At 35.5% G+C, this 72,089-nt stretch overlaps 1 protein-coding gene across 2 annotated transcripts; it reads left to right on the top strand.

Annotated features, from left to right (window-relative positions):
• The first annotated feature begins 32,729 nt into the window (after positions 1–32,729).
• LOC107960332 (uncharacterized) lies at positions 32,730–36,831 on the top strand. 2 transcript variants are annotated; one of them, XM_016896662.2, is made up of 7 exons: positions 32,730–33,131; positions 33,240–33,320; positions 33,437–33,613; positions 34,861–35,031; positions 35,281–35,493; positions 35,573–35,661; positions 35,967–36,831. In XM_016896662.2, the coding sequence occupies exons 1-7, from the start codon at positions 33,044–33,046 to the stop codon at positions 36,627–36,629; spliced, it is 1,482 nt and encodes a 493-aa protein (XP_016752151.1). In that variant the 5' UTR covers positions 32,730–33,043; the 3' UTR covers positions 36,630–36,831. The 2 variants fall into 2 exon arrangements, with proteins under 2 accessions (XP_016752151.1, XP_016752150.1); XM_016896661.2 differs by having other exon boundaries at positions 35,961–36,831.
• The last annotated feature ends 35,258 nt before the right edge of the window (positions 36,832–72,089 follow it).

The following is a 72,089-nucleotide window of genomic DNA, read 5'->3' as shown; positions in this document are numbered from 1 at the left end:
AGAAACATACCTAACCATGTCCATTTTTGTCTACCAACTTAACCAATGGTCTAATTACCATTTAAGGACCTCAAATTTAATATTTCATAACAATTAGACACTATTAACCTATAGAACTCACATTTTGCACTTATTACAATTTAGTCCTTTTGACCAAATTAAGTGCCCAAGCGTCAAAATTTTTTAACGAAATTTTCAAGAAATCATTCCATAAAATTTTAGGCCATAAAAATATAATAAAAATAAGTTTTTCGCGTCGGATTTGTGGTCCTGAAACCACTGTTCTGACTAGACCCAGAATCGGACTGTTACAACTCTCCCCCTTAAGGATTTTTGTCCCCAAAATTCTTACCAAAAAAGATATTAGGGTAACGTTCTCTTAGTTTCCTCTACCTCATCGAAGAGTCTTGTTCGAGGGCAATACTTCTAGATGCACTCTGTCATCAATCTGGAATCCAATATCTTAAATTTTCAGATCTGTGTACTACTTTTGTCAGTCTGAAGTTGCTTTCAACTTTCATGAATCACTTTCAGCCTTTCTCCTCAGAATCACAAATCAGTTCCACCTCGTATATCTCTTTCCAATCACATTTGAATTTTGAAACTCAGTGTCGGAGCATATCGTCAAAGCTCTGAGTTACTCTCTGAAAGAACAAGCAAGCTACTACTGAGTCTCGTACAATATTTTCTGCATAAGCTCTGGATAATTCATTGCACAAATTCTATCTTGGAGTAATAATAACAGAAATTAGAATCAAAAGTCGTTTCACATTGTACTCGCTTAGTTTACCGCACAGTATCACATTCCTGAGGTTTTTAATCTTCCAAAGAAAACATCACTTTATCTTTTTAATTAGCTAGATTCAGACTTCCATCAAATAAGATTAATCATGTAACCAATACTCACAAAATGAACAAAGGCTTTCAATTCAAGCATCTGCAACTATATCTACTTCCCCAAAGGTTAATCGTTAATTATTCACAATCTTTCAATAGTTCAAGCCATCAACGTTGTCTTAATTTCAAATTTTTCTATAACATTAGATATTTTATACTCTTGGAATCAAGAAGCATGTGACGTTTTTTGTCAAACAAATGATGTCATCAATTTCTCAACACAGACATACTAGCGGCTGACTCTAAGTCACTTGTCGAACAATTCTTTTAATGAGATTTTAACCGTCCGAAAGCATAAACTGTCACTTTACATTCTTGTATTAAAACACATTCCAATCCGTTCGATAGTGCATCGCTAAAAAATTGCGATTTCCTTACTCAATTCAAACAGAACCAAGAACCAGTACTTCGGTTAATAACACCTTCGATTCTTTTCAACTTTTCTAACATTCAGCAGACCATTTAAACTTTCACAAATGTGATAACTTTACCAATTAGAATAGCTTTAACTCATAACGACATCATTCGATTAGAGCAAATCTAATGAGTATATCTCTGTATCATACTTTCTAGAATATGAATTGTTCCTTCAAAGTGTTTGTCTATTCACCCAGGAATGTAAAAGATTTTATTTTTGTACCTAAGGATAAACTTAAATGCATATAACTCAAATTACCTTTCAACTGACCAGCTCTCTCAGATAAAAACAATTGAGTCGATCTCAACTATCAAATAATAACATATTAAAATACTCCTTTCTTCATGCTATTAAACAACTCAAACATACAATCTTTTATAATTCTCTTAAAATGCTAATCAAAGATCTTTACAACTGCATTAGCTTAAGGAAACAAAATATCCTGATTGAACTCATTGACCTTAATTAAACTTACCTGAAAAGAGAAAACCATCATACTATTTGAGCTTGAGCTTCCACTATCTATACCTTTGCCGATGTTAATTCCTTTCACAAAAATTAAAGAAATCCTCATATCAAAATCACCACGTTCCTATGGTTGAATCATAAATACACCCATAATAGACATAGTTATCACAAGCCAAAGAACACACTTTAAAGATGAGCCATGATTGATAATTTACAAAATAAGGATGATAAAAAGACCGAGATAAAGATATACAAGATGCGATACCATACTGGAAGTCTAAGAACATAACTTATAAGAAAATAATAAAGATCTTGATGATTTCTCAGAGAAAACCAGAAGAAAACTCTGCTTACACGCTCTGGAATCAATTGTAACAGAGATAATATATTTTCTAAATATATATAAAACAAAACAACATCCAGTAGAAATAGAAGAATAGCCTGACATAAATTTTCACCATCAACTTTTATTCCAAACATAATAGAATAGAACTCCAAAAAGAGAGATAAGATATGCTAATCATCAACCAACCAGACCAACAATGCTTTCATCTAACATTATAATCAGCTAGCATTCTCATACGATAAGAATTTCATCAGAAAATGGACAATCACTGATATCTCTAAGATAAATGAATATATATATGTAACACCCCTAACCCATACCTGTCGCCAGAACAGGGTTTTAGAGCATTACGGGAACATTTAGAAACATTTATAAATAAATCATGCAAGTTACTATTCACATTCCAAAATCTTTCTTAACATCCCTTAAATGGACCCTCAAGGCCTAATACGAACCTTAGAAATGAGTCGGGACTTAATAGGAACCTTTGAGAATTTTTTACGACTTTTCAAAATTTTTCCAAGGTGTAGGGCTCACACGTCCGTGTGGTCCAAGGGACACGCCCATGTGGCCTTGGTACACACCCGTGCTAGAGGCCGTGTTTGACCCCGTGTAACTTTCTAACTTGCACACATGGCCATGCGACACGCTCGTGTGCTAGGCCATGTAGCATACACAGCTGAGACACACGCCTGTGTCTCTGCATGTATGCTCAATTCTGAGCATTCTGTTTTTCAAAATTTAGGTGCAGGGGACACACAGCCTAACCACATGCCCGTGTTACCTGGCCGTGTGTCACGCACGGTCTAGACACACGCCCGTGTGTCTGCCCATGTGGACAAAATAAAGCCATTCCTAGCTTTGTTTCTCACCCCAATCTTTGTCATAATCCTACACCACATCTTGCATCCATAACCCAACAAATCCAAGTATTTTATTCAAGTTAATTCCATCGTTTATCATGATATATCATTACATACAATTACTAACCATTTCAAGAATTCTAATCAAGCATGTTCCATCCATCATCATGGAATAACATTTTATGCATACATGTTTACAATCTTACCTTGGTTATGTTCTCATGTTAGATATAATTTGATCACTAGTTAACATATATGTGGTTAACATAATATGACATTACAAGTATATCAAAACAATCATTACTAGCCATTCTTATAGCTAGATTACAAGCATTGTTTACATTTACATGCCAATATGACCAACATATCCTATACATGCCATTACAACCGCAATTGAATTACCATACTATACCGACATGGGTCGATGGTTAGTGTGAGTGATCTCCGCCAAGCTTCCAATCCAACGAGCTTTGGATTACTCTAAAATAGAGGAAAATAAAATAGAGTAAGCATAAAATGCTTAGTAAGTTAGTATAACATGGTACTTGACTTAGAATTCATCCTATTTGAGGTAACTAAGTAAGGTATAATCAACCATTTTGATCTCAAGCCCTACACGCATCCTCATTGCCCTTGTTAGTCATATATTCGATAGTTATATCAAGACATGTATGGGCTCAACAATAATCAATATTCCAAGCACATATGATTTCCACATCATGTATTCATTCAACATACATAATTCATCTTATCATTTTGAGTATAATTTCATAATAGTTTATTTCGAGATCAAATCATTTTGCGTTAAAATTTTACACATATTACTCGGAATATCAAAGTCACGATTAGTACACTCTAGGTGTACAAGTCTATAATCAAGAATGAACATTCTCATCAAATAGTTTCCATGTACAAATATCATCATCTCATATTTCATATATCACTTGTCATGTATCATCATTTTCTTGCATTTCATTTAATATTCTTTCATGTCATATTTCCATATCATATACACCATTCCATGTCAATTTGTCTTAAATTTATATTTGCCCTTGTCAGAACCTTACCGATTGAATTTGTTCGAAGTATCAATAGATACACAGGTGGTGTACACATCAGAATCCGTCAATTCTTGTCCAATAGTACCCTTAAGGTACAATTTTCAGAGAGTGCACTCTTTTGCTACACATGTATACAACAGGATTACCAGTCCAAGCTAAATCATTTTCATGTCATATGCTCGAAAGAGCTTGATCTGGATTACCCGTCTGAGCTAAATCCAATCCATAATATATGCTCGAGAGGGCTTATGTCAGGATTGCCCTTTTGGGCTAAATCCTATCAGAATTGAGGTCAAAGGACTACTCATCAGAGCTAAATCCTATCCGCAACAAATGCAGGACCTCTTTTGTTTCGGGAAATCACATATCCATTGATTTTCCATTTATTCAACTAGGGTTTAAACATTGTTCAAGCATTATTGGGCATTTGATTATTTCATAGCTTCGTAACATTTATGTAATTTGAGTAAAACATATTCCACATTCATGTCAAGCATACAAGTAACATTTTATTCATTTCCCATTTTATCGGGAATATTCATTTATCGGGCGATAACGAGTAGGTGACCATTTCACATATTTATGACATTAATAAAATTCACAAACATAACATTTAAATCAAGCATAAAAATATATACAATTTAGTTACATGAACTTACCTCAAAAAAGGTTCGCGTACGTAAACTCTACTAATCCGACATTTTCCTCTATTCCTCGTTCAAACTCTAAATTTGGTCTATTCGAATCTATACGGGTAAATTTAACATCAACTTATCACATTCTATATTCATGTGGACTAAATTTTCAACCTAGGAAAAATTACCATTTTGCCCCTAACTTTTCCATAAATTACAATTTTGTCCCTAGGCTTAGAAAATGAAATTCATGAAATTCGATCCTCTACCCAAGCCTAGCCAAATTATACATACAACTTTTACAGCACATACATTTCACCAATTTCAACATTTTCCATGGACTTTCACCATTTTTCATTTTAGTCCCTAAATCAAGTTTTCATGAAAAATCACTTTGTAAAAGTTGTTTATCTTACATCAATCTTTCATTTTCTACGATAAATACAAATTTCCAGCATATAGATCCTTGACTCAATTTTTATACCATGATAAATTTTCAAATTGATCCCCCAAATAGATAGTTTAGGCTATCCCGGTTTCAAAAATTTAAAATTACTAAAAACAGGACAAGAAAACTTACCCAATTTGGCCATGAAAGTATCTTCTCTCTCTCCTAGGGTTTCCATGTTTATTTTGGGGAATAAGATAAGAAAATATGATTTTTATTTTCTTTTCAGCTTTTTAATTAATTAATATTTTTACTTTCCAATTTAGTCCCTAGCTTTTTTCTCATTTTCCATGGGTGAATCATCCAAAAATATCTACATACTTTTTATTAATGGTCTAATTACCATATAAGGACCTTAAGTTTTGAATTTCATAGCTATTTGATCCTTCTAGCTACTAGAATCCAACTTTTGTGTTTTATGCAATTTAGTCCTTCTCGTAATTAGGCACTTAATTGGTAAAATTTTCTTTTCAAAATTTTCACACGAAATTTCTAGTATAATATGGATCATATAATAAAATAAAAATAAATTTTATTTTTTGGCTCAGATTTGTGGTCTTGAGACCACTGTTCCGATTTCACCGAAATTGGGCTGTTACAATATAAAATACCCGGGAGAGATCATCATAATCTATTCAATTACAACTATTACACTCAGACATCATTACGATTCAAACATCGTTTCTCTGACTAATTCTATCATCACTAATACTGTATTATTCCATTCACTAACAAAAATCAATCTGGAAGAAATCCTAGCAAATACTTACTTTAGATATCATACCTAAATGAGTCGATTAGCCGAGATTAACTTTTTCTTTAACTGTGACATTGAGAAATTCGAATGATCTTTAGAATAATCTGGCATCTTTTCCAAAATTGTATTCACTTGCCAAACTATTCTCAACTCTGACCACATTATTAGTTATTTCGCTACTGAACTCTTTAGTCTCTCACTTCTAAGCTTATTCAGCATAAATCTTGTGAAATTTCATTATAAAATACCACATTGGTAAGGGGGTGAGGTCGTAAAGGCTCTAACTCGACTCTCATATATATACAAATGTGACTTAACATTCATCATCATCATAATATCATCACAATTATATAATTCACTTCATGCAAATTAACATACATATTATGTTACATGAACTTTCTGATTATCTTATTCAAACAAGCGCACTTATACATACATTCCATAAATTTTTGAGTAAGTTTACTTATCACATTCACTTAATCAAACAAGTTAGACACATAACATCACATGAATGCCAAACAAACATGGATGAGCTTATCACGATATAAACTCTCCTTTCATTTCACTTTTTCCATATTTCAAGAATAATTCCTATTGAACTATTGTAATTTCGATTGATATTCGAATAGTATACTCAAGGTATGCATGTCAACAATCCGTCAATTCACATTCGAAAGTGCCCTTTTGGCACATATTCATAAAGTACACTTTCGAGCCAAACATGAAATAACAGGATTGCCAGTCTAGGCTAAATCCTTTTGGTAACGTATGCTCTAAAGGGCTTACTCTGGATTACCCGTCTGGGTTAAATCCATTTCATAACATTTATAACATTTTATTTGCTTCATAAAATCACCATAATTCATCGAAATACAACGTTCAACCGGACCAATGACATTTTACCCATATTTCTCAACTTATGGTTGTTTCATTTTGTACATCATCACATACATATCATGAACTCTTATTCATACCTGTTTAAGTTTCAACTCATCACAAACACATTTTCAAATATCTTAGTATCACTTTCAGCATTTTCAAAAATAGCTCGATTGGAAAGCATCTCTGTCTCAACAAAACAATTTCATCAGAGTCGGAAGATATTACACTATCATAGGTAGTAATATGGCATGAATATCTAGACTCACATACGCTACGTTAGTCCGAATCGAATAAATTGTGGCTCTGATACCACTAAATGTAACACCCCTTATCTGTATTCGATGCCAAAACAGGGTACCAGGCATTACTAGACTTATCACACAAGCTTTCATGAAATTCTAAGTCATCAATTTGCGTCCAAATTAAAAATTTTTGCATTCAATCATAAAGTCCCTAATACGAGTCTACAAGGCCCAAAACATACTTTAGCGGTAGTTCAAGACTAAACCGAGAGCTCAGGGAAATTTTACAAAACTTAGAAAAAAAATTCATGTTTTAAGGGCCATACGCCCGTGTGAGGTTTGGGGCACACACGTGTGGGCAGGCCGTGTGGTCACACATGCCCATGTCCCTAACCCGAGTAACTCTCTGTTTGTCACCTAAGAGCAAATTGAAGTGACACGCCCATGTGCTTAGGCTGTGTGCTCGATACTATGCATTCTGTTTTGCAACAATTTAGGTGCAGGGGACACACGACCGGATCACACGCCCATGGGGCTGACCGTGTGTCACACACAGCCTAGACACATGCCCGTGTGTCTACCCGTGTGGACAAAAATAAGGCTATTTACCAAGCCATTTTGCCACCCTCACTTGCACACATCTACACCACAACACATGGCACAAATTCAAGCATGTAAGAGCAACCAAACAATCACAGCCAAGACCATAACACGTCATTCTCATACCCTTATTAATCATACTTAAAACATCAACCTCTCAACATCAATTTATGCAAATTTCCACATTCACAAATGACATTAATATAAAACTACTCATAACCAACATTAATCAACTTCCAAGGCTATATACAAAATGAACCATGAACCATCATAACTTACTCAATCACAACCTTACCAAGGGTTCATCACATATCGAGCTCATTAGGTATGAGTTTTACGTACATACCTGTGCCAACTTGCAACATAACCATAGTCTTTCACAACTTTGTCATTCTGGTTGAACACTCGAAATATTAACGGATACTCAGAAATCTTGCACAAAAGTGCCATATATGTAGCCAAAGCTATCTCACATTGCATAATGCATATAGGCTCGTTTTTGAGCTATCCTCGGGCCTGCTCACACAAGCTATCAATCAGGATGTAGTTACACAGGGCTGCTCACAAAAGCTGTTAGGTATCCGCAACTCATGTCGGACTACCCAGCCACTGTAGGACATACGAGACCAGCACCCGGATCTCATAAACACATATACACATGGGTTCCTAGTGACATGTCACTTGTATCCTATTCTATTCCTAAGGCTCAACCGGGAATTCTCGCTTGTTGGAACTTTGTCGAGTACGTCCAAAGAGTCAAACACAATTCATAAAATATTAAAGCATTTAAAACATAAATATAACAATGCATTATTTACATACGAACTTACCTCGTCATAAAAATGGCGAAAAAGACCTAACCGTCAAATACTTGTTTTTCCTCCGTTCCAATTCTAAACCTCATTTTTTTCTTGATCTATAATATCACATTTAACTTATTTAATCTTTATACTATTCAAATCAGCCGAAAATCACATTATGGCAAAAATTACATTTTGCCCCTAAAGTTTGACATTTTCACATTTTAGTCCCTAGGCTTGTAAAGTGAAATGCACTCAATTTCTTCAATACCCATGCCTAGCTGCACCTTATCCATTCTTATAGCAGCCCAAAATTTTCTTTTATTCGTATTTTGACACCTATTTTATAACTTTTTACAAATAGGTAATTTTTTGCATTTTCATCGAAAATTACTTAGCAAAAGTTGTTTATCTAACAACTAACATGCATTTTCTACCATTAAACATCAAAATACATACATGTTAAATGTGGGTCAAACCCTGTACCTTCAACCATTTCTCAAATTAATACTAGAAATAGGTAGATCATGTTATAAGCGTTTAAAAAACATAAAAATCATTAGAAACGGGGCTAGAACGGACTTACAATCGAGCTTGGGCTTGACAAACCCTAGCTATGTCCTCTTGGTATATTCGGCCATGGGAGGAAGAAGATGGACAAATTTTGGCTTTATTTTGGCTTTTTAATCCATTTGATTACCAAATTACTAAAATGTCCTTAATGAAAAACTTTGGAAACATGCCTAACCATGTCCATTTTTGTCCACCAACTTAACCAATCATCTAATACCATTTAAGGACCTCCAATTTAAAATTTTATAACAATTAGACACCTTTAACCTATAGAACTCACATTTTTCACTTATTACAATTTAGTCCTTTTGATCAAATTGAGTGCCCAAACGTTAAAATTTTTTAACGAAATTTTTAGGAAATCATTCTATAAAATTGTAGGCCATAGAAATACAATAAAAAAAATTCGCGTTGGATTTATGGTCCTGAAACCACTAGACCCAAAATTGGGCAGTTACAAAGATTCCTGCCAAGATTTGGTTCTACTACTTTTCCAGTTTGCAATGTCACTGTATTTGTGTGTTATCTTAGGTTAGGTTTCGTTTGTGATGGCAGCTTTCCTTGTAAGTTTATTTTCTCAATTGATGTGATAAACTCTCTTATAGACGCCCCAGTTTTCTATTGAAAGTTCTTTGTTTCCTTTGGAAATCAAGAGTTTACTGTTGTATTTGCTGTTGGAAATCAAGCACCTTAGCTACTAATTTATTGACCATGGTTTTTAGAGAGGTACCTGAATCTTGTGTTTGTTGTGGAAAAGGGTTTTGGTATAACTGGTTATACTGTAGGTTTACCCTATAACTCAAGTTAGGATGGTCTTTCCATCCTAGGTTATATGTATTTACATAAGGGTCATATTGCCTTTACGGTAGTCCAAGAAAGTTCCCCACAGCATCTAAGTGGGCCATAGTGTCGTTACACAAACTAAGGCATGTATCAATTGTATGTTCAGGTGTTGCATAAATTTCGTACAATCGGGTTGGTCTTTTTTTTTACTGTAAAAAGAGAATTCATGATATTATTAAGTCTATCAACTTTATCTTCTAAAGTTGAATTACTTAGCTGGTGAACCTTCTAGTGGGTTCAGGATTGGCTCGGAATTGTTGAGTAATTGTAGCCATCATGGTTATCAAATCCCTTTCTTGTTGGGGAGTCATGTTGACCAATGCTCCTCCACTAGTGGCATCTACTATATTCATTTTCATGGGCTTTAAGCCCTCATAGAAGTATTGGAGCAGAGATTGTTCTGTTATCCCATGTTATGGGCAACTTGCACACAATTTCTTGAATTGCTCCCAATAGTCGTAAAGAGACTATATTTCTTTTTGCTTTATCCCAATGAACTCTCTTCTTAACTCAGCTGTACGCGATGCTGGAAAAAACCTGTTAAGAAACAAACGAGAAAGATCAGTCCAAGTTGTAATAGATCCAATGGTAGATAAAATAGCCATTCCCTAGCAAAATTTGCTAGGGAAAAAGGGAAAGCACCCAGTTTGATTTGATCCTTAGTTACGCCTTGAGGTTTCATACTAAGACAAACCATATGAAACTCTTTTAGATGTTTGTGTGGATTTTCATTTTGTAATCTGCGGGAAGTTGGCAGTAATTGGATTAATCCTTACTTCAATTCAAAATTAGTATCCATAGTAAGATATGCAATGCATAACGGCGGTTGTTCTACAGGAGCTTCAACCAATTGCCCAATCATTTGAACTATATGTTGATGTGCTAGATTCGGGTTTTTATTAACCCTATCATTAAACACTTCTTCTAGTAGATCAAATCCTATATTATTTCATTCTCTAGTGTTTAAGTAGGGTTTTCGTTAACCTTAGACTCAACTTCATCGCCTGCTTCTATTTTCGGCGGTGGGTTACTTTGAGTCTCTACCACCTCTGACTTCTTTTTATGTAGCTTTGTTTCCTTGCGATTAGCTTTCATAATCTTCTTTATTTCTGAATCAAACGTAAGAATACTTGGAGCAGATCTGGTCATAAGAAACAAAATAAACAAGATTAGTATGTTACCAGTCCCCGACAACGGCTCCAAAATTTGTTGCATCATTGAGAGCACCAAAAATATCCTATCCCTATAAAATAATGAAAAGAATAGTATAAGGGAAGTAGGGTCAAATCCTCAGGGACTAGATTTATAAAATTCCTGTTCTTCAAGATCCCGGGCAAAGTCATGCTCAAGAAAAATGGCATTCCTAGAAAAAAATAAAAAAAATATAATTAAAAGTAAGAATGAATTGAGATTGCATAAATTGAAATTGAAATTGTAAAAATAAACAGAGTTGAAAAAAAAAGATTCTTGGATTGAGAGATTCTAGCCTTCGGTTATCTCGATCCTCCTAAGGTTCAATCCTAGGCCTTTAGATGATCTTTCTCATAACAGAATAAGCCAGTTATAGTGGAAGAGGACGCCTACAACCACTAACTTCACTTAGATTTTAGACTTACGATATAGAGCAACCTGACTCTAGTCAACCGTCACTTTTGTGAGACCGTCTTACACTAGATCATCACTTCTCAATGGTAAATGCCATGCCATTTTGTCTCTTAGGCTTGACAACCACTGACGTAGTAAGCTAACGAACCGACTGTACAACCTTCCCAAAACATACAAAGCGGCTACCTTTGCACAAGATAAAAAGATCACTTTTGAAGGGACATGGATGGAAGCATCAGTCCTGTAGTGCGGAGAAACGATGAATATTCGTTGAGAAGGCTAAGCGCGGATTCTAAGCCTCATGAACCCTTTTTGGGGAATCTCAACAACCTTTGGCTAGATGAGTTTTAGTGGCTCATGCTTTTTGTAAAAAAGAAATAAACTTAATAAAAATGGAATTTTATTGAATAAATGAAAGGAACAAAAGCTAGAGCTTTTTGGGATGGGGAGCTTTTACAGAAAAGATGAGTGAAATTTGTGTCACTCTATCCCCTATTTATAGTACTTAGAAAACCTAGTTTGTTCCTATTTAAATTCTAAAAGATAAATAAAAATAAAAGCTGAAATTAAATTTAAACAATAGTTCTAATATAATTCAAATTTAAATAGAGTCTTGTGTTTATAAAATCTTTTCTTTGAAAATTTGCCCCCAAGTCTTCCACACTTTGCATTTTTGGCACCACCTCTTTCCTATTTTGCATATTGGCCCATTTTATCTTTAAATTCACTCTTTTTGCCCCTAAATTTTCTTTTGCCTTCAATTTAGTCCCTACAAGATAAAAAACCATAAATAGCTCAAATTAGTAGGATCATACTCAAAATAAATATGTAATTAATACATGAAAATATGTCCTTCCAGAGTATTATCAGTTGCCCTAAGGCTTATAAATAAATTTTTGAGACTTGTTCGAAATGTTTCTATCAGACTCAAACACGCCTATGCAACCCCCGCTCTATATGTATAAATGTCCACTTCGCCACCCCTTTGGCACAACCTTGGCATCATCCCTCCCAGTGTCTCTTTTACCTGAGACAAAACATAGAGGGGTGAGTTCGATAGAACTTAGTAAGAAAATCCTCTTTTACCTGGGCCCTTATTCAAGGATTTTATCATTTGTTTCTCATTCATGACTTTGACCCTATTGGTTGTACAGACTTTATTGTAACCTTCCATATTGGCTTTTCCTTTAGAGTTAATCCAAACTTTCCAACTCTCAGACTACCGTGTACGTCATTCATTTAGAGTTTGCCCAAAGGTGTTGTCTTCAGATGCTCATCATAAGCATCATTCTTCATATTCCACTACAAAGGTGTTCCCTTCCAAAGATAGCCACTGAGGCTTTCCTTTTAGAGTGTTAGCACAAGGCATCCTTCTAATAGAGAGAGTCATAAAGGCATTCTTTTTATTAGAGATCGCCACCAAGGCTTCCATTTAATTAAGGTCGCCACAAAGACTTCCATTTTAATAGAGATCATCGTACAGACTACTACTTTAATAGAGTTTGCCATAAAGGCTTTATCATGAAAATTTCCACAAAGGCAATTCTTTAACAAACACAAAGGCTCACTTTTAACTAAAATAGCCACAAAATCATCCTTTTACTAAAATTAGTATTCTTAACGATAGGGATTCGCCCATACTTACTATACTATCCTTTACATATTCCATATGATGTCATGGCCTAGTCAAGGTCTTACACAATAAGGTCTTTAGAGTGCCATAGACTTTTCCTTTCAGATATTCATGTTTTTTTGTCCCGATGGACCCCTTTAGATGACTCTAAAAATAGACATAGACACTTCATATAGACTTATGCTTGACAGACATATTCCTTTCAAACTTCTTCATGATAGACGAATTCATGCTTAAGACATGTAACACATTCCCTTAGACTTCATGCATAAATCCTTGATGATAAACTTGTTCAAATAGTGACTAAGTCATTATAGACATATTCTTTTAGGCATACATACACACATACAGTTCATTTCCTTTTTAGAGTCATAGAGTCAGGCTTTACTAGTTTTAGTTTAATACTTTAGTCAATTAGCACAGAAATATCTAGAATGCAACATACTGTAAAAGTCATTCTAAAGACTTACCTGATAACCTTATTAGCAACTTAGGCTCCAGTTCTAAGTTCTCTTCAGGGATGACTACGACAACTGAAGATCATTGCTGAAAATACCTTATTGGAGAATGAAAAGAAAAACTCTCTCCTTTCAGTCCTGGCTATCTAGATTTATACAACCCTTATCCAAATGATAACTTGACATGTGTTACAACCCTAATCAACCCTAATCAAGTTGCCATATGAATGGTTCACAGATGTAAAGAAATATGTATGACAATCCACCTATATATTCATATAGATATTTGTGATTTTATTACATGGTTTGTTCTAGATTACCCATTAGGATGTAACTAGGATCATACCACATAAACTTAGTGTGTAATGCCTTCTGGTGGTATCCCTAACACTCAAAATTCTATGACAACTTCCTAAGTCTCTTTCATAGAAACCCTTAAGCTAACTACTCACTTTACCTTTTTTCGGCAAAAGCATCTGTCACACCCCAAAATAGGGCATAGGAGTTTTAAGTGTAATTTAAGAATTTTAGCCTTAGAGTGTTCGAAATTTGCGACATGGTTTATTGATAAAAAATTTTTACTATGGTTTTTAGAAAATTAAATCAATTTTTGAAAATGAGTTTTAAATACCTTTAAATTTGAAAATAGGATTGATTTGTAAAAGAGTCAAAATTGAGAGTTTTTATGAAGCAATTTAACCAGATTTTAAAATCCAAGCTAAATAACCTCTCTTCACCGAGTTATTTTACGTAAAAAACTATCCAAAATTTATGTTTGTCGTCCCTTGATTCTCTCTAGCTATTTCAATCAATTTTGAACTTCAAATCCTAATTTCTTTTCATTTCTATCATATCTTAAGTTATAAACCTCTATAAAAACCAAGAAAAGCACCCTAAACACCATAGTTTTCTCTATTGTCAAGCTTTTGGGTTTTCAATCAAACACTCAGTTTTTCATCAACTAACGTAAAAATTCAACTTCTAATCAGTTTTAAATATTATTTAGTCTTTAAAACCAAGTTTTAGCCATTAAATCGTATGTTTTAAATAAAAGCTAAAAATTGGGTCGTTAATGGTGAATTGTAATGAATTTCTGGAAAATAGCCATAAAACATGTTGAAAAAATCGATATCATGAATTCAGTAGTTTTGTGCAGTTTAAAGGTTGGGAATTAGTCATAGGTGCACTATAAGATGAACAGAATTGGTTTTAGGTGAAAAGATCAAGTATAGATTGAGAATTAGAATTTAAAGTTTGCCATGTTATAAGTTTCGGTTACATGGGAACATAGCTTAGGCTTATTTTTCTGATTGCTTGTGGTGAGTTCTTAGTTGATTGTTGAATGTAGTGTTGTGTGAATTATTGTGTTGAAGTTCTAGATTCGATAGGACCTTCTACAAGTAGAGATAAAGGCAGGGAAAAGCTAGTTTGAGCTTTCGTCTTTTCGACGAAAGCGTAATTGGTGAGTGTTTAAGATAATTACTTGTGGACTTGATTCAATGCGTTATTTGGGAACTTAGTAGTAGCCTAAACCTCTTCTCTAAATTCTGAGTGTAAGCTTTCTCATATCTATGTTGTCTTGTGAATAAAGTGCTTATGTGTTTGTGAATATGTGAATTGAGATTAGTTATAGCATGGGATATGTGGTTATGATAAACATTGTGAAAGTGCAAATGTGTACATGATATGTATATGTTAAATGTTAGTGACAGTGTTTTCCTAAAGATGCAAATATGCGGTGATAGTGCACGGATAATTAGTAAGTGATATGTGTTTGATTTTAGATATTTTAGCCTTGTGATCTTGAAACTGTTGGATATAGTTGGCATGCCATAGGATTGTTAGTAATCACCTATATGTACATTAATTTTGGGCATTGAGGCCCTAGACATGTTGGAGGGATAAGGGAATGTGAGTTAAGCTCCATTCAACGGGACATGTGAGGGGAAATAAAGAGAGAGTTAGCTTTATGCTTCACTTTTGGACATATTCGACTCAATAACTCTACGTGGTGTGTTGGAGATTTGTGTATCCGATGAGTGATGATAGAGCTCACTTTTATGTTTCATAGCTCAAGTGTCAAATTATCTTAAAATGTATACATGTGTAATGTGATATAAGCCTAAATGAGTATGTGACCATTATGTAACTTATTTATAAAGATGTTTTGAATATTGTGATATATGCTTAAACATTAGGTGATTATATGTGTAATATGATATAAGCTTTTAAGTGAATATGTTACCATGTAAAAGAATTAGTCTATGACACTAGAGTTGGAACTGTTGAGGTTATGCTATATGGTTGTTTAGTTGATCTTGATGAATTGTTTGCATTGTGGTTATTTTGAGCATTCACTAAACTTGTTAAGCTCACCTACTCCCTTCTTTAACCATTATAGATTAGTTATGTGCTGGTGTGAACGATGTGGTTCCAAGGATGATCCAAGCAAGTCTATTTGTTATTTCATATGTGTTCTACATTTATTTATGTTTTGGGGAACAAGGCAATGTGGTAGGCTTGTTTATAGCCATGTTAACTTCTAGACATTTTACTGGTTTTTAGTTCAGTTTATAAGGATTACATGTTATTGTTATGCTTAGGTTCATGAACTTGAGGATGGATTGGCGTTATTTGCTCGAACACGATTTTGCAATATTGAATTGTTAACTAGACCGTTGAATGATTATTTGTCGAAGTAATTGATGCGTGATGTTTAAACAATAAATTGGAATGGATTAATTGCTTATGTATGCTGCATTTTTGAGGTTTGAAGCAGAGATATCGATAATCATGTTTTAAAACTGATATCTCTGTGTTTTCAAAAGTGCAGGAAGTCAAAATAAAGATTTGGTATCGATACTTTTGCTCGAGTTTGATACTTGAGGTCAAAGTATCGATATTTCATGACAGGTACCGATAATTTTCGAAACTTTGAGATTTTGTCGAGAAATAGAATGCAAGTTTGGTATCATTTTTTCAGGTGGTATCTATACCACTTAAAGAAAATATCGATTCCCTTATGTCAGTATCGATACCTATGGACACATTTTGAGAATTTTGCTAAATGGACCTTATGCATCTAAATGGACCTTATGCATGTTAACACTTATTTTTAGGATTATTTTATATGATTTGCACATAACATTGATAACTAACAAGCATAACTGACTTAAAACCTATACAAATACTAAAATGGAAGATGCTTCCTTCAGAATGAACTTTTACTTATTGTATATGACATGAGACAGTGGTGTGGCATCCCGTATTCGGGCTTGGCAACTAGGCCAGGTATAGGGTGTTATAGCATCGTTGGGTGGGTAGTACCATCTCAACCTATTTTCTTCAGAGACTTTGCCGCACTTGTAAACTTCAACTCTTAGTCGAATCTAACATCTCGACTTTTCAGGACTTGTTCCAAAATTCTTGCAATATTCAAATATCAAGGTTTCGCCCACTCTATGTGCCGCGAAGTTTTTGGGTGAATCTTTCCTAACTAGACACTTCTTGATCACAATGTGTCAACCTATTGTTCGCCAACATCAAGGCGTTACAAGCATGCTCAGAGGGTTTATACTTAGTCTAGTTCTAACACTGTACCTATTTGAAACCTACCTTATATGCCTTATTTATCTAAACAGTATCCAAACACTAACAACATGTTTGGTTGGTTGTAATGCAAAACCATTACAGCTGAATTCAGTGGCCCATCCCTATTCCATTATTTGGTTGGCTGTAATGGGCTATTACAGCCCTATTCCATATAGCCTCATTTAAGGCAAAACTGTCATTTACCATTTGACATTCTATCCATGGAATACCCATTCAGCGTGTGTGAGTTTCAACTTTACCCTTCTCCCTTTTTTTCATTCTCACGTCTGAAGCAACTTCTTTTTTTTTTCATTCTTCCCATTTCCTTCCAACCTTCTCCCTCTTTTTCATGCTTCTATCCTGACCAACCCTTTGACAAACCCTATTGTTTAGTTTTATTTTTCCCTTTGCTCTCGTCTCGCTTCCTGTGAAGGTTAAAGTGGCTCCTTTCTTTCAACTACCCACACTTTCAAGCTTCCAACTTTCCCAAAAGCTCTAAGGCTGAAACCGAGGAGAAGACGCTACAATTACTAATTTGGGATTCCACTAATTTGGGATTCCATCCTCAGTTTTGGCTAATGCCTTTCCAAGGTATAAAGCTCTTGTTATTAATTTCATCATTTTATTTCAAGCTTTATGTCCTTAGTTCTGATATGGGTTACTTTTATTCGACTCATTCATGCTCAAAATTTGGTCCTTTTTTAGTAAATTAGTCAATGCTTTTGATTAGTTTGATAGTGGGTACCATATCATATGTTTCTTTTATGTGAAACATTGCTTTGCTCCTTTGAATTTGGAACTAGTAGACTATTGTTTGCCTTTAGTCTACTATATATATATAGTGTGGAAAAGTTTTTGGCATTTGTTATATCTAATTTATTTGTTTTAAAAAAAAATTCATTAGGAAACTTTTTTGTTAAAGAAAGCCATTTTTGTATTTGATTATAATGAATATATATAGGTTTCCTTTTTTCATTTCTGATTTGGTTTGATTTTATTGTAACTTGTTATAACCAAACTGAAATTCGAATTCAATTGCTATAGGTGCCTAACATCATGTCATGGTCAAGATGTTCTAGTAGAATTTATTGTTCAATGTTCATTGCTTTCATTTTTGCTGCTGCACTTGCAATGACTCATAGGTGCCTAATGTGACAGCCCAAAATTGACCCTAGTCGGGAAGTGGTTTCGGGACCGCTAAACCGAGTCACCGAAAGGTTTGAATGTGATGTTTATTGTCTAGAATATGTAATCATGAATGTGTGAAAATTTCAAGCATCGATTTAGTCGATTGCATGTGAATTTAGTCAATAGGACTTATATGAGAAAATTTTAAAATGTGATAGGTCAATGCATGAGGACCTATTAGTGCATGTGGAAGAAAAAGGGGACTTGCATGTCAAATTCCCCCTCCCTAATATGTAGTGGCCGGCCATGCTATGGGTGGAAACATGTTGGGAACATGTTGGCCTAGTGAGGTATGTAGGATAAAATATAATAAGAAGTATGGGGAATAAAGAAATGGAAAAAGGAAAGGATGTGTGTAATTGTTTCTTCCCCTCCCCATTGCCGTGAAAGTAAGAAAGAAAACAAAGAAAAAAAAAGTGTCCATCTTTCTTCATTTCCCCTTGGCCGAATGTTCTAAGGAAGAAAGAAAAACAAGTTGTGTTCTTTGGTTCTTCTTGGCCGAATTGAAAGGAAGAAGAAGGGAGTGAAGCAATCGGTCATCTTAGGTCACTATTAAGGTAAGGAAGTTTGTACTAGCTTTTGAAATTTTAGTTGATATTGAGTGAGTTATCAAGTGATTTTTGTAAACCATGTTGAAATTTCGATTTTGGGGGTGAGTATGGTTTTCGGCTATAAAAGATTAATAAGGGTGATGATTGTGTTTCATGCTAAACTTAGATGAATAATGGTAGTTGCTCACATCTTGATATCTATGAGTTCCTTTCTTGGTTCTACCATAGACCCCCAAAGTATATGTTTATTAGGTGTTGTTGGAGGTTTATGATAGAAGCTAATGAGTGAGAGTTTGATAGGTACCATGAGGTTAAACTTCATGAGATTGTAAGCTTGTAAGTTGGATGATGAAATTCATGCTTTGTGAAGGTAAAAGGAGTAGAATGAGCATTCGGCCATGAAGAAAAAAAAGAGAGCAAAGGGGGAAATTTATGATGAATTAAGTGTTAAATGGAATGAAAATGATATTATATGGGGGTATGTATATTCGGCCATATGAGTGAATATATAGATGATGTTAAATTTGATTATGTATAATGGACATTAAGATGTGGAACATAAGAAATGTAGTATATGTGGATCTACATGATGTTATAGTTGACATTGTGCATATACACATGCATTCGGCCATCTAATTGAGTATGAAGGTGGTGTTAAATCTAATTGTGATGCCCATTCCGAAGTATATATATACATATATATATACATAAGTATGCCATTCGTGATGTTACCTTTAATTATGTGTGTAATCGACTAAATGGGTAATTAGTGTGGATGGTTGCCGAATATACAAACATACATATGCATGTGTAATTGAATTATGAATGTTTAACAAGATGGTTAAACTAGTGAATTATTGATTAAGCTCAAGGAGCTAAAGGAGGAGAATCAAGCAAAGGCAAAGAAAAGATCACTGAGTAGCCGAGTTGGAACCGTCTTACCCAACACGAGGTAAGTCATTAAGCATGTAGTTGGTATTATTTCAAATGGTCATAATGTTTATGTATTGATGCTGAATGGAATGAATAAATATACATATATATATGCATGTACGTATGTGATGATGAAATTGTTGAATGAAAAGAAAAGAGGTAAGATGTACTGAGTTGTTGATCTCGGCACTAAACGTGCGGGTATAACCATTTATGACCATGAGATTTGGCGCTAAGTGTGCGGGATTGAATTGTACAGCACTAAGTGTGCGATTTGACTATGTTGCACTAAGTGTGCGAAATGAATATGATGCACTAAGTGTGCGAATTGACCATGCGGCACTAAGTGTGCGAGTTTGACTATGTAGCACTAAGTGTGCGATTTGATTACGTAGCACTAAGTGTGCGAGTTGATTATATAGCACTGAGTGTGCGAACTCAATATACATTCGTGAATCATTATGGACACTATGTGTGCGACACCATTGAGTCGATCGCGGACAGCGGATCGGGTAAGTGTCTTGAGTACATGGCTAATAGGTGCTATGCTTATACTTGGTGTTGAGCTCGGTAAGTTTGAACCTATGTGACAAATATACTTGAAGTCACGTACATAAAATTTATCGTAGGATGGGTGAAAGGCCGTTTAGTCGTTTGATTGTAACGAAAATAAATTGATTTATGAAAATGCCTCAATGTCCTATTGATGAGTATATGGAATGTGAATGCATGAATTGATATGAAACTGAATCGATAGGTTGGAGGAACTATGGTATGGTTCGGTATGGATGGAGTAAATTGTCTCGTTCCATTTTGTTTCCTCTTGTGATAATGTTATTGATGGATGGTAGTGCATTGCTTATGACTTACTGAGTTATAAACTCACTCGGTGTTTCCTTGTCACCCATTATAGGTTGCTTGGACTCATCTATTTTTGCGGGGTCAGGCCGTCATCGAAGTCATCACACCGGATAGCAAGTTTTGGTACTTTCTTCTTAGCTGGCTTAGAAGAACATTTTGGCATGTATAAGCTATTACGTTGTGTTTGAACTTTGGCATGTAAACTTTAAGCCATGCGAAAATGGCACGAATGTTCGATTGAGTTGGATCAAGGGTAGGCATGAAATGGACCTAGTTACTTTCGTAACAGATGCTGGCAGCAGCAGTGTCATGAGATTGAAAAATCACTAAAAATAGTAGGAGTGGAATTAATTGATGAATAAATTATGTAATCGAAGCTCGATGAGTCTGTTTTCATGAGGAAGTAACGAAAAGATCATATGGGCAGTATATTAAGAGATAATCAGATTTTTGTGGGACAGGGCCAGAACGGTTTCTGGATTCCCTACTCCGACTTTGGAAATTCATTATAAATTAACCAGAGATAATTAGGGGTCGTACCATATATGTACAGATTCCTCTCTGAGTCTAGTTTTCATAGAAACAAACGGCATCAGTATTGAAGCCCCGTGCAGGGAGATATCCAAGTCGTAATGGGCAAAGGTCAGTGTAGTCGACCCCTGCAATATGGGAGACTTTGACTAATAAACTGTACTAATTGGCCCGACCAAAAATTCTAGAAAAAAAATACATAGATGGGCACATGAGTCTAGTTTCTGGGAAAAATCACGAAATTGATTTTTGAGTTACGAAACTCAAGATATGATTTTTAAAACGACTAGTACACAGATTGGGCAGTGTCTGGAAAATAAATTTTATAAGGGGTTAAGTCAGTTAACACCTCGTGTTCGACTCCGGTGTCGGTTTCGAGTTCGGGGTGTTACATTTGATTGGTATCAGAGCTATGGTTTAGTCGGTTCTAGGACTACCATAGCACGTATGAGTCTAGCTATACATGCCTTAATGTTAATGTTTAAAAGGGTGATGACTTCCGACGGTTGAAATGTTTTTGTTTTGATTAGTAAATGGATCCCGGTGTAGAAAGAACCCTAGCGGATGACGTTGAGAGCGTAGCGGCTGCTCCTGTACAAGGGACGCCGCCTGTTGAACCTCAGTCATCTGCGAATAATCAAGGTGAGGGGGCTAAACAAGCCTCTTTACCATGATGAATGAGTGGGTCGCGCAATATGCCCGAACCAACCCGGCTGTCCAACAATTCCCAAATTTGAATAATCCACCCCAAGAGCCTGTAATGCCATCAGTCGCTGATCCTGTGAGGCTGAGTAAGCCACCTGTAGACTTGATTAGGAAGCGTGGGGCCGAGGAGTTCAAGGCCATAGTAACTGATGATGCTGAAAGGGCCGAGTTCTGGCTTGATAACACCATTCGGGTGTTCGATGAATTGTCATGCACACCTGACGAATGTCTAAAATGTGCTGTATCTTTGTTGCGAGACTCAGCCTACTATTGGTGGAGGACCTTGATTTCCATAGTCCCGAACGAGCGAGTAACTTGGGACTTCTTTCAAACGGAATTCCGAAAGAAATTTATTAGCCAACGGTTCATTGATCAGAAGCGTAAGGAGTTCTTGGAACTCAAGCAAGGCCGTATGACTGTATCTGAATACGAACATGAATTCGTAAGACTCAGTAGGTATGCCCGGGAGTGTGTGGCTGATGAGGTTGCTATGTGCAAAAGATTCGAGGAAGGATTGAATGAAGATTTAAAGCTACTAATGGGTATTCTGGAAATAAAAGAATTCGTAACACTAGTCGAACGAGCCTGCAAGGCGGAAGAACTTGGAAAGGAGAAGAGGAAGGCTGAATTTGAAGCTAGAGATTATCGTAAAAGATCGACGGGTAAAGCTCCGTTCTCAGCTGTAAAGAAGTTCAGGGAGGACATTAATAAGTCGAGGGCGACTGTGGGAATTTCCATCAGGGCAAGACCATCGATGGGCTCCCGAGCTACTTCGGTAGCTAGTGTGGGCAATAACCGTCACGAGAAACCTGAATGTCCCCAATGTGGAAGACGACACCTAGGTGAATGTTGGGGCAAGTCTACTAGCAAGGCCTGTTACGGATGCGGTTCGAAGGACCACTTCATTAGAGATTGCACGGAGCTGGATGAGAAGAATAAGATTCAAGGTGCAAGACCTAGTGGAGTGACATCTAGAGGTAGACCACCGAGAATTTTAGGAGGTAGGGGTGGTAGTCAGAGAGGGGCCTCTAATATGGCTGTTCGAGCCGAGAACCGCACTCCTGCTAGAGCATATGCCATCCGCGCACGAGAGGAGGCATCCTCCCCCGACGTCATCACTGGTACCTTCACTCTCTTTGATACTAATGTGATTGCATTGATTGACCCTGGTTCTACTCATTCATATGTATGCGAAACCTTAGCAACCAGTAAGACTCTACCTGTTGAGTCTACTGAGCTCGTAATTCGAGTATCAAACCCTTTGGGTCAATGCGTACTTGTTGATAAAGTGTGTAAGAAATGCCCTCTAATAATCCGAGAATCCTGTTTTCCGGCCGATTTGATGCTTTTGCCGTTCGACGAGTTTGATGTTATTCTTGGTTTGGATTGGTTAACCGCGCATGATGCGGTTGTGAATTGCAAAAGCAAGACTATCGATTTGAGGTGCGCAAATAACGAAATAATCCGAGTTGAGTCTGCGGACTTAAGGGGGTTGCCAGCTGTAATATCAGCAATGTTGGCCCAGAAATATGTAAGGAAAGGGTGCGAAGCATACCTCGCGTATGTACTTGATGACAAGGAGTTAGAAAAGAAACCCGAATCGGTGCCGGTGGTCTGTGAATACCCGGATGTTTTTCCTGAAGAGTTACCGGGTTTGCCACCTGTTCGGGAGGTAGAGTTTGGCATTGAGCTTGTACCTGGAACTACGCCAATTTCGATCGCTCCGTATCGTATGGCACTAACCGAGTTAAAAGAGTTGAAAGCTCAGTTGCAAGAATTGACGGATAGAGGTTTCGCTCGACCGAGTTTCTCACCTTGGGGTGCACCAGTATTGTTCGTGAAAAAGAAGGACGGAACCATGAGGTTGTGCATTGACTATCGTCAACTGAATAAAGTGACGATAAAGAATAAGTATCCGTTACCGCGTATTGATGATCTGTTCGATCAATTAAAGGGAGCATCGGTGTTTTCAAAGATAGATTTGAGATCGGGTTATTATCAGTTGCGGATTCGAGATTCGGACGTACCCAAAACTGCTTTCAGAACGAGGTACGGTCACTACGAGTTCTTAGTGATGCCGTTCGGGCTCACTAATGCCCCTGCGGTGTTTATGGATTTGATGAATCGGATCTTCAGGCCGTATTTGGATCGGTTCGTAGTTGTGTTTATTGATGACATCTTGGTCTATTCAAGAGATGAGACCGAACATGCTGAGCATCTGAGGCTAGTGTTGCAAATTTTGCGGGATAAGCAGTTATATGCTAAGTTCAGTAAGTGTGAGTTCTGGTTAAGAGAGGTTAGCTTCTTGGGTCATGTGGTATCCGCATCGGGTATTCGAGTTGACCCGAGCAAAATTTCAGCCATACTTAACTGGAAGCCTCCGAGAAATGTTACCGAAGTCCGGAGCTTTCTAGGGCTCGCCGGTTATTACCGATGATTTGTCAAAGGTTTCTCGATGATAGCCACACCAATGACGAAGCTACTTCAGAAGGATGTTAAGTTCGAATGGACGGAGAAATGTCAGAAAAGCTTCGATCATCTGAAAACTCATTTGACTGAAGCTCCAATTTTGGTACAACCCGAATCGGGTAAAGAGTTTGTCATTTATAGTGACGCATCCCTACTTGGGTTGGGTTGCGTATTGATGCAAGAAGGTCGAGTTGTGGCCTATGCGTCGAGACAATTGAAGCCACACGAGAGAAATTATCCGACCCATAATCTCAAACTAGCCGCCATTGTGTTTGCATTGAAAATATGGCGACATTATTTGTTTGGTGAGAAGTGCCATGTGTTTTCGGATCACAAAAGTCTCAAATATTTGATGACTCAACGAGACTTGAATCTGCGACAAAGACGTTGGCTTGAGTTGTTGAAAGATTACGAGCTTGTCATTGATTACCACCCGGGAAAGGCTAATGTGGTTGCGGACGCCTTAAGCCGAAAATCACTGTTTGCTTTGCGAGCGATGAATGTACACTTGTCTGTTCTACCTGACAATGTGTTAGTAGCTGAATTAAAAGCCAAACCATTATTGACTCATCAAATTCGTGAAGCTCAGAAAGTCGATGATGAATTGGTTGCAAAACTAGCTGAGTGTGTTCCGAACAAGGAATCGGAGTTTCAGATTGATGATGATGGTTGTTTGAGGTTTAGAAGTCGTTTGTGTGTTCCAAGGAATTCGGAACTCATTTCGATGATTCTGAACGAAGCCCATTGTAGCCGAATGTCAATTCACCCGGGGAGCACAAAAATGTACAACGACTTGAAACGTCGGTTTTGGTGGCATGGTATGAAACGAGACATCTCCGACTTTGTTTCGAGATGTTTAATATGTCAACAAGTGAAAGCGGAACATCAAGTGCCTTCAGGGTTACTTCAGCCGATCATGATACCCGAGTGGAAATGGGACCGAGTCACAATGGACTTTGTGTCCGGACTGCCATTGTCCGCAAGTAAGAAGGATGCGATTTGGGTTGTTGTTGATAGGCTGACTAAGTCGGCTCACTTTATCCCCGTGCGTACGGATCTTTCATTGGATAAACTAGCCGAATTGTATGTCTCTCAGATTGTGAGATTACATGGAGTACCTATTTCTATCGTGTCGGATAGAGATCCGAGATTCACCTCACGATTTTGGAAGAAATTGCAAGAAGCTTTGGGTACCAAGCTGTATTTTAGCACCGCTTTTCACCCCCAAACCGATGGTCAATCCGAGCGGATAATTCAGATACTTGAGGATATGTTGAGATGTTGCATCCTCGAGTTCAGTAGTTCATGGGAACGGTATTTACCTTTGATTGAATTCGCTTACAACAATAGTTTTCAATCAAGTATTAAGATGGCACCTTATGAGGCTTTGTACGGTCGTAAATGCCGTACGCCATTGTTTTGGACCGAGCTTGGTGAAAGTAAAATTTTCGGAGTTGATTTGATTAAAGATGTCGAACAAAAAGTAAAGGTAATCCGCGAAAGTCTGAAGGTAGCCACAGATCGTCAAAAATCATATGCGGATTTAAAACGAAAGGACATTGAATATCAGGTGGGAGATAAAGTGTTTCTTAAAGTGTCACCTTGGAAGAAGGTACTCAGATTTGGCCGTAAAGGCAAGTTGAGCCCGAGATTCATTGGGCCGTACGAAATTTCCGAACGAGTGGGGCCGGTTGCATATAGATTGATTTTGCCCCCTGAACTTGAAAGGATGCACGATGTCTTTCATGTTTCAATGCTTCGACGTTATAGATCCGATCCGTCACATGTGATTAATCCCTCAGAAGTTAAAATTCAATCTGACTTGAGCTATGAAGAAGAACCGATTCGTATCCTAGCTCGTGAAGTGAAAGAGTTGCGAAATAAAAGGGTTCCGTTGGTTAAGGTGTTGTGGCTCAAACACGGGATCGAGGAAGCAACCTGGGAACCCGAGAGCTCGATGAAAGAACGATATCCAAACCTATTTACCGGTAAGATTTTCGAGGACGAAAATTTCTTAAGTGAGGGAGAGTTGTGACAGCCCAAAATTGACCCTAGTCGGGAAGTGGTTTCGGGACCGCTAAACCGAGTCACCGAAAGGTTTGAATGTGATGTTTATTGTCTAGAATATGTAATCATGAATGTGTGAAAATTTCAAGCGTCGATTTAGTCGATTGCATGTGAATTTAGTCAATAGGACTTATATGAGAAAATTTTAAAATGTGATAGGTCAATGCATGAGGACCTATTAGTGCATGTGGAAGAAAAAGGGGACTTGCATGTCAAATTCCCCCTCCCTAATATGTAGTGGCCGGCCATGCTATGGGTGGAAACATGTTGGGAACATGTTGGCCTAGTGAGGTATGTAGGATAAAATATAATAAGAAGTATGAGGAATAAAGAAATGGAAAAAGGAAAGGATGTGTGTAATTGTTTCTTCCCCTCCCCATTGCCGTGAAAGTAAGAAAGAAAACAAAGAAAAAAAAAGTGTCCATCTTTCTTCATTTCCCCTTGGCCGAATGTTCTAAGGAAGAAAGAAAAACAAGTTGTGTTCTTTGGTTCTTCTTGGCCGAATTGAAAGGAAGAAGAAGGGAGTGAAGCAATCGGTCATCTTAGGTCACTATTAAGGTAAGGAAGTTTGTACTAGCTTTTGAAATTTTAGTTGATATTGAGTGAGTTATCAAGTGATTTTTGTAAACCATGTTGAAATTTCGATTTTGGGGGTGAGTATGGTTTTCGGCTATAAAAGATTAATAAGGGTGATGATTGTGTTTCATGCTAAACTTAGATGAATAATGGTAGTTGCTCACATCTTGATATCTATGAGTTCCTTTCTTGGTTCTACCATAGACCCCCAAAGTATATGTTTATTGGGTGTTGTTGGAGATTTATGATAGAAGCTAATGAGTGAGAGTTTGATAGGTACCATGAGGTTAAACTTCATGAGATTGTAAGCTTGTAAGTTGGATGATGAAATTCATGCTTTGTGAAGGTAAAAGGAGTAGAAGGAGCATTCGGCCATGAAGAAAAAAAAGAGAGCAAAGGGGGAAATTTATGATGAATTAAGTGTTAAATGGAATGAAAATGATATTATATGGGGGTATGTATATTCGGCCATATGAGTGAATATATAGATGATGTTAAATTTGATTATGTATAATGGGCATTAAGATGTGGAACATAAGAAATGTAGTATATGTGGATCTACATGATGTTATAGTTGACATTGTGCATATACACATGCATTCGGCCATCTAATTGAGTATGAAGGTGGTGTTAAATCTAATTGTGATGCCCATTCCGAAGTATATATATACATATATATATACATAAGTATGCCATTCGTGATGTTACCTTTAATTATGTGTGTAATCGACTAAATGGGTAATTAGTGTAGATGGTTGCCGAATATACAAACATACATATGCATGTGTAATTGAATTATGAATGTTTAACAAGATGGTTAAACTAGTGAATTATTGATTAAGCTCAAGGAGCTAAAGGAGGAGAATCAAGCAAAGGCAAAGAAAAGATCACTGAGTAGCCGAGTTGGAACCGTCTTACCCAACACGAGGTAAGTCATTAAGCATGTAGTTGGTATTATTTCAAATGGTCATAATGTTTATGTATTGATGCTGAATGGAATGAATAAATATACATATATATATATATATATGCATGTACGTATGTGATGATGAAATTGTTGAATGAAAAGAAAAGAGGTAAGATGTACTGAGTTGTTGATCTCGGCACTAAACGTGCGGGTATAACCATTTATGACCATGAGATTTGGCGCTAAGTGTGCGGGATTGAATTGTACAGCACTAAGTGTGCGATTTGACTATGTTGCACTAAGTGTGCGAAATGAATATGATGCACTAAGTGTGCGAATTGACCATGCGGCACTAAGTGTGCGAGTTTGACTATGTAGCACTAAGTGTGCGATTTGATTACGTAGCACTAAGTGTGCGAGTTGATTATATAGCACTGAGTGTGCGGACTCAATATACATTCGTGAATCATTATGGACACTATGTGTGCGACACCATTGAGTCGATCGCGGACAGCGGATCGGGTAAGTGTCTTGAGTACATGGCTAATAGGTGCTATGCTTATACTTGGTGTTGAGCTCGGTAAGTTTGAACCTATGTGACAAATATACTTGAAGTCACGTACATAAAATTTATCGTAGGATGGGTGAAAGGCCGTTTAGTCGTTTGATTGTAACGAAAATAAATTGATTTATGAAAATGCCTCAATGTCCTATTGATGAGTATATGGAATGTGAATGCATGAATTGATATGAAACTGAATCGATAGGTTGGAGGAACTATGGTATGGTTCGGTATGGATGGAGTAAATTGTCTCGTTCCATTTTGTTTCCTCTTGTGATAATGTTATTGATGGATGGTAGTGCATTGCTTATGACTTACTGAGTTATAAACTCACTCGGTGTTTCCTTGTCACCCATTATAGGTTGCTTGGACTCATCTATTTTTGCGGGGTCAGGCCGTCATCGAAGTCATCACACCGGATAGCAAGTTTTGGTACTTTCTTCTTAGTTGGCTTAGAAGAACATTTTGGCATGTATAAGCTATTACGTTGTGTTTGAACTTTGGCATGTAAACTTTAAGCCATGCGAAAATGGCACGAATGTTCGATTGAGTTGGATCAAGGGTAGGCATGAAATGGACCTAGTTACTTTCGTAACAGATGCTGGCAGCAGCAGTGTCATGAGATTGAAAAATCACTAAAAATAGTAGGAGTGGAATTAATTGATGAATAAATTATGTAATCGAAGCTCGATGAGTCTGTTTTCATGAGGAAGTAACGAAAAGATCATATGGGCAGTATATTAAGAGATAATCAGATTTTTGTGGGACAGGGCCAGAACGGTTTCTGGATTCCCTGCTCCGACTTTGGAAATTCATTATAAATTAACCAGAGATAATTAGGGGTCGTACCATATATGTACAGATTCCTCTCTGAGTCTAGTTTTCATAGAAACAAACGGCATCAGTATTGAAGCCCCGTGCAGGGAGATATCCAAGTCGTAATGGGCAAAGGTCAGTGTAGTCGACCCCTACAATATGGGAGACTTTGACTAATAAACTGTACTAATTGGCCCGACCAAAAATTCTAGGAAAAAAATACATAGATGGGCACATGAGTCTAGTTTCTGGGAAAAATCACGAAATTGATTTTTGAGTTACGAAACTCAAGATATGATTTTTAAAACGACTAGTACACAGATTGGGCAGTGTCTGGAAAATAAATTTTATAAGGGGTTAAAGTCAGTTAACACCTCGTGTTCGACTCTGGTGTCGGTTTCGGGTTCGGGGTGTTACACCTAACATCATGTCATGGTCAAGAATTTCAAGTAGAATTTCTCTCTTGAATCACTCGAAGAATCTACGGATTTTGTCACAGGAATCAAGGTAATCACCATGTTACCAATATACAAATTTGGGCCTTTTAATTTTGCTTGTGCCATTTGGAACTTTTACTTGAAGAACTAAGACATAGGTATTTATGCTTGGTTGTAAAAGCCTAATAATCTAAATTGTTCTTTCACAGTCTTGCTTTAGCCTTTAAAGGGTAATTCTCTGAAATTTGGATACATCCAGAGTTCAAAATTTTTTTCTTTTCCATTTCATATTTCTCCCCAGTCCCAACCTTAATGCAAGCATACTATTCTAAGAAGTGTATTACCTGAGTGAACAGTTTTTTGTTGCTCCAGGTTTCTTCCTGATTCTTTATATTCGAGTTACAAGTTTTTTAAAGCTTCTTCTGTATGTGGCAAAAATGGTCTGATGCCAAAATGTGAATTTAGCAAAAAGCCTCTAACAGGGTCTTTTGATTTCCATCCTTATGGTTCTCGATGTTTAGTGAGATCATCTTTCTTTAGCAGTCAGTGCCACTATGCGTCTCATGCGTCCCATGCTTCCACTGAGCGGAAATCTAAAAAGACTCTTTTGTATCTTACTTCAAATTCAACTATAGTATCATTTGCTTCTGAATCTTTTTGTTTAATAAGCTAATGTTCTTTTATCAACTGAGTGTAAGTGATAAATGCTTTGCCTCATTCCCAACAAACAAAGGAAGCAATACATCAAACCCAGATTTGTTGTTGGTTTCTGTCGATTTCCTCATAATTCTATTTTCTTTACAATACAAAGTTCATTGATAAAGAAGGGACTTGTTTGATGTTCATTGGATCATGTCTACAATAACTAATTACTAGAATGATTTGAGATTTTATTTTCTTCAACTATTTTCGGGTTTGATTATCAAATAAATTCATGAATTTGTTTGGATTTGATCAAATTGGTCCATCATGGATGTTTGGATTTGATCAAATTGGTTGGTTTAATCAGGAATTGGTTGGGTATCAAGTTAGAAAAGACATCAAATTGGTTGCCTTAGGTTAGGTATCAAGTTGGAAAAGACATCAAATTAGTTGCCTTATGTATTTGTATAAATTGTTGAATTAGGTTAAAAAACTAGTTAATCGGTTTTTAATTTTTATAAATATTATTTTTATAATTTTTTAATAATTTAATTAATTAATTCATTGATAAATTAGTGGTAAAATCAATTTGACTATCGACTTGGTTCTTAAAACTTTTGGCTTGTAACTTTTTGTTAATATATGAATATTATGCTTGGATGTGAAATATAATTCTCAAGTTATTTATTACTTCTAATATTTTGTTTTTTATTGTAGAATAATTAAATTATTTGTTTCACTAATGATATTTTAGCACATTAAATATGTATTGCAATTTAAAAATAATAAAGTAGATTATATATTTTTTATAGTAGTATATATTTTGATTTTTTAAATTCATATAATAATAATTATATTAAGAATGTTATTAAATTATATTTAATAATAATTATGTTAAAATATAGTTAAATTATTTATTATTTTTATTAAATTATTTTCAATAATAATCATATTAAAATTTAATAACAATAATAATAATCATCTACCTAACAAAAATTCTGCTAAGGGTATTCTGATCATTTTAGTTTTTTTCCTTATGCTATTACAACATCATTCCATTGAATCAAACACAATAATACTAGTACAGTTTTATTCCATTTCATTCAACCAAACAGTTGAACTACTGATTACAGCTCTATTTCATTACAACTCTATTCAATTACAGCCTTATTCCATTATAGTGAACCAAACGTATCCTAAAGTTTTATCAGGCGGGTTGTTACATAATCATCCAAATTTGAGCTTAATGTCTAGGCTGAGTTGGAGAGGTTGCAAACTGCAAGTAGTCTACAAAAGTTGACACAAAATTGCATTTGATCAAGATCTAAATAGAGATCAAAACTTTCACATGCTTAAAATATAAAAATTAAACAAATTAATCATAATTAATTAAGAATTAAAATAATAATAATCTAAATATGAAACATAAAATAAAAACTCCATTCAAAATTTTGCATCTTGCGTCTAAAGCTTCAAATGAAAAATCATAGAGGATAAGTGTAATCTTCAACACATAAGATTTTTTATTTATGAGCAAGATCATGCTGACAACGTATTATAAAACTAAAAAGAAGAATGTAAAGATTAAGAGAGAAAGAAAAAATAAAGAAATGAAAGAATGATTCAATTTTCACTTAAGATACAATAAGCTTGTATATGCCCTATATTTATAGGGCTTCAAGTACCATAAATTAAAAAGCAGTAAGGACCAACATTAAGAGCTAACATTAAAATACCCTATAAATGATTTAAGGGTTATAAGATAATGAATTTAGGGGTCATAGACATTTATTCTTTAAGGGTTACGATAGAATATATTTAAGGGAATTATGGATATCTATTTATCAATAGATTTACAACAAAAGCGTATTTTAATAAAAAAAGTAAAAATATATTCCTTAAAAAAGAGTAAAAACATATAATATATTAAAAATTAATATTTGATATAATAAAAGTATATACTTTTATGTATTAAATTTTCTTTATTTTTTTGAATTAATGTATTTTTCATTTTCATCTTACCATTTACAATGATTAATCCTTTTGAGATTAATATCTTTTTAAAAGTTGAAAGTTTTCTCATTAGGTTAAAGTACATTATTAATAAATTTATTTCCTTTAAATGATAAATCATGATATAATATAAAATTATATACTATCAAATATTTTTTTAAAGGTATATACTATCAAATATTAACATATATATTAAATATAATTATAAATCATGAAAATACATTAATCCCGTACTAATACACGAAGATCCAGGTATAACCACATCACGTTGATTTTCTCTCTCTTTCATTGTCACAGCGAGTTCCCTTTACCTCTTTTGCTTTATTATTATTATTATTATTTTCTTGTTGCTTTTCCTCCCTTTTTCTTGTCTCTTTCCCTTTCCTCTTCTTCTACTCACCACTCTACTCTTCACGGTGTCTCAAAAGAAACCAAGAAAAAGAACCATCTTTTCCTATTGTTATTAAAAAAACTAGGAAAAAAATTTGAAAAGCACACTGTTTTACTCTAGCTCAAAGTGTTCATTCACTTTCCTGCAAAAGACCCAGATTCTGAATAGGGTTTTGCATTTCTTCTCAATGTGTAAAGCTTGAATATCCTTACATATCTAAGAGCTCTTTGTTGGGTTTTCTTTTTTTTTTTTTTTTGCTTGAGTGAAAGTGGCAATGGGTAAAAATGTGTTGGTCTTGGGTATTGCTCTTTTGCTTCTTCTTGGAGGTGTCACTTCAGCTCCTACTACTTCTTCACCTGCAAGTAAGTTTCCTAACAAATGAAAAAGCTCGCATTGATTTTGATCTGCTTCTAGATTTAAGATAAATCCTTGCTTTAATGGAAAATGAATTTGATTCTTTGTTCCCGCAGAGATCGTAAGTGGGGTTTTCTCTAATGCCGTGTCTGCTTCTATGAAATGGTTATGGTCACTCAAAGCTACCACTAAAACAGGTTAAGATCTCCGACTATTAGAATTTAGAATTAAAACCCACATTTCCTCTTTTTTTTTTTGGCTTTGAGATTAGCGTCTGATGTGGTAATCTCCATGGTATTTTATGTATGTATAGCAATTACTGGCCGTCCAATGATGAAGTTTGAGGGTGGATACACTGTGGAGACTGTGTTTGATGGAAGTAAGCTTGGGGTTGAACCTCACACTGTTGAGATTTTGCCCAGTGGAGAGCTGCTAATTTTGGACTCTGCTAATAGCAACCTTTATCGGATGTCTAGTTCTTTATCTCTGTGTAAGTGGGGGTTTCTTCTTTCTCGTAGTATTATTCAAATGGTTGGCTTTGTTAATTTTTGTTGCATTTGCATTAGTAATTCAAATTGTTTGCCTTGTTTGGGTAATGCTTTGTTCTTTTAGTGTGATCTTTTCTTACTGAATGTTTCAAGGCTTGTTACTAATAGAAAAAGTTGAGGTATTTGCATCTGTTGGCAGTGAGTCCTGTTGCTGAACCTGCCTCATAAAGGACAGTGCACGTTTAGCTGAGTTGGCATACATTCTCCATTGTCCAAGTGCTGAGTGCAATTTTTTATTTTGATGGTCTTGTTAGAGTTAGAGCAAGTTGTTTCATCTGTCAAGCATTTTAATGTATTTCAAATGCATTTCCATTTCATATATTTGAAAGATGCGGGTTATAGAAATATTTGTAAGTTAGAACTTAGATGAATGGTGCAGATGTTCTACCAATATTTTATAAAATATTGTTACATTTTTCTTCAAATAAATTGGAAACAAATAGATCTTTCACTAAGAGCATTTACATCATTTTGAGGATTATAACATTTTCAACTTGGTAACTTGGGAATGCTGTAAACTGTGAATATTTTGTATATATCATAGACGTTTGGCGAGTTCAATGGAATGTAAACTTATCGTGCTTCTACTCAGTTTTTATTCTTCTTAGGTTATTTTGATGTCTTAACCAGTCATTGCAAATTTTTTAGATAAAGATTCTGTCGTTACTCTTTTCTCTCTGCACTGCATGCGTATTACCCTATTACGATGTTACCAGGAACTCAGATCAGTCTGGACAAGGAATGATAATTAGAACTTAAATCACTACTAATATGAAACCTAATTTAGGGGTAATAGGAATAAAATACAATTTATTAGAACATTGAATGTATTTCTGGAACTTAGATATATAGTTTTTGTGTTTATATAATTAAATAAGTCTAAATAGATGAATAAATTCTGAAGTTTGTGAATTGTTTGTATAACTCAAATTTATGATGAAACTACATGCTGTGGGATCATTATTCTTACTGAATTGGATCCCTAGTGTTCCTTTATTGGGATCATGCATACCAATACAAAAATGGCTAGGGAGATGGCGGCTTGTGGTAACAGAGCCCTATTAAGATTGATTACATGTAAGGTTCTGGTATTCACTCAATCAATTCCACAGTCATGCTGTTGTCTTGAGTTGTCCATAGAAAAGTCTTTTCTTGTAAATATTTCATTTAAATTGTGGGAGAAATGCAGATAGTAGACCAAGGCTGGTTGCTGGATCCCCGGAAGGTCACCCTGGACATGTAGATGGGAAGCTGAGAGAGGCAAGGATGAACCATCCGAAAGGGCTAGCAGTAGATGATAGAGGGAATATTTATATTGCAGACACTATGAACATGGCAATCAGGAAGATAAGCGATGCAGGTAAGCAATGTAAATTACTGAGTTTCCTGAAAGAGGAATTGCTAATCACTTGTTATTTTGACGTAAGTATGCAAGTTTTATATCCTTCATTCTTCTTGCATCTTACTTCTGTGCATCGCATTTTCCTCTTTTTCTCAAAATTATTTATAGGATCACTATTTGGCAAGCTTTGTATTTGTCATCATGTTAAACTTTTGCAATGTCTTAAAATTCTCAAAGGATTGCTTATACAAGTGAAATCCTCTTCAGGTGTTACGACAATTGCTGGTGGGAAATTGACCCGGGGAGGGGGACATGTAGATGGACCAAGTGAAGATGCAAAGTTTTCTAACGATTTTGATGTAGTCTATGTTGGAAGCAGTTGCTCTCTTCTTGTGATAGATAGAGGAAACCGAGCGATTAGAGAGATTCAACTACATTTTGATGACTGTGCCTATCAGTATGGAAGTGGTTTTCCTCTTGGTAAATTAATTCACCTAAATTTGATCTTCATTAGTTTTCGATATTGGAGGTTTACACATTGTAATATCTGTCATTGCAGGAATTGCTGTTCTTGTTGCTGCTGGCTTCTTTGGTTACATGCTAGCTTTGCTGCAGCGTAGAGTGGGCACCATTGTATCAACCCAGAAAGTGAGTATTCAGTATTATTATTCATATACAAATCCTTTACCTGTGATTCTCATCTAGAATATTTTAACTCGACTTTTGCTTTGGCTGAATATTGTATATAAAAATAGCATCTCCGTAAGTGTTCCTCAATCATAAGCTCTTGTTCCATAACATAAGAGCATAGATGCTTTGAGATTAAAATTTGACCCAACATAAGAACAGCAAACATTCTTGTTTTTAACTGGAAATTCTGGATGATGTTTCTGTTGCTTTTATAAAAGAAAATGAAATCTTTTAACATTTGTTCTATACTCATGAAGGATCAGGATTCAGTTAAAGTAGATGCTGCTGTATCGAGTCCATATCAGAAACCGCTGAAATCAGTCAGGCCACCTTTAATTCCGACGGAAGATGAACAAGAGAAGCACGAAGAAGGCTTCTTTGGATCCCTCGGGAAGCTTTTTGTCAATGGTGGTGTTTCTGCTTTGGAAATTTTCAGAAGCGTACTTCCCGGTTTTAGAAAGGAGCCACCAAACTATCAATATCAGAGCCAGCACCAGCAACAACTGAAGCACACAATGCCATGGGCTGCACAAGAGAGCTTTGTCATACCAGATGAAGATGATCCTCCATCAATTGATACTCGAACCCCCACTCCACGCAAAACATACCCTTTCATGTCCAAAGATGCTGACAAACTCCATCAGTTGCGTCAAAGCCCGGCCTTCTACAATGGATGGGATGTTGATATGCAACAGCAGCAGCAGCAGAAACAGCATCATCATCATCATCGCCATCAGACGTCTACCCCACATACAGTCTATGAGCAAAGCCATGAGAAAACCAATGAGATAATATTTGGAGCAGTTCAAGATCAAGAAGGGAAGCGTGAAGCTGTGGTCATAAGGCCGATCGATTATGGAGACAAAACGTACTATCATCAAAATTTCCGGTTCCGGTCAAATTTGGGTTACAATGGTGGCTATTAAATACACAACAGAGATTTTGCGAGTTCTTACCTCATTCAAAGCTTTATGTTGGTCCATAAAAATTTAGGATATAATAGTAGTTAAGATTTGTGTCTGGTCTTGTCATGCAGCTCGGTGTTACTTAAGGTTCACTTTCAGCTGGCCTAAATTTTGTAAGGCTACTGGTATTATAATATCATGAAACTCTCTTCTCTCTGATTCATTCTCTAGCATGTTCTCTTAATTCACAAACATGGCTAAAAGTAGTCACATTTTAGGCTTTTTGCACACCAGCACTGCACGTGATCTTATATTATTTTAAGATTTATGCCCTTTTTTGGTGGAAGAATTTAAAAACAATGTATGCTTATTGCTTAAAACAATAATGTTACTTTAGACCGTTGAAGATCCATAATGTTTTAGTGTTTAGGAAAGGATTATTATTATATAATAGACGCATGTTATACTCACAATTCATATAAATAATTCTGATAACCTTACAATCCCTCAAATGAGGCAGACAGACAAACAAGTATTCCAATACCATAATTCTTTAAGTCACTGCAGGACTTTTTCATTAATACTTTAATGCTTACTTTTTAACTAATGTAGATTCTCAGACACATGAAACGACATAAATTTGAAGTGATACAAGATTTTAAATATCTGCCTATGCTAGTGTTCTTATTTTAACATCTTCAGTATTTCTTTTTTTCATTTTGGATCGCTTCTTTAATTCGTTATATTAAAATACCAATTTAATTTTATAAACTTGTAATATTTTGTTTTATATCACTCCCTTTTTATTATATATTCTTTTCATTACACAATTCGCATAGGTATCAACATGAAATACGTGTCTAATACATCACCGAAAATTAGGATAAGCACTCGTGATTTATCCAAGTTGTATTTCATTTTTTATGCATAAGCATATCAAAATTATTGAATAGGTTAATTTTTTTTATATAAATACAAATATGATATATGTATTAATGTCTTGTATTAATCTTTTCTTTTAATGCAGTATTAATCTTGTTTGTTGTATTATTTTATGTCTATAATGTCGTACTCAATATATTTTTGTGCACAAAATTATTATATAGAAGAAAAAGGGAATGAAAGAAGAAAGAGAAACAACTTTGTTGCAGAGAAATGAAAATCAAGACATACGAGTGTAGGCTGCACGTGCGTTAGGCATTTATCTTTAAATCATTTCGATTAATTAAAATTGTTAAAATAGTAATTACAAAAAAATTACAAAAATGTGTATTTTTTTTCAATTTTATATTAGTGTAGCTTTAGATGCTTTTATATTTCTTGTTCAAATAATTTTTTAATCAGTAATAATATAGTTGAATTTATTAATGTAATTTTATTTTTATATATAATTTTTTTAATCAATCTGTGTCTATTTTATCTATTAAGAATACATTCCAAAATTATATTTAATAGCTAAAAATTTTATGAATAACAAAGTGGAGGGATCCACTTACATTGTGTAAAACTAATTAGTTTTACATAATTTTCTAGTGTTTAATTAAAATTAATATATGGATAAAGTTAAAATTGTTATAGAAAAATTAATAAAACAATAAATGAAAGTGGATGAAAATACAAGAGAATTTTTTTCGTATTTTTTTATTTCACTCAGGGAAGATTCTTTTTATAATTTATAATTAACATTCAATGCAATACCATAAATAAAGCTTACTTAAGTGCTTCATTAACCCATATATTAAACATTGTATAATGAATGTGAGGTTTTACCTCATATATGAGGCGTGGTTAGAATATGGACATTCACATTTATTTATAACACTCCCCCTTGGATGTCCACTAGAGAAAACAATGCCTTATTAAAACCTTTATTAGGAAAAACCCTGTGGGATAAAAACCTAATGAAGGAAAAAGAGTACATAATCTCCTATTACAAGTTGCCTTGTTAAAAATCTTTACCAGGAAAAGCCAGTAGGACAAAACCTTGATTAAAGGAAAAGAGTACAACGTGTTTTAGACTCCCCTAATGACGACATCACATTATATCTTTGAGTCGACGTATTCCAATCTTGTTTCGTAGTCTTTCAAATGTTGAAGTTGGCAATGCCTTGGTAAAAAGATCTGCTAAGTTATCACTAGAACAAATTTATTGAACTTCTATGTCACCTTTCTTCTCAAGATCATGAGTGAAGAATAATTTTGGTAAAATATGTTTCGTTCTGTCACCTTTGATATAACCAGCCTTTAATTGAGCTATACATGCTGCATTATCTTCGTATAAGATAGTTGGCATATTTTCCTGTAAAGGCAAATTACATATCTTCTAGATATGTTGGGTTAATAACCTTAACCAAACACACTCTCGGTTTGCCTCATGCATTGCAATTATTTCAGCATGATTTGAAGAGGCAGCAACTAATGTTTGCTTTGTCGAACTCCATGATATGGCAGTACATCCACATGTAAATAAATATCCCGTTTGAGATCGACCTTTATGTAGATCCGATAAATATCCAACATCAGCATAACCAACTAATAGGGATTTTGAATCTCGGTTGTGATATCTAAAGTAATAAACACTTGATCAAAATACATTTTTATTCGCCTATGATAAACGCTTCAACCGAGTAGTCTTCTCTGCTATCCTCAAGATCACGTCTGTCGAGTATGGGCTCTCTTCAAATCAGAAAAAATTTCACAAAATTACTAGTGGGGTAATTTTGCAATTTCTGTAAAATTTTGGGTCAAGTCGTAAATTAGAAAAATATCTCTAGAAATTTTCTGGAATAATCTCTTTAGAGAATTTTCTTTCTACAAGTTTCTCTTGAATTCAAATGTGTGTAAATAATGACCCAAGACTCTCTTTATATAGGGAGAGTTTAGAGAGTTCAACTATGATTAAACTTAATCACTTTTGTAACAGTCCATTCTTCAGTGATGCCGAAAACAGTGGTTTCGATGCCACAAATCCGACGAGTAAGTTTGTTAATATTATTATTTAGTATTTACAAGTCAAATATGGTATTAAAATAAATTTTGAATTGACAACTTATGCTATTCGAATGAACAATTAGGTTCAAGTGGCATGACCCTAAAGTCAAGTGGTTTTAAAAAATGAAGTATCGAGCCCTTGTTTCTATAAACCAAGTTGGAAATATTTATTAAATATTCAGGGAGTGTTATTAAGGTTGTATTAAAGTTTCTTTAAGAAATTTTAATGTTTAAATTGTTAATTAAGCGAAAAAGACTAAATCATAATAGTTGAAAAACTCAATCACTATTAGGTTAAAGATGTTAATTGATTAAAGAAATATAATTTGATGGTCTTAATGGATAAATTACCCATTTTTAAGATGGTGGAGGGTTTAAGCTTTAAATTCTTTTAATTTTATATTATATGTTATTTTTTTATTATTAAAATAAAGTAAAAAGTTTTAAAAAAATAATTATTAAAATAAAGTAAAAAGTTTTAAAAAAATAAATAAACAAAAGCCATCTTTTTCAATTTTCTTTTAACCCGAAACCAAGACATGAAAACCCCATTTTTGAGCTTAAAGTTTCAGCCAAACTTCAACCTTTTGCATGTAAGTCCATTTGAATTTTGTTTTTTCGTTATTTTTTTTATATTTTTGAGATTGTTGCAGTTTAATCTAGTTAACTCGTATCTCTGTTTTTGAAATTCTCAAATGTTTTAGAATGTGCCATGAATGAATTTTAGTTATTTTTGAAATTTTATGATATATTATTAAGCTTTGTTGTTAAATAGACATATTTTATTAAGAACGTTTTGGTCATTTTTAATATCAAAGACTAAAATGTGAAATTAGTAAAAGTACAAGGAATTGCTGTGAAATAATTGCAAATATGGGTTGTAAAAGAGTTCCAAACCATACGGCTAAGCTTGAAATTTAAAAAAGTTGGTTAATTTGAATGTTTTAGGCTCAGGGACTAAATTGAATAAAAGTAAAATATTATGGGCAATTTTGTAAAATGTTAAAAAAGACTTAATTGCACAAAATGAGTTAGTTTTACTATCTGAATTAATGAATTGAATAAAATTATTAATTTAGATCAAGAGTGACTGGAAAATCAAGAAGAGAAAATTGCCAAATAGTCCATGTACTTAATCATTGATGTAATTTAGCCAGGTAAGTTTGTATGAACATTTACTGTGTTCTTGTTAATTAAATTAAATTTTTATTATGTTGTTTTAATGTAAATGAATCAATATATATGTGAATATATCCACATTATGACGACTTGATAGTTATCGAGCCCCGTTTGAACCTTAGGAATTCATAGGATACAAATGACATGTTATTAAGGTTTCCATGTTTCGGCACTGGTCTTGAATGTCCTACCGATGGTTGAGGTCCTGCATTTGTTTCAGCTACTTTACAATTTGTGTGAGCAGCATCATGTAGCTTACGTTCTAACCCACAGCTTGTGTGAGCTGGTTTACTTCACAGCTCGTATGAGAAACGATGTAAAGGAAAATGAAAGGTTACGATTATATGTTTAGCACACTTTGTGTGAGCTTTCCTAAGTATCCAGTGATATTCTAATTGGTTCAACAGGCATGAAAAGGAAAGGAATGGTAAGTGTTCAAATGAACTATGTCATGAATCTATGAAAAGGATTGAAAAGGTAAGCTTTCATTTGGCAATATGCATATGATCATGGAAAGATTAAATGATTCAAATGAAATATGTTCACTTGGGAATGGATCATCATATGTTTAATTCAAGTGAATTACGTAAACTTGTGTATTGATGATGATGTTTAGGCTTGTGCCAAGCTTGAGGTTATGGTTGATTTTTATGCTTATGCTTTGTACTATGCAAATGAATCGGGTAAGAAAAGGGAAAGAAATGGTAGTTCATAAATGGGATATAATATGATGATATAAAAGGATTAATGAGTTAAATGATGTACCTATATGTGGGAAATCTACTTATGTTATGGATGCACTTACTTGTATCATGGATAAATACACTAACTCGTGAATTGATAATGTTGTATAGGCTTATGCTAAGCATTTGATACGGAATAGAAAGTAAGTAAATAGAATCGTTCATAAGCTTATAAAAAGTTTAATGATCTTGCAATATGTCTTATAAAATCCTATTGTCTTATAAATAAAAAATATATGTAATGTTGATGGACTTACTCATTTTTGAGTTGATGGTTATATAGCTTTATAAATCTTATGGCATTGGTATAGATTTATGTTTATCCTAAAAAGTTCATTATTGAAGTGGAATATTATGTTTAGAGTTTATACGAGCTTACTAAACATTCATTGCTTACGTAATTACTTTCCTTTACTTTACAGATTATCGGAAGCTTGATCGGTTGGAAGTTCATTGAAGATCTAATGATTATATCAATAGTTTTTGATGTTTTGGCCGAGGTTATAATGGCATGTATAGGTGGACTTGTGTTTGATGATTAGTTGATAAATTCACACTATCTAATGATTATATCAATGGTTTTTGATATTTTGGCCGAGGTTATAATGGCATGTGTAGGTAGACTTGTGTTTGATGATTAGTTGATAAGTTTGGCATGTATATGTTATTTTGGTTGATTTACTTTTCGTACTTTTGGTGCCTTTTTGGTAAGTTGTAATGTGACTAAGATATGATGCATGCTTGGGTGACCAAATCGTATGTTTTTAGGAAACTTCTAATGATCATAACTATGGTCTATTTGGAAGTGGTATTGAATTATATGAGTATGATTGAGATTTGGTAAGTGTACATGTTTAGGTATGTTTGATTGATTGTAATTGAGGTGCCTTTTATGGCATATTGGTTGTATGATAATTGTCTATTGAATTGGTCATTTTATGCATGTTTTGGTAAGGTTTTGGTGCTTTGAGTTTGGACACAAATTGCTTTTAGGTACATGCTTGTAATGGTGATGGAAATGGCTTGAATTTGGCAAATTTCATGTCCACACGGCCTGAGACACGGGCGTGTGACTTAGCCATGTGTTACACACGGCCATGTGACATGGCCGTGTGTCCCCTATAGGTTTTAAGGTTTGCAAGTCAGGGTGTTCCACGACCTAGCAAATGGCCTAGCACATCAGCTTGTGAGACCATTTCAAGAGTTACACGACTGTGTGACCCTTGCAGTTCAATTTTTTTAACTTTTTCTTAAATGTTCCAAATGTTTTCGATTTAGTCGCGAATTGTTTCTAAAGTGTCTTTTAAGGCTTCGAAGGCTCGAATAAAGAATGATAGGCATGTGATTGAATTATTTATATTATGCTTATGTTGATGTATGAGATGTATGTTTTTAATGTTACGTTTATATGGTAATGCTCTGTAACCCTATTCCGATGACAGATTCGAGTTAGGAGTGTTACAACAAGAATATTGATACCTCGATTTTAGACCTCAAAAATGCAACATACATAAGCAAATAATCCATTCTTATTTAGTTTCTAAACATCATGCATCATACACCTAGACAAATTAATTATCCAATGGCTAAAATTCAACAATTAAAAACGACAAAAATGTGTCTGAGATAGAAACACCATGACGTCATAAATGTTTATAACCTAAGCATAATCATAACTCTTAAATCTTATAAACAAAAGCTATAACCAGAAAAATGTCTAGAAAATGACATGTTCATAAACAAGTCTATCACATTGCCTTTTCACTAAAATGTAAGTAAATAAAGAACACCCATGAAATAACACAAATTGGCTTGGATCACCTCTCGGAAAACTACACTGCTCACATCGGTACATAACTAGTCTGTAATGGGCAAAGAAGGGAGTGGGTGAGCTTAACAAGCTCAGTGAATGATTAGAATAACCACATTGCAAACATATCATCATGCATCCTCAAAGCAACCATTTATAAGTACAATTACAATAGTCTTATGTCTAGTATCAATGAGTGCCTATCCATGCATTATCTACCGATTCATTTTCACAGCATTTACATACCCATGCAAACATATATCATGTAACACATTTTTAATTAAGCATATATCATTGTCACACCCCAAAATAGGACCTAAGAGTTTTAGGAGTATTTTAGTAATTTTAGCCTTCGAGTGTTCAAAATTCTATGACATGGTCAATAATGTTTTCAATTATGTTTTTAGAAAATTAAATCAATTTCTGAAAATGATTTTTAAAAACCTTTAATTTTAGATGTCAAAATTATGAGTTTTTAATAAGCAATTAGAACAAAATTTAAAAACGAACCTATTTCTTCTTTCTACCTATAATTTTTCACATTAACTCTTCCCCAAAACTAGTGTTGTCGTCCCTTGATTCTCTCTTGCTATTTCAATCAATTTTGAACTCTAATTAGTAATCCTCTTTGGTTTCTATCATCCTTGAATCTTAAACCTCTATAAAAGACCAAGAAAAACACCCAAAAATACCATAGTTCCTCCATTGTCAAGCTTTTGAGTTTTTTGGGTTTTTGATCAAACACATATATTTTCTTCATCTAAGGTAACAATTCAATTCCTTATGAGTTTTTGATGTTATCTAGTATTTAAAACTAAGTTTTTAGCCGTTAAAATGCATGTTCTTGATAAAAGTCGAAAATTGGGTCATTAATGGTGAATTTTAGGTTTGTAGATAAAAACTTGATCTTAAAGTATTTTTGAACTAGTCTTAACATGATTAGAAGCTTTCTAAAGTTCCTTTGAAATTCCGTTAAGAAATTCTTGAGTTTTAAGAATTTTTATCATAAAGGCCAAAACTTGTCGAAATATTTTGATACATTAAAAAGTGTAGTTTTATGTAGTTTAAAAGTTAATAATTAGCCTTAGATGAATATGTAGATGAACAGAATTCATTTCTTGTGAAAAGATTAAGTGTAGGCCAAGATATTTGAATCTAAAGTTTTCTATGTTGAAAGTTATGGTTAAAAGATAAGGTAGTTTAGGCTTATGTTTGTGACTATTTTAATGAAGTTGATGACTGATTGTTGAATGTGTGTTTGTGTGGTTTGTCTTATTGAAGCGTCGAAGTCGATGAGACCTTCAACGAGTAGAGATAAAGGTAAAGAAAAGCTTGTCTAAGTTTCTGGTTTTCGAAAAAAGTGTATGTTTTGGTGAGTGTTTGGATTAGCTGCTCGTAAGTGATTCATTGTGTTATTTGGAAATTTAGAGGTAGCCTAAACCCTTTCTCTAAATTCCAAGTGTAAGTGTTCTTTTAACTATGCTAAATATGTGATAAATATGTTTGTGAATTGTGATAAAAAGAGTTATAATGTGACAAAATATGAACATTTTGTGATGACTGTTGTGACGGTAAATATGAGGGTATGTTATTCATGCCATGTGACAGTTTTATAATGTGCTAATGATATCGTTATGCAAAGAATATTTATGAATAATCGATAAAGTAATATTTGATGACAATATGGATATGTTGGCCTTGTGATTAATGAGACCGTTGGATATAGTTGGCATGCCATAGGATTGTGAGTACTCACTTATATGTGTTGTGATATTTGGGGCGTTGAAGCCAAGGACAGTTTTTGGAGAGATAAGGGAATGCGAGTAAGCTCCATTCACCGGGATATGTGTATTTGGTATGTTGGATATTCGTGTATCTGATGAGTAATGATAGAGCTCACTTTTATGTTTCATAGCTCAAGTGCCAAATTATCTTTAAAAGTGTATATATGTGTAATGTGATGTATGCCTAAACGAGTATGTGGATGCTATGCAAATTATTATAAATTATGCCTAAATGGGATTATATGTGATTATATATGATTAACATGTATCGAAATATATGCCTAAATATCCTTTTATGAATGTGTAAAAGGGATACATGAAAGATGATTAAATTTGTAAATTATGGCACTAATTTAAATACGTTTTGTAAAAAAAATACTATAAGTTGTTTGGTTGATGCATGATGACTTGTTTGCTTAGTGGTTATTCTAAGCATTCACTGAGCTTGTTAAGCTCACCCACTCCTTTTAAACCATTGCAGATAAGTAGTGTCAGTGTGAGCGGTGTGGCTTTCAAGGGAGTGATCCAAACCTATTATTTAGCTTCTATTAGTAGGTGTTCTATGCTTATTTATAAGTTTGAGGAATAAATGCAATGTGATAGGCCAATGTAGTAGACATTTATATCAGTTTATTAAAATGTATTGGGGATTATTTGTATATTGCGCATGTTTGGGAAGTTTGTGAGCTTGGACATGGTGTTTGGTTTATTGTTTAGACATTTTGATGCATATGTGACTAGGTGAATGAAACATGACATTTAGGGACCTAATTTGAACGATTTAAATGTTCTTATATGCTGAATTTTTGTAACCTATAGCAGAGGTATCAATATTAAGGCTTTTAGAATGATACCTTTGTATTTTCGAAATTGTAGGGAGTTAGAATACCAATTTGGTATTGATACCCTAGCTCGAGTATCAATACTCGTGGTGTAATTATCAATACCTTGTTAAAGGTATTGATATTTTCCAATGTTTTGAAATTTGGTGAGAAATTGATACCACTTAAAGGAAATATCGATACCATAGAGGCAGCATCGATACCTACGTAACATTTTTGGGAAAATTTGCTAAGTGGTCCCAATGCTCGGGATATGATATTGAATTCCCTGCTTTAAAAGGAATTGGTAGAGAATCACTAGGGGTATCCAATCAACTGAAACTGGCTTCGATCTTTTCTTAAGAAGAAAAGGATGTCGGATGAATAAGAAGATAGAAGGATAGGGACAGGCAAATCAAGAGCTTTAATTTCCTACAAGCTGAAGAAAGCATTTCGGCTGGATTTGTAGGAGAATCAACTCATTTAGAAAGTCCCATCTAGAAAGCTAGAAGCTTGCACCAGCAGCCATATTAAGAGATCTTAAAGACCCATTTTTTTTCACATAAAACATTGACCTTTTGTCTCTTCTAGTCTTAGTCCTACAGAGGCCGTAGCATTACAACCATCTAATTGCAATTCCATTGCACATTCATCTTCCTCTATCAATTCCTTTCATAGAAGTATGCCTCTATCAATTACATTGCCTTTTGTTTTTGTTTGACTAAGCTATTAAGGTGCCGAGGACAGACGTAGATGCCCAGAAGGAGCTGTGAGGGAAAAGTCCGATTTAAGATGATTTTAAACAGATGAAATCAAATCGTAAAATAGAGAAGGATTTGCCGCCTTCCTTGAAATGGGAATAGCCCTTACTGTGGATATCTTCTACTGACAAGCAAGAGTAGAGCTAGCATAATACAGTATTAAATAATAAATAGCATGGTGCACATCTTCTGTTCGAGAATCCCCTGCAAGTCTTTTCGCCTTATCCGCAGCAGCTGTTACAGAATCCCTTTGAAGGGACCTAGAAGAGAAGATCGGACATGAAACTGAAGCAAGGGATGACCCCTAAGCATAAATAAGTGCTGGTCTAGAATTGCCTTTATAAACAAAGCCCTACTTCCTTGCAATGACTGCCGCCAGAGGGATAATTGCCACGCTAGGAGTAACGGTATAACACTTCTCTAAAGGCAAAGATAGGCCTTATTATGTTTAGGCTGCAAAAGAAAAATTCCAGTCCTACAGCTTCTCTAGCTTGAGCAGTCAGTAGTCTTTACCTTTACAAATTTATACGCATCAGCAAGAAAATGTCAGCATATAGACATCATCTTGATGGAAATTTCCAACTGAGATGATTAATAATCTAGCTCGGGCTTCCTTAGTTTTCTTATTTTTTTTAGATGGTCAAAATAGAATCAATGGATGAACGCTTAACGCCCCAGCTGCTTCAGATTCATCAAATTCCCTCCCCTCCCCTTTTGCTGAAAAAAACACTTCTTATAGCGAACCAGGCAAGGAACATCACGAGTAGGCTGTTACCAATTTCTCCACATCAGCAGCAACATAGGCATCTGAATCTTAAGTAGGAAATTACTTCATCTCAGATGATGTGGGTAAGGTACACAAATTTATTTCAATTTCTAGGTAAAATGAAATGAGCAGAGACGAGTTTGAGTTTATCAGCACACCCCCCCGTAGTCGGTTCTTTCGGAAAAGTTGGGTAGAACTTGGTTTGTAGAAAGACCCGTTGATCTTCGGCTGGCCTTGCCTATGGAAGAATGGTGTCTCAGAAAGTTGTTGAATGCCTCAACTTCGGATGATGTACTTTTTGTAATCGACTCTATAGCTTCTTCAATAAACGCTGGTTCTTCGATCAAGTTTTGAATGACTTTCTAGTCAGATCGTTCCTTCGTTTCGGATATGAAGTCTCATTCAAAGCTTTAGACAAAGGTGCTATTGAGATATTGGGCCCTTATGGTATCTCGTACACATTCCGACGATTGGCCGAGCGAATAAGTCAACTTCAAAGTGGATTTGTTGTGCGAAGAGTGCGTTATAACCCGTGGCCGCCTGCCTGGTGGGGCGGCTCCTCCGTTGTGGGTAAACGGGAAACCTGACTCTACGAACCCGAGGAAAGGCTGCACAGCAGTAGTAAGGGCGTTAAGGCCAGAGCCTTTTGTAGTGCTAGCAGGAATGCAAGTGAATGAATCCCATCCCCTAGCGAGTGAAGTGCTTACGCCCCTTTCTCTTAAGGGGCGCGCTATTCTTATATAAAAAAAAGTAAAGGGGGCTGAGAAGCTGTTGCTTGCTGTCTACTTCGCGAGCCTTCACTGCCCCGTTCTGTAACTTCCCTTCTTTCGTCTGTCCACGAGGCTATAAAAGAGAGATAGGGGCGGCTATCTAGTGGGAGTTGTTTCGGTTGTATGCCACGAGGTCCCTATGGACAAGGGGACAAGTGAATCATCGCTTTTGGGCGCAGGCAGCCCTCTACCATCCATCCTATTGCATTCCATCGTCTCGTATTGTACTGTGCCGTATCAGACCAGATACATCTATTGAGTGAGAGAAAGGTAGTGTAACTAATTATATATTCTTCATTTTTTTTATTGATAGGGTCGAGCCTTTCAATAGTGCATCGTATGTAATAGTAGCAAGTAGTTCCTTCCCAGATCGAGAAGCTTGAGTAAGAAATTCCCCCATTACAGATAGAGGCACCTATAGCCTTGCCTCTGGCTTTGCCCCCTTATCTACTACGGGTGAATCTCTTCGATCCAGAAATTTACTACCCCTAAAAAAAAGGCTTTGCTGCTGCTAGCTCCGCCACTGGGCCGAGTTAAACTACTGCCATAGGTCCCTCTCTATCCGGGTCCTCACCCTCCACCGGAACTCCTGCGGGAAGGAGTTCAATCTCTTTGCTTCATCCCGGAAGAAGAAAAGTCGTATGTAATTGCCAGTACTACTGCTACCTATAGGTCCATAACATCACATGCGGGCGGAGTGAAATGCATCGAAATATGTCTTTCGTCACCAGCTAATTTAAATTTAGGGTGGACATAGATGAGGAATAATATATGAGGAATAATGGTCAATCTTTGGTGTGTATCCGCAAGATAGAAGAGAAGCTCGAGGATCCTGCTTTGGGATCACAGCACCGATAGATTAGAATGATAAGAAAAGCATTCAAATTTTCATACCATACTAAGCTACTCATAGAACAGAAACACAAGTACTTGCGCGCATAAGAAGAAGTTTACTTAATTAGGGCTTCAGATTGAATCCATCACTTAGATAAATGACGTAGACAAAGAAGCTCAAGTTGACTAGAGATGAAAGTAATTAGAAGCTGGCACTTCTATCAGATAAAGAAGACTGGCTGGCACATAGGCGTTTTATCGAGTTGAATCTTCTTCTGTAATTATAGATTTTTTTCCATGCTTTCTGTTGGTTAACAATCAACCGCATTCTAGTTCAGTTCTTCACTACCCGTACAGGATTGGAAGGGATGGATAAAAATGAAAAATGAATTGCTATGGATTCTCTTGAGGATGTAAAATCTGAATTGGTTGGTCAATTAGAATTAGAAGTAAACATGCAGACTAATCATATACAATTTCCACCAACATGGCCGTCCGTAAGATAATTTTCGGATTCTGTCTGGAATCTTAATGATTCTTACGCTTTTCCTACGAATTCCACAGGATATTTTAGAGGCGATTGACTAAATTACACCGAAGAGCCCACTTGAGCAATTTGAGATTTTCCCATTAATTCTTACAAAAAAAATGAATGATTGACGCTCTTTCCTTTATTCTTACACCCCTCCTACAAAAATGACCCGAGAATCTTCGAAAATCTACCCCCTCGACCCATTGTCTGTTTTGAAATCTAACTTCGCAACTTTACCTATTAATCCTCCTATTTCTCTTAAGATTTGGCATTTGTAAAGAACCCTTAGTAGCTTAGGTAGTTGGATCCAATCCATAACAGTACTAAGGAGTAGTTGAAGAGGACTAAAGTCCAGAGTCCACGGTTAAACCGTGAGGTATTGGCTAAAACAATACATGGACCTTGAGTGAGAACCTTTTCATAGTTCTCCCTATTCTGAAACTTCACTAGAAAGAAGTTGTTTTCAACATCCATGAGTTGAAACAAATGTGTAAGTTTCCAGATACTAAAGTTCCTATTATGGTGAGTAGAATATGCCAAATTCATTCCCACTAATTTCACCACCACCGTGGTTTCTATATCCATTATCATGATTTGCTTTATCCAATCAGAAAAATTAATTGTTGGTATCCATTAACCATAGTTCTCATGATGACTCCCTCCTAAAATTCAATCTCCTCTTCACTTATTCTAAAATTTCACTAGAAAGTAGCTGTTTTCAACATCCATGAGCTGAAACAAATGTATTGGTTTCCAAAGACTAAAGATCCTATTATGGTGAGTAGAATATGCCAAATTCCTTCCCATTAATTTCACCACCACTATGGTTTCCATATCCAATATCATGATTTGCTTTTCCGATTAGAAAAATTAATTGTTGGTATCCATTACCATAGTTCTCATGATGTCTCCCTCCTAAAATTCAATTCCTCTTCACTTATAGACTCAGATGGACCTTTCCCTATCACTTTATTCCTTCAGGACGTCATCGGGACAGGGGATATATCTACGACCATCTCACTTCTCAAATTCATCTCCACATCCGTGAACCTAACCTTTTCGGTGTTTATGTCCTCAATTGGAGTATTGATACCGCCACCGTCAGCGAAGTTTTTCAACATAATGCTAAACCTTTTCTTCTCTATTGTTAGTCTGGAGGAACTTGATTGTTAGCAAATTATAATGAAAAGCTTTGATTTTAAAGAAAATTGAGGAAAATAAAATTATTAATGGAAAGAAATATAGATTGAAGAAATTTTTTAACTAAAATAATATTTTTGCTATAAATAAATGTGAATGTCCATATTCTACCCCTCCTCATTTATGAGGTAAAACTTCTCATTCAATATGCAATGTTTAATATATAAGTTAATGAAGCACTTAAGTAAGCTTCATTTATGGAATTGCATTGAATGTTAATTATAAATTATAAATAGAATCCTTACCTGAGTGAAATAAAAAAAGGCGAGAAAAATTCTCTTGTATTTTCATCCACTTTTATTTATTGTTTTATTAATTTTTCTATAACACGTTATTAGCACGAGCTTCTACGAGTTCATAATTAAGTTCACGTCATTTTGACTTTATATAATGTGCCCGTATAACTCCTGTTAAGCTATATACGGTATACGTATTTTCATAATTATTTTATTTTATTTACTAGATGAAATATTTGCTTTTGGTAACATTTGCACATTTATTTTTACAACTAAAATCTAATAATGATAATTATATATAAATGTTTTTTTTATTAAAAGAAATTTCAATTAATTTAATTTATGTTATGTTATTATTATGACTATTCCTCTTTATGCCAATATTTGACATACATATTATTATTTAGCAAATTTGGTCTATATAATTGAATTATTTTACGATTGAGAATACTTATTATTTTACTAATATTTTTTTTATTTTGATTCAAGTGATTATAATGTCAAATCTTTCCAAACTTGAATTTGCGGCCTTAGACATCTCAGGCATGAATTATTTGTCATGGGTGTTAGATGCTGAAATTCACCTAGATGCTAAAGGTCTAGGAAATACTATACTAGTATATAAAGTAGCATCTAATTAAGACAAGGAAAAAGTAATGATTTTCATCCGTCATCATCTGCATGAAGGATTAAAAGTGGAATATCTCACTGTGAAAGACCCTCTTGAGTTGTGGAAAATTTTGAAAGAATGATTTGACCATCAGAAAAACTGTGATACTCCCTAAAGATCGTTATGATTGGATGCACTTATGGTTGCAAGATTTTAAGACTGTAAGTGAATACAATTAAGAACTTTTCAAAACAAGTTCTCAACTAAAATTATGTGGAGAAAACATAACTGATGAGGACTTGTTAGAGAAAACATTTTCAATCTTTCACGCTACTAATGTGCTCCTGCAGCAGCAATACCGTGAAAAGGTTTTAAAAGGTATTCTGAATTGATTTCATGCCTTTTGGTGGCTAAACAAAATAATGAGCTATTGATGAGAAATCATGGAATTCGTCCCACTGGTTCTGCACCATTCCCTGAAGTGAATGTAGCAGTACACAATAATTATGAAAATAGAAAATATAAAAGTCGCAGCCGTGGTCGTGGACGTAATGGGGGATGTGGTCGAGGACATATTAGTAATCGTTATCATGGTGGTCATAACAATGATACTTCTAACCACCAGAAAAAGAATAACAATGAAAGACAAGAAAGAAGTGGTCAAAATAATCCTTCAAAGATTGTTGAGAATAAATGCTACCGATGTGGTATGAAAGGGCATTGGTCACGTTCCTACCGTACGTTTGAGAATTTAGTGAAACTTTATCAAGCATCCATTAAAAGGAAGGGAAAGCATATGGAGACAAATTTTATATCCCAAAATGATGAAATGGAGGCAAAAGATGAAGATATTCACTATAATACTAAAACTGACCATGCCTACGAGGGTAATAAATTTAATGACCTTAATAATATAACTCACCAACATGTGGCCGATTTCTTTGAGAACCATTAGAAAAATTGATGTTATTTTGACATTTTTATGTTGTTTTAAATATATTTATTTTCTTGCATAAAGAATAATTTATATATTTAATAAATATTTGCAATGTTTCTTATATTTTATTTGTTTTTATGAAGAATATGAATATTCAACAAAATTTTGATGGAACCAAAACCAATGAAGACATGTGTCTTGCAGATAGTGTTATAACACATACGATACTCAAAGATAAAAAATATTTTTCTCATTTGACAATGAGTAATGCCCATGTTAATATAATATCGAGTAGTTCAAAACATATTGAAGGCTCTGGAAGAGCTATTATATTATTACCTAAAGGTACAAAATTTATCATTGATGATGCTTTATATTCCACTAAGTCTCAAAGAAATTTATTGAGTTTTAAAGATATTCGTCTCAATGGATATCATATTGAGACTATGAATGAGAAAAATGTTGAATATCTATATATTACAAATATTGAATGTGGAAAGAAATATGTTTTGAAGAGGCTACCTGCTTTTTCATCAGATTTATATTATACACATATTAGTGCAATTGAGTCACATGTTACTACAAACTGAAAGTTTGTAGAACCACATACTTTTACTATTTGGCATGACCGATTAGGCCATCCTGGATCTATTATGATGCGAAGAATCATCGAGAATTCAATTGGACACCTATTAAAGAACCAAAAGATTCTTGAATTCAAGGATTTATCTTGTGTCGCTTGTTCTAAAGGAAAATTAATTATTAGACCATCACCAGCTAAAGTTGGGATTGAATCTTCTGTATTTATGGAACGTATTCAAGGCGATATATATGGGCCCAGTCATCCACCATGTGGACCATTCAGATATTTTATGGTATTAATAGATGCATCTAGTAGGTGGTCACATGTGTGTTTATTATCGACTCGCAACCTGGCGTTTGCGAGACTACTTGCTCAAATAATTTGATTAAGAGCATAATTTCCAGATTATGCAATCAAAACTACTTGTCTTGATAATGCTGGTGAGTTTACATCCCAAGCTTTTAATGATTGTTGTATGTCAATTGGGATAAAAGTTGAACATCATGTAGCTCATGTTCATACACAAAACAGTTTAGCTGAATCGTTTATCAAACGCCTTCAACTAATTGCTTAGCCATTACTCATGAGAACAAAACTATCTATTACAGCTTGGGGATATGCTATTTTGCATACAGCAACACTTGTGCACTTAAGGCCAACAAGTTATAATAAGTACTCCCCATTACAATTGGCTTTTCGTCAGGAGCCAAATATTTCCCATCTTAGAATTTTTGGATGTGCAGTATATGTTCCAATTGCTCCACCACAACGCAAAAAGATGGGTCCTCAAAGGAGGTTGGGAATATATGTTGATTATGAATCTCCTTCTATAATTAAATATGTTGAACCATTAACTAGAGATTTATTTATTGCACAATTTATCGATTGTCATTTTTATGAAATAATATTCCCAACATTAGGGGAAGAGAAAATACAACTGGTAAAATAATTTACATGGAATAGATCATCATTATCTCAATTAGATCCTCATACAATTCAATGTGAACAAGAAGTTCAAAGGATTATACATTTGCAAAACATTGCCAATCAACAGCTAGATTCATTTACTGACCTAAAGAGAACTACAAAATCTCATATACCAGTTGAAGATGCTCCAATACGAATCGATATCCCAATAAGGAAAATTGTTAGTGCAAAAAAAAAAAAAGTAATCCACGCCTGAAGCAAGGAAGGCCAATTAGTTCCAAAGATAAAAATCCTCGTAAAAGGAAAGGAGCAATTATTTAAGATGGTAATATTGTGGAGGCAAGTGCCCCAGAAGAGGCCAAAGATATAACTAATGAAAAAAACCCCAGAAGAGGTTCAGGTAGCTAAAAATAGTGATAATGAAGAAATCTTAATAAATTATATTACTTTAGGAAAATATAAATGGATATTTGTACAAAAACAAAATGAGAAAAATGAAGTCGTAACATATAAATCACGACTTGTAGCACAAGGATTTCCACAAAGACCCGGCATTGATTATGAAGAGACATATTCTCCTGCGGTGCATGCAATCACATTTAGATACCTTATTAGTCTGGTAGTATGTGAAAAACTTGACATGCGTCTAATGGATGTTGTTACAGCCTATTTGTATGGTACACTTGATAGTGAAATTTATACGAAAATCCCAGAAGGATTTAAAATCCCTGAAGGATATAGAGTTTCAGGTTATAGAAAAGTTTATATGGATTAAAACAATCTGGACGTATGTGGTACAATCGTCTTAGTGAATATTTGTTAAAAGAAGTTATAAAAATGATCCAATCTGCCCATGTGTTTGTATAAAAAGGTCTGAATCAAACTTTGTGATAATTTATATTTATGTTGATGATCTAAATATTATTGGAACTCTTGAAGAGCTCTAAAATGCAGTAAATTATTTAAAGAAAGAATTTGAGACGAAAGATTTCGGAAAAACAAAATTTTGTCTTGGCCTGTAGATCGAGCATTTAAAATATGGAATTCATGTCTATCAGTCAACTTATACGAAAAAGATCTTAAATAAAGTTTATATGGATAAAGCATATCCATTGAGTACCTTGATGGTTGTATGATCGTTAGATGTGAATAAAGATAAATTTCGTCCTTGTGAGAATGATAAAGAGTTTCTTGGTCCTGAAGTACCATATCTAAGTGCCATAGGAGCATTGATGTATCTTGCAAATAACATGTAACACTCCTAACCCATATCCGTTGCCGGACTAGGGTTACGAGGCATTACTGAATAAAAACATAATTTCGAGCGTTCACATATTTAAACAAATTAATAATCATATTGCATTTACGAATCATATTTCAAATTTAACCGAATCTATACCATTCAAATAATCACATTTTCATTAACTAATGTAGATATATACACGTATGCTTTCATTATAAACCAAACCATTATGGCAAGCTTCATTCGAATACACAACATGTACATATATATAATTAACATCTTATTAAAAATTCATATATCTCCCATAGTGCATTATTACTCAAATCACTATTCATTTGGTAAATATCCTTATCTCACTTACAATCTATATTCAATAACTAATCACTTTAAATACACATACACTTAACATGCAAACCGAACTAAGTTCTTTTCATAAAAACAAAACATACCCTATATCATGCATATCAAAATATCTTCTAAACAAGCTTAACTTATGAACTTATATTTATAATTAACTATACATATTCCAAAATCAAATCATATTTATTCAAAATATAAATACACATCATGATCGAAATATCAACCACAACCAATTCCAACTATCATTTTCAAGTTATTTCCAAAACACATAGCACCATTAACATATACTGTTCATTCATTTCACATAACATTATAATCAATATGAGTATAAACCATTACCAAATATAACCGAATCCAAACTTTAAAGATAAGCCATATTCGCATGGCTCAATATATATACATATTCAGAGTTAAACAAAATACATATTAGCCTATACATGCCATAAGTTTGAAAATAGACTTTTAAAAGTACCGAAAGTTGACGATAGTGTGGATGACTTCAATAATGATCCCTAAGCTTGTAACTTACAACCAAAATCTATAAAACAGAGTGACAAAAACACATACAGAGTAAGTTAACTTAGCTTAGTAAGCCTTAAGCAAAATAAACAACTTACTGAATAATCAAAACATTCAAGCTAACCAAATTATATCAATAATGTTATACTTTAACATATTAAGATACCTTGGCCGAATGTTCAAAAATCAATTATATAACACCACATAAATATTTCCTATATAGCCGATTATACAAAATCAATTATATCATCATATAGACACTTACATATAGGGCCAAATACACAAAATTTATTATATCATCACATGTGGCCGAATATATAAAAGTTAAATAAAATATCACATGTAACTTATAGTTCAAATTCAAAAGAACATCACATATGGTCGAATATGCATTTTTAAGATAACTTCACATATATCCGAATATACAATTTCAATATAAGTTCACATGTAATCGAATACTAAAATTCAATATAACCTCACATGCAGCCGAATATACAAGTTCAATATAAGCTTACATGTACTTACTTATGTGGCCGAACATATACAAGGTAATTTATCTCAAATTCACTTGCTCAATATCCATAATAATTTGAACTCTTATAATCACAGGCTTTTAAACAAATCATCGGTATAAAACCTGCTAGGCATAAGCCTAAATCACACACCGGCACAAGGCCTGCTAGACCCAAGGTTTGATATTTATTCACCGACAATAAGCTTGCTAGGCATAAAGCCCTATCAATGTCACGAGCACAAGGCTTGCTAGGCTCAAAGCTCGAGTATCCCAATTATAGAATCATTCCACAACATTTCGTATATCGAATAGTCCAATATTCCATGTAACACATACACACTTTCAAGAGTTTTGAATCAATTGAATAAAATTCAACCACATTAAATATTTGATATATCACATTCGGCTAATACTAACAAATTATAAAATTTAAATAATCTTAATAGAGATAGGTTATATTCAAAATAAACTATGTTTAATTTCTTAAAGACTTACCTCGGATATCGACGGACGTTACAAATCGGCTATTTGACTATTTTTGTTTTTCCCCGATCCAAGTCTGATTTCCTTTGTTCTTGATCTATATAATTTCAAATTAACCTCATTTAAACACAATTTCACTCAATTAAATCCAACAACACATAAATGGGTAAATTACTATTTTACCCCTGATATTTCACACTTTTACAAATTAGTCCTAATTGCATAAAACACAAAATACACCAAATCTCACAACAATGTAGTTAGGCCAAATTTTCCACATAACCATATTAATCCATATATTTATTATATTTCACATTTTAATCCCTCAATTTATTATTTTTGCAATTTAGTCCTAATAACTCAAAATCATCAAAAACTCCAATACAAAACATTTTAATCTAAAACATATTTTTGATATTTCATCTTCAAACATCACAAAACAAAAATATTCATCAATGGCATAACACAAAATATTCACTGAAATAAAAAATTCGAGCATGGGTCGAGTAGTATTCGAAGCAACGATCTCAAAAACGTAAAAATTATCAAAAACTGAAACAAAACATACCTTAATCTAGCCAAAAATCTTGCAAAAACCTATATTGGTGTTTTTATTTTCTTTCCTTGATATATTCGGCCAAACTAAGCATAAAATGACATTATTTTATGTTTTATTTTAACATATTATAACATTTAATCTAATTACCTAATTAACCTTTGTTAAAATGTTATAATATTATTTATTCCATGACCATTGCCGTCCATTAGCTTAGTAGTGGCCCTAGTACAACATAAAAACTTCATATTAAAAAGACATTAACAATTCAGTCCTCACACATTAAACCGTCAAGTTTTCATTTTACGCGATTAAGCCTTTTTTTTATTAAGCACACAAACAATCAAATTTTCATACGAAACTTTCACACATGCTAATTCTCATATAATAAACACGAAAAATAATATTTAAAAATTTTTCTGACTCGAATTCGTGGTCTCGAAACCACCCTTTCAATTAGGGTCTAAATAGGACTGTTACATAACACAAGACCTGATATAGCTTTTGTTGTAAACTTGTTAGTAAGATTTAGTTATTCTCCAACACGTAGACATTGGAATGGAATTAAATATGTATTTAGATATCTTAGAGGGACCATTGATATGGGGTTATTTTATTCAAATAAAACTCTTATTTTTCCTTAAATTTATTTTCCTCCGCATTTTTCAAACTCGTTTTTTCAACAATTGGTATCAGAGCTAGGTTATGTTCTATTTATAAGTATAAATAGATAATAAAAATAAAATTTTCTTCTTCTTGAATGATTTGATTACATAGAAGAGAAAATTCTCTTCTTCTTATGCATGTTTTGAGTTATATATGAGAGTAGATGTGATATTATATATTTGTTATATAATTGATTTTGGCTGAGGTTATGGTTCATAGGAAATAGACTGTGGACTACCATATCCATGGAGGGCTATTTTTTTTTAAATTCATAGAATTCTTGTGACCCCGAAATGGACATAGGATTTGAATGTAATTTTTGTAAAAGGAGTTCATGATGAGAAAAAGATGTGATGGCGGTTGAAGACCCAAGTAATGCCTTGTGGTGAAAATTTATGTAATTTTATTTTTCCATTTACTTTTAGAAATAGAACCATGGAAACCTTGGCTGGTAAGTTTATTTCAATTACCTATCTCATTTTATATCTATTTTATAATTATTTATAATATTTATATTATGTAATGTTATAATTGTGATATATATATGAAATGATCCACAGTTGTTCGATTAAAAATAAGAAGTGTGGTAATGAGAAAATACATGTGTTGTATTGTTCTATTAAGTTATTTAGGTTATTCGATAACTGTGAGAAGTGTGGTAATGAGAAGGTGCATGTCTAGGATTGGCTCTGGCTAGTAATTGCTTGGTTTTTAAGCTGTCAAATTTGACTCACCTACCTTTCCTGGGACCTTGCTTGGTGCATGGTTCACATTCACTTCTTTGGTTTTTCCCTTAAAAGAAAAACTATGGAGAATCAAAATTATTTGTTTTAAGACTGATTGATTCTTGTGAATGGATATTATTTCCATAGTATGCCATGCATATATTGGAAGCTTGTGATTTAGATTAGGTAAGAATGCCACTAGGACTATTGTATTATCATTCTTGAAATTTGGCATAAAAAACCTTGCATGTTTTTAAAATATTGAGTGGGAAAAGGTCATTGAACAAGACCTATGGCCTCCATTAATGGTCCCTAAGTGATAGCATGATAAAATTTTGAGTCAGTTCTACTCTGGCCATACCTCAAGGTAAACTTTGTCATGTGGGTTCACTAGATGAGTTTCCTTTTAAGGACAACTAATCATGCATAACTTTCAGACAGACTGTCCCAAGATGACTCACAAATGAGAGCATGTTCATGATAGGTGTTGAGTCAATGGTTACACACTCAAGATCATCTCTTGTTAAATAGTTTCCTAAGAAAAGATATCTAAGCTAGATATGATGGTCAAACGTTAAACAATATTTAGTTCATGTGGAGTCTTGAGAATTAAGATTCACAAACTGATTAGATGTAATCCATGTAGCAATAATTTTTATTATTGTAGCAATAATTTTTTTAAGGTTTTAATACAAGACGCATGCATCATACTACATTGCTAAAAAGAAAAATATTTCTTAATACAAAGATAATAATTAGTGAAATTTTTATTATTTCAGTTCAAATATGTCTCCTACTCCTCTTATTAGCATTATTACTCAGAATAAATTAAATGGGGATAACTTTTGAGAATGGAAACGAAACTTACTGATAGTTCTCAATTCTGAGAAACAATAATTTATTCTTGAAGAAACTTGCCCTCATAAAGCTCAGCCCAATGTGAGAAATCACTAGAAAGATTCTGACTTGATTGCTTGATGTTATATGTTAGCGAGAATGAATACTATGTTGCAAAGGGAACATGAGAATTTTCGTACTGCTAAACAGATCATGACAAATTTGGAGGATTTGCTTGGAGGCCAAGTTACATTGGCTCGACAATCTGCTATTATAAAATTAATGAATTCTCAATAGAAAACCGACACTCCGGTAAAAGATTATATGATTAAGCTTTTGGGATTCTTTGCAAAAGTGGAGGACAATAGGGCTGAATTAGATGTGAACACTCAAATTGAAATAGTGTTAAAATCTTTAACCAAGGAGTTTGTTGGTTTTAGGGCCGCTTACAACTTAAGGAACAAGGCGCTTACCTTGAGTCAGCTCATGAAGGAATTACAATCCTATGAGTTGATGCTAAATGGTGGTAAGTTGGTTCAGGAGAAACCTAATGTAGCACCCTAAACCCGGCCCAGACGTTATGGCCGAATCTGACGTGCCACGTTGGAGTTGAAAACCCACGTTCCGTTTTAGTGTTTTAAAAACCATATATTTTGTTAAGTTAACAAAGTGTATGGAAGCTGGGCACCAGGTAGGTATCCGAGACAGAGGAGGTGAGCCATGAAGGCTGCTTAAGTACCAAGCTCTTTGATTGGATCCAATCCTAGACATGCCCACAACCATAGCCACACTTTGTTATATCGAGTTTAAATTTGTTTAAGTGGACGTCTTTGATAAATCGATTAATCGTGGCGTTGAGATATTTTGAAAACAAGTATCGCTTTGAAAACATGTCCTAAGTCTAGCCCATTTGAATAATTATCAACCAAGTTTGAAGTTATTAAAAATAAAATAATCCCGAAAAGAAATAAAAGAAAAGTTAAAAATGGCCTTATTACAACCCAAAAATAAATAATAATTAAAGGAAATTAAATGAAAACCAACGCTTATTTAAAGGTCCAAAGGCGATCACCGTGGCCACTCTGAATCCCCTACGGCCCAATTCCCCACATCAAGGCTTACCTACAAGGTTAAGGAAAGGGGGGTGAGTTTGGAAACTCAGTGTACAACAAGCCCCTTTCAGAGCCCAAAACAATAACAGCCTGTTGGGCCTAAGCCCAAATCCAATCTCAAACATGTACTGGGCCATAGCCCTTTTCATATTTCATATTTCATAACACTGGGCCGAACCTCTTCAAATTTCATATTACTGGGCCGAAGCCTTTACTGTAAACGGTATGGCCCATAGGCCCATTTCAATATCACATATAATGTCAATGAAAGAATGCAAGCCCATTTGGGGAGACTACTCAACCCACCATCCGCTACTCTCCACCTGTACCAACCAACACACCATGTGGGGATTAACTCGACCCACCCCGCCATAATTCTCCACTAGCAGCATAGCTACTTTATCATATAACTGGAGGCTTAGCCTCTTTTAGTAACTGGGGCAAAAGCCCTTTAATAACTGGGGCATAAGCCCTTTAATAACTGGGGCATAAGCCCATTTGCACTTCCTCCATCCATATAAAAGCCTAACCCAATGCATTTATGAATACATCTTGTGCATATCATACATATCATGTGCATATCATACATGTCATGTGCATATCATACATACCATGTATAAGGGCACCTCGCCAGAACCCCTAACTCCTAAGTCCAAAATTTAAAACTGCTACCGGGTTTTGGCCAACTCATGGGCCTTCCATAAGCCTATTTACATACCCAAATTATGAATTCCATAATCACATACCACATTTTAGAAACTTACTTAAAATATCAAGAATCGCGAAAAACCCGAAAATCAGGATGTTACAACTCTACCCTCCTTAAAGAAATTTTGCCCTCGAAATTTACCTGATCCAAACAGTTGAGGGTACTACTGACGCATTGCCTCTTTGGTCTCCCAAGTAGCTTCTTCCTTGCCATGGTTCCTCCAAAGTACCTTCACTAATGGGACTGACCTCCTTCTCAACACCTTGACATCGCGATCAAGTATTTGCACAGGTTCCTCTTCAAAGGTCAAATCCGACCGTACCTCAATTTCTGCAACTGGCACGATATGAGTTGGGTCAGAACGATATCGCCTTAGCATGGACACATGGAAAACATCGTGAATACGATCCAACTCTGGAGGTAACTCTAGCTGATATGCCACCGGCCCTATCCGCTTAATGATTTGGTAAGGCCCAATAAACCGTGGGCTCAACTTACCCTTCTTACCAAATTTCAAAATCTTCTTCCAAGGCAAAACTTTCAAAAAGACCATGTCCCCTACCGCATATTCAATATCCTTACGCTTCAGATCGGCATAAGACTTTTGTCGATCCGCCGCCTCCTTTAACCGATTCCTGATCACCTTAATCTTGTCTTTAGTATCAGCTACCAACTCTGGCCCAAGTATTTGCCTTTCCCCCAATTCTGCCCAACAAGTAGGAGAACGACACCTTCGCCCATATAGTGCCTCATATGGAGCCATCTGGATACTTGCTTGGTAACTGTTGTTATACGCGAACTCCACCAATAGCAAATGGTCCTCCCAGCTACCTCTAAACTCAATAGCACAACCCCTCAACATATCCTCTAAAATCTGAATAACCCTCTCTGACTGCCCATCCGACTGAGGGTGAAAAGCCGTACTGAAATCCAATCGCGTTCCCAATGCCTCATGCAACTTCTGCCAAAACTGAGATGCAAACCTTGGGTATCGGTCTGAAATTATCGACACTGGCACCCCATGCAACCGTTCTATTTTTGCCACATACAATTTGGCCAACTTCTGAAGTGAGTAATCGGTTCGGACAGGTATGAAATGAGCAGATTTTGTGAGTCTATCCACAACCACCCAAACTGAATCCTTCTTAGAAGGTGTCAACGACAATCCACTTACAAAGTCCATAGTTACCCTTTCCTACTTCCAAAGTGGTATCTTCACCGGCTGTAACAATCCCGAAGGCAGTTGATGCTCGACCTTCACTTGTTGACATGTCAAACATCTCCCTACAAATTCGGTCACTTCTCGCTTAAGCCCAGGCCACCAATATTGCTCTCGCAAGCCGCGATACAACTTACTCCCTTCTGGATGCATAGCACAAGGTCCATTATGTGCCTCTTTAAAAATCATCAATCTCAAATCGAAGTTCTTCGGCATACAAATTCTCCCTCGAAAACAAAGAACTCCCTCACTATTTAACCCAAAGTCCAGATTCTCCCCCTTTTTAACTTGCTGAAACCGAGAAACCAACGACTCGTCCTCCAACTGTTGCTTCTTCATCTGTTCTACCCAAGTCGGTCTCACTTGTAACTCCGCCAACAAACTTCTGTCGTCATACAAACTTAGACGAGCAAACATCGCCTTTAATTCAGCCACAGCCCTTCAACTTAGCGCATCAGCCACGACATTCGCCTTCTCTGGATGGTACTCAATCGAACAGTCATAGTCTTTTAACAACTCTATCCACCTTCGCTGCCTAAGATTCAGCTCCTTTTGAGTCAGCAAGTACTTAAGACTCTTGTGATTCGTATAGATGATGCATTTCTCTCCATACAGGTAATGCCTCCATATCTTAAGTACAAAGATTACCGCTGCAAATTCGAAGTCATGCGTAGGGTAGTTCACCTCGTGCGGCTTAAGCTGTCGTGAAGCATAAGCGACCACTTTACCCTCTTGTATCAACACGCAGCCCAAACCTACATGTGACGCATCACTGTACACAGTGAAATCCTTACCAGACTCTGGCTGAATCAACAATGGCGCTTCCGTCAAAACCTTCTTCAACTTCTCAAAAGCCTCTTGCTGCTTATTTGTCCAAACAAAAGGTGCTCCCGTCCTTATAAGTTTTGTTAACGGTGCTGCCAACACCGAAAATCCTTCCACGAATCTCCGATAATAACCTGCCAACCCTAAAAAACTTCAGATCTCTGTTACCGACTTCGGTGGCTTCCATTCCAAAATTGCTTCAATCTTTCGAGGGTCCACCTTGATCCCCTCGGCAGACACAACATGCTCTAAGAAGGTAACTTCTTTCAGCCAAAACTCGCACTTACTAAACTTTGCATAAAGTTGCCTTTCTTTTAACACTTTCATCACTACACGAAGATGCTCATCATGCTTTTCTTCCGTTTCCGAATACACCAAGATATCGTCAACAAAAACGACTACGAACCGATCCAAGTATGGTTGGAACACCTGATTCATCAAATCCATGAATGCCGTGGTGTATTAGTTAGTCCAAAAGGCATTACCAGAAACTCATAATGACCGTATCGAGTCCTGAATGCCGTCTTATAAATATCCCCCTCTTTAACTCTTAATTGATGATATCCCGACCGTAGGTCGATCTTAGAAAACACCGAGGCTCCTTTTAATTGGTCGAACAGATCATCGATTCTTGGTAACGGGTACTTGTTCTTTATTGTCAGTTTTTTCAACTGCCGATAGTCAATACACATTCGCATTGTCCCATCTTTCTTCTTTACAAACAGTACCGGTGCGCCCCACGGGGAAACACTTGGTCTTATAAACCCCCTATCCTACAGCTCTTGAATCTGAGCTTTCAATTCTACCAACTCCTTTGGTGCCATCCGATAAGGCGCAATGGACACAGGAGCTGTTCCAAGTAGCAAGTCAATTCCAAACTCGACTTCTCTGTTCGGAGGTAATCCAAGAAGTTCATTTGGGAATACACCTTGAAATTCCTTAATAGTCCTAATCGACTCTACCGCTATCTCCTTAAGTCCCGTTTGACTTACAAGGGCCAAGTACGGCTCACAACTTTTCCGAATCCACTTCTCGGCTCTTAAAGCCGAAACAACATTGGACAAATAATCCCTTCGTTCCTCTATGACCATTATCTCTTCATCTTCGGCAGTTCGTAGTACCATCCTCTTTGCAGCACAATCCAACGTCGCCTTGTGCTTAGCTAGCTAGTCCATTCCCAAGATAAGATCAAAATCCCGAAATGGCAGCTCCATCAAATCTCCTTCAAAAATTTTATCTTGTGTCACTAACGGTACTGCCCTAAAAAGTTTATCTACCTTAACCGAATGTCCCAATAGGCTTATCACCGATACCCCACTCACAGTCTCCTCAAGAAGCACATCCAAAGCCCCAGATACATCACAAGCAACATACGAGTGAGTAGAACCCACATCAATCAAAGTAGTGTAAGGCATGCTATGAATGAAGAACATACCAGTTATAACATCAGGAGCGTCACCCTCCTCACGACGTCGTGCAGCATAAACCAACGCCGGTTGTCGAGCTTCAGCGTGTCCAGCACCCCTGCCAGGTGCCCCACGTCCTCGTCCATTACTATTGCCACCTCTACCTTGCCCACGACCCCTTTGTGGTGGTGGTCCTCCTCGCTGTGGTTGGACATCCCTTTACTCTGCAGCTAGCTCCTCAGCTGTCCTCCGAGGATACTCTCTGAACTTATGCTCCTTAGACCCATATCGAAAACATGCTCTAGTTCGTTTCTAGCGCTCCCCCATATGCACCTTACCACAGTCCTTGCAAGCCTGCGGTCTATAAGTATTCACTGGAACTGCTCGAACCAGTTCCGCCATCCTTGCTCTTTTAACATTTCGATTCGTGGCACTTGAAGGTCTAAAATCCCTCTTAAATCTGGGTCGATCCTTCTCACGATTCTGTCGCTCAGTCAGCTTCACCTCCTCGGCTATCTTAGCCTTCTCTACCAATGCAGCAAAACCACGCTCCCTCTGTGGAGCTATCAATATTCTAAGCTCATCGCGGAGACCATCCTCAAATCGGACACTGCGCTCATATTCCGTTGCCACTATCCCACTAGCATATCGACTCAGCCTCAAAAATTCTGCCTCACACTCTGCTACAGTCTTATCACCCTGAGTTAGATCCAAGAATTCCTTTCGACGAGCATCCACATAGCTTGCTCCAACATACCTCCCTTTAAAAGCAGTTTTGAACAATTCGCAGGTTACTTGCTCAATTAGGGTACTCTTCCTTACGGTGATCCACCATCGGTATGCCTTGTCACGTAGCAGCGACACAGCTCTTTTTAGCTTTTGCTCCACTGAGCAGTCTAGATCGTCCATGATCCGTTCTATTGCCTCTAGCCAATATTCTGCCACATTTGGGGCTACTCCAGATACACCCCTAAATACTTCTGCCCCGTTGGCCCGGAGTCGCTCCGATATAGACCCCCTATTCACTGTCCCAGTACTAGCTCCAGCAACTCTTTCTAAAACCCTTAACATGGCTTGGGACAAAGTGTCATCCCCCACAGCCCGATCATAAGACCCAGTCTCCGTTGCTTGTGGCACAGATGGCTCCTCAGCTGGCCTATGCCCTGAGGATGAAGATTCAGCTTGCACCATTCTGTGACCACGTCCGCGGCCTCGTCCACGAACTCCTCTTGTACTCATATCGAATTATCTGATTTACGAATTTTATGAAATTAGTTTAATGTTCCACTGTTTATTAAGAAAATATCTTATGGAAATGTAGCAGTTCAAGAATTGTTTTCGTATCGTCGTAGTCTAGCTACAATCTCATTTCTACCGTTTCACAGTTTTCCCCTATCTACAGTATCATAGTAAAGTCTTAGTACTATTCATAATATCATATCATTATCATATATCGTAAGGAAAATATACTTACAGACTTGGTGCCGGGGATTCAGTGCGCCACTTCTTTCTCCACTCCATTTAAAACTTGAAAACCATGTTTTTGATCACCAAAAATAGAAATTTGAAAACTTTGATCTGAAAATTCCCTTTATTTTGAACTCTTGATTTAAAACAGGAAAACTTGTACCTTTTTAACATATATTCTCCGCAAAACTTCTTTAAAATGAACTTTTCAAAAACAATTTCCAAAAATACCCTTCTTAGGCCTAAATTTTTGAAAAATTTTTCGGACCCGATCCACAGCCGAGTTGTTGTAACCTAGGCTCTGATACCACTAAATGTAACACCCCAAACTCGACCCAGACGTTATGGCCGAATCTGACGTGCCACGTTGGAGTTGAAAACCCACGTTCCGTTTTAGTGTTTTAAAAACCATATATTTTGTTGAGTTAACAAAGTGTATGGAAGCTGGGCACCAGGTAGGTATCCGAGACAGAGGAGGTGTGCCATGAAGGCTGCTTAAGTACCAAGCTCTTTGATTAGATCCAATCCTAGACATGCCCACAACCATAGCCACACTTTGTTATATCGAGTTTAAATTTGTTTAAGTGGACGTCTTTGATAAATCGATTAATCGTGGCGTTGAGATATTTTGAAAACAAGTATCGCTTTGAAAACATGTCCTAATTCTGGCCCATTTGAATAATTATCAACCAAGTTTGAAGTTATTAAAAATAAAATAATCCCGAAAAGAAATAAAAGAAAAGTAAAAAATGGCCTTATTACAACCCAAAAATAAATAATAATTAAAGAAAATTAAATGAAAGCCAACGCTTATTTAAAGGTCCAAAGGCGATTACCGTGGCCACTCTGAATCCCCTCTGGCCTAAGTCCCCACATCAAGGCTCACCTGCAAGGTTAAGGAAAGAGGGGTGAGTTTGGAAACTCAGTGTGCAACAAGCCCCTTTCAGAGCCCAAAACAATAACAGCCTGTTGGGCCTAAGCCCAAATTCAATCTCAAACATGTACTGGGCCATAGCCCTTTTCATATTTAATATTTCATAACACTGGACCGAAGCCTTTTCAAATTTCATATTACTGGGCCGAAGCCTTTACTGTAAACGGTATGGCCCATAGGCCCATTTCAATATCACATATAATGTCAATGAAAGAATGCAAGCCCATTTGGGGAGACTACTCAACCCACCATCTGCTACTCTCCAACCGTACCAACCAGCACACCATGTGGGGATTAACTCGACCCACCCCGCCATAACTCTCCACTGGCAGCATAGCTGCTTTATCATATAACTGGAGGCCTAGCCTCTTTTAGTAACTGGGGCAAAAGACCTTTTAATAACTGGGGCATAAGCCCTTTAATAATTGGGGCATAAGCCCATTTGCACTTCCTCCATCCATATAAAAGCCTACCCCAATGCATTTATGAATACATCATGTGCATACATACGTATCATGTGCATATCATACATGTCATGTGCATATCATACATACTATGTTTATCAAAATCCCATGTATCAAAAATTACAAAAACCCTAGGGGTATAATGGTCATTTTTACCTAGGGGTAAAATGGTCATTTTCATATTATAAGGGTAATTCTATAATTTTACCTAAAATTAGGGTTTCCATATTCATCAACGGTTACTAACAATTCATGGGTGCAAACAGTGATTTTTTTGGCCCATTTTTAGTGAAATCGAGTTATTGGGCCTAAAACCCCTAATGGGCCCTACTTAGCCGATTTTGTCATCTAGGCCTATTTAGCCTATTATCCATAACAGTATTAACAGTCTTAACATGCAATTTAACAGATTTCTGATTTCTACCAATTTTACCCAAATGGGCCCGAAAGCCTATTGGGCCCTATTTTAGCCCCTTGAGGCCCAACTTACCGTGAACGCCAAAAACACGTCCTTTCCGTTTCCATTGTTCCCGATCATCATCTCATCGATTCTACCTAACTAGTGAGCATTCGCTTGCTCACAAGTCCTCGAAATGCCAGAATTTCGGCATTTCAGCTTTTCGGCATTTTATCGCTTTAAGCTATGAAAAAGGGTTCGTTACACACCTGTTTGGCGATATTCCTCGACGAGATCTCCTACACGATTTCTCCTATAATCCATCGTTAATAATCAGCTTCCCATAATTGAACCAAACAAAAAATCATCTAATACTAATACTTACAGATTCGGCCACCATCCATAATGGCCTTAGGAATCATACCTTTGTCGCGATTGATGACTAGGTCTAGCCACTCCGGTGATCCAAGCTACTCCAAGTCGACACTACACCTTGCTGCTCCTCCACTAAATAAACCACAAAAATATTAAAAGAAGACCCCATAAGGCCTATACCCAAATTCGGCCACCTCCCTAAACTAGAGGGGTTTCGGCTTTTGTCCAAATGTTACACTAGGGATTGTTTAGAGTTCGAGCACTTACCACAGTCTTTCTCCTCTTGAATCCGGATGCCTAAAAGGTAAAGGAATTGAATGCCAAAAATTGAAAAGGAAAGAAAAGGTTGCTGGTCACAAAGAATCGGCACCCCCTATCTTCACTGATTTCGGCTTTTGCGGTATTTCGACAGAAGTAGAGATTAAGGAAAGAAATAATAAATGAGTAGAGGAGAGTAATGGGCTGGTTTTTGAAAAAGAAAAGGGAGAAAATATGAGAGGAAAGATGGTAGATTCGGCTATGGAAGAAGAAGAAGAGAAAAACTAAACCAAAAGAGAAAACGGCACAGCTAGGACCCTAATGCCGAAATTGCTAACCTAATACCCCTCTGCCGAAATCCCCTCTCTAACCCCTTCCAATTAGCTAAGCTCTATCCTTCTCTCAAATCCCTAAAATCTCTCCCCTTATCCCTCCTTAATCTATGCATTTGACTTGATCCAACTCTCCTCTTACAGAATCCACTTAGGTTCCAACACTTACCCTTCCTGCACATAAAAATAAATACTCTTATTTGCCAACACAGGGAATCAATCCCAGGTCTTCCCTTATGCTCCACATGCCACTTTTTTTGGAGCTTAGTGGCGTCACCCTTGCCACTTTACCAAGGCTCTTTTTGTGATACACTTTACCCACAACTTTATATAAGGGCACCTCGCCAGAACCCCTAACTCCTAAGTTCAAAATTTAAATTCTACGGGGTTTTGGCCAACTCATGGGCCTTCCATAAGCCCATTTACATACCCAAATTATGAATTCCATAATCACATACCACATTTTAGAAACTTACTTAAAATATCAAGAATCGCGAAAAACCCGAAATCAGGATGTTACACCTAAGACAAACTTAGCTGTGAGCCCCTTATCCTCTAAGGGGAAATCAAAAGCTAAGGGAAAGAAAAAACTGACGAAGTGTTCGGTTCCACCTCGTATGGATAGGAAGAAGGCTAAGAAGTGAAAAGATCTTAAAAAGATCAAATGTTTCTTCTGTTATAGAAAAAGGCATTTCAAATAAAACTGAAAAGAGTATTTGGATTATCTAGCCAAAAAGGGCAAAGGTATGAAACTTGATGTGGTTGAAGCTTGCTTAGTGGAAGAATCAATTTACAACTGGGTTATTGATTTTGGAGTGGCTAACCATGTGTGTGTTTCTATAATAGCTCGATTTTGGGTCTAGTTAGAACAGTGGTTTCGAGACCATAAATTTAATGTAGAAAAACTTATTTTTATTATATTTTTATGGTCTATAGTTTTATGGAATGATTTCGTGAAAATTTCGTTCAAAAATTTTGATGTTTGGGCACTCAATTTGGTCAAAAGGACTAAATTCTAAAAAGTGAAAAACTTGAGTTGTATAAGCTAGAGGTGTCTAATTGTTATGAAATTTTAAATTGGAGGTCCTTAAATGGTAATTAGACCATTGGTTAAGTTGGTGGAAAAAATGGACATGGTTAGGTATGTTTCTAAAGTTTTCCATTAAGGGCATTTTGGTAATTAAATGAATTAAAAAGCCAAAATTAAAAGCTAATTTTGTCCATCTTCCTTCCATGGTCGAATGTACTAAGAAGAAACCATGTTTAGGGTTTTTCAAGCCTCCAAGCTCAATTGTAAGTTCGTTCTAGCCCCGTTTTTAATGATTTTTATGTTTGTGTAATCCTGGTAACATGATCTATCTATTTCTACCACTAATTTAAGAAATAATCAAGGTATAAAATTTTATCCATGATGGATATTTGTGTATTTTGATATCTAATGGTAGGAAATGTATGTTTGGTGTATGATAAACGACTTTTGCTAAGTGATTTTCGATGAAAATGCCTAAAAGGACCTTTTTGTAAAAAGTTGTGAAATGGGTGTTAAAATGTGAATAAAAGAAAACTGTGGGCTACTATAAGCATGTATAAGGTTCAGCTAGGCATGGATGTTGAAGAAATTGAGTACATTTCATTTTACGAGCCTAGGGACTAAAATGTAAAAATGTTAAACTTTAGGGGAAAAAATGTAATTTTTCCATAATTTGATTTTGGGCTGATTTGAATAGTATAATGATAAAATAAGTTAAATGTGATATTATAGATCAAGAAAAATGAGGTTCAGGATTAAAACGGGGGAAAAACGAGTATTTAACGGTTTGGTCCTTTTTACCATTTTTATGTTGAGGTAAGTTCGTATATTTAATAAGCATTAAATTATATATGTATAAATGCTTAATTGATATAATTTTGGTAAATGCTATATTATTGAAATGAAATGTAAATGCTATTGAGTATGATACTACGGAAATGACCGACAGAGATTCGATACAGCGAAAGTCCCGGTTGAACCTTAGGAATAGATAGGATACAAATGTCATGACATCAGGGTTATTGAGATTTCGTGTAAAACCATATCTGGGATATGGCAATGATATGAGACTTTGTGTAAGCCATAACTGGGCTATTGGCATCAATACGAGATTACATGTAAGACCATATCTAGGATATGGCATTGGTAAGGTACTGTGTGTACGAGATTCTTGAGTATCCTTTAGTAGTCCAAGTGGTTCAATGGGTAATTTAATTGGTATGTCAAAGAAGAGAAAGATCATGTAAGTATTACAAATTTGTACAGGTATGTACAAAAAGTTTATAAGCATTGACTTCATGATATTATAAGTTCATGGTTTCTATGAGAATGTTTTTGCGAAAGCCTTGTGATTATTGATCTATACTTGTGATGTACGAAATATATGGTAAATTTAGTTGGCGATCGTGTAGTTTGCTTTCGGGCCAAATTGAGTTATGATCTAGCATGTTTGATTCACACAAATTGTGATTTATCGGATATGAGAAAAAGGAAAGATTGGCATAATTGCCTATTAAAATGATTATGAGAAGATATGGGCTTTAAACAATTGAAAGATGTTATGCT

The sequence above is a fragment of the Gossypium hirsutum genome, chromosome A05 (genome assembly GCF_007990345.1).
Source record: "Gossypium hirsutum isolate 1008001.06 chromosome A05, Gossypium_hirsutum_v2.1, whole genome shotgun sequence".
Lineage (NCBI taxonomy): Eukaryota > Viridiplantae > Streptophyta > Magnoliopsida > Malvales > Malvaceae > Gossypium > Gossypium hirsutum.
The sequence above is the reverse complement of the archived record's forward strand: the minus strand, read 5'-3'. Positions and strand labels throughout refer to the sequence as shown.

Excerpts from the sequence above, each read along its gene's own strand:
- LOC107960332 (XM_016896661.2), top strand. The coding sequence starts at position 33,044 with ATGGGTAAAAATGTGTTGGTCTTGGGTATTGCTCTTTTGCTTCTTCTT. Across the intron at positions 33,614-34,860 it reads GTCTAGTTCTTTATCTCTGT|ATAGTAGACCAAGGCTGGTT; the intron begins GTAAGTGGGGGT and ends GGAGAAATGCAG. Across the intron at positions 35,032-35,280 it reads CAGGAAGATAAGCGATGCAG|GTGTTACGACAATTGCTGGT; the intron begins GTAAGCAATGTA and ends AATCCTCTTCAG.